This window comes from Tasmannia lanceolata, unplaced genomic scaffold (genome assembly GCF_043159265.1).
Source record: "Tasmannia lanceolata isolate RefF3 unplaced genomic scaffold, GAP_Taslan_0.1 ptg000019l, whole genome shotgun sequence".
Classification (NCBI taxonomy): Eukaryota; Viridiplantae; Streptophyta; class Magnoliopsida; order Canellales; family Winteraceae; genus Tasmannia; species Tasmannia lanceolata.
Genome location: NW_027518696.1, coordinates 16,230,656 through 16,302,744, shown reverse-complemented (window position 1 = coordinate 16,302,744; position 72,089 = coordinate 16,230,656). Strand labels below are relative to the sequence as shown.

The 72,089-nt window shown below is 40.2% G+C and overlaps 2 protein-coding genes and 1 non-coding gene across 4 annotated transcripts in view; all 3 read left to right on the top strand.

The window, feature by feature from the left end:
• The first annotated feature begins 22,718 nt into the window (after positions 1 to 22,718).
• On the top strand, positions 22,719 to 53,832 carry LOC143852996 (elongation factor 1-beta 1-like). 2 transcript variants are annotated; one of them, XM_077362689.1, is made up of 6 exons: positions 22,719 to 22,878; positions 24,754 to 24,870; positions 32,707 to 32,797; positions 52,146 to 52,251; positions 52,617 to 52,730; positions 53,626 to 53,832. In XM_077362689.1, exons 1-6 carry the CDS (start codon positions 22,793 to 22,795, stop codon positions 53,787 to 53,789), a joined length of 678 nt encoding a protein of 225 aa, XP_077218804.1. In that variant the 5' UTR covers positions 22,719 to 22,792; the 3' UTR covers positions 53,790 to 53,832. The 2 variants fall into 2 exon arrangements, with proteins under 2 accessions (XP_077218804.1, XP_077218803.1); XM_077362688.1 differs by lacking the exons at positions 52,146 to 52,251; positions 52,617 to 52,730; positions 53,626 to 53,832 and adding an exon at positions 34,845 to 35,204 and having other exon boundaries at positions 22,721 to 22,878; positions 32,707 to 32,788.
• On the top strand, positions 28,884 to 28,963 carry LOC143853565 (small nucleolar RNA Z221/R21b). The gene has a single exon (XR_013237182.1). It is a non-coding gene; the product is annotated as a small nucleolar RNA Z221/R21b (small nucleolar RNA).
• Positions 53,833 to 67,785: 13,953 nt separating the features above from the next.
• GTB1 (global transcription factor group B1) overlaps positions 67,786 to 72,089 on the top strand; it is a 13,158-nt gene continuing 8,854 nt past the window's right edge. Inside the window, exons 1-12 of the mRNA XM_077363136.1 lie at positions 67,786 to 67,924; positions 68,576 to 68,618; positions 68,707 to 68,784; positions 69,610 to 69,739; positions 69,821 to 69,908; positions 70,017 to 70,173; positions 70,265 to 70,400; positions 70,536 to 70,803; positions 70,939 to 71,175; positions 71,269 to 71,397; positions 71,529 to 71,915; positions 71,991 to 72,089. The exon at positions 71,991 to 72,089 is cut by the window's right edge and continues 12 nt beyond it. Of these exons, the coding sequence (XP_077219251.1) occupies positions 68,585 to 68,618; positions 68,707 to 68,784; positions 69,610 to 69,739; positions 69,821 to 69,908; positions 70,017 to 70,173; positions 70,265 to 70,400; positions 70,536 to 70,803; positions 70,939 to 71,175; positions 71,269 to 71,397; positions 71,529 to 71,915; positions 71,991 to 72,089 (1,743 nt within the window). The 5' untranslated portion in view covers positions 67,786 to 67,924; positions 68,576 to 68,584. The remainder of the gene's footprint in view (positions 67,925 to 68,575; positions 68,619 to 68,706; positions 68,785 to 69,609; positions 69,740 to 69,820; positions 69,909 to 70,016; positions 70,174 to 70,264; positions 70,401 to 70,535; positions 70,804 to 70,938; positions 71,176 to 71,268; positions 71,398 to 71,528; positions 71,916 to 71,990) is intronic.

Here is a 72,089-nt window from a genome sequence, read left to right as displayed (position 1 = left end):
TCCTTTATGGATGGTTTCTCAGGGTATAACCAGATCAAAATGGCGCCCGAAGACATGATGAAGACAGCATTTCTTACTCAGTGGGGGACATATTGCTATAGAGTGATGCCATTTGGTCTCAAGAATGCTGGTGCCACCTATCAGAGGGCTGCGACTACTCTTCTTCATGACATGATTCATAAGGAGGTCGAGGTCTATGTAGATGACATGATTGTCAAAGGCAAGACTCGGTCAGAGCATACAATAGCTTTGAGAAAGTTCTTTGAACGAATCCGAAAGTTTCAACTTCGCTTGAACCCAAATAAATGTGTATTTGGGGTCACATCAGGGAAATTGCTTGGATTCATGGTCAGTGAGAGATGAATCGAAGTGGATCCTTAGAAGATCAAGGCTATCCAAGAAATGCAGCCACCAAAGACGGAAAAGCAGATTCGTGGATTCCTTGGCAAGGTACAATACTTGAGAAGATTCATATCTCATTTAACTATGACGTGTGAACCCATCTTCAAGTTGTTGAAAAAGAATTCCTCCAAGAGATGGAATGAAGATTGTCAGGAAGCATTTGAAAAGGTCAAGCAGTGCTTGTCCTTGCCTCCTGTCCTGTCCCCAGTCATTCCTGGTCAACCATTATTGATGTATTTGTCCATCACGGATACAGCAATGGGTTGTATGCTTGTTCAGCAGGAGGCAGGGTCTAAGAAAGAAAAACCCATCTACTACATTAGCAAGAAAATGCTAGAGTATGAAATCAAATACACTGTCTTGGAAAAGACATGTTTAGCATTGGTTTGGGCAACTCAAAGGCTTAGACATTATCTTCTGTCGAACAAGATATATTTGCTCTCACGGATCGATCCGTTGAAGTATTTGTTCGAAAAACCCGCTCTTACGGGAAGAACAGCAAGATGGTTGCTATTGCTGTCTGAGTTTGACATCACTTATGTCACTCAGAAATCAATTAAGGGACGGGTCATCGCTGAGCAGTTGGTTGATGCTCCTGTTGAGGAGAATGCTTTTCTGAAGGCTGATTTTCCTGATGAAGAGATCATGGACATTGAAGAAAGAGACTCCGAGTCCTAAGTGGCTTATGTACTTTGATGGAGCTGTCAATAATCATGGTCAAGGAATAGGGGCAGTTTTGGTATCTCCAAAGAAGGAGTACATCCCGATATCCATCAAGTTGCAATTCGAATGCACCAATAATATGGCAGAATATGAAGCATGCATCGCAGGACTTGAGGCAGCTTTGGCTTTGCGAATTCAAGACATCGATGTGTTCGGAGATTCAATCCTGATCATTTGTCAAATAAATGGGATTGGAAAACCAAAGAGGCAAGGTGTAGACACCCTCATTTTGCTACACTTTAACCAACAATAACCTAATATATTGATCCGTGGAATTTCATTGGTAAAATATGCATCCTCAAATTTTCTGAAAACCAAAATAATAAAGAGATGTACCTGGTGAGATGATTAGATCCGAAAAATTGAAAAAATACCCTGATTGGTGAATTTAGTGTGTTAAATCCATTTGAGAGTCCCTCTATCATGAATTTATATGTTTTAGGTCATTAAGATCTCGATCTGACTTTACAGATCATCAATCGGGACAAAATAAGCTAGGGTCACTTCACAGCCCGGGCCCTGATTCCATTCCGAGACCCGATTTCCGTAAATCTTCAGATCGAGGGCAGACCTTGACCTGGGTATATTTCTTTACCAAGGATTTGTGATCATTTAATCAAAATAATATCAATCAAGGTTAATCTCAAATCCGGATTAAACATTGGGTTACTTAACTAAGCAAAAAACTAGTGAAAAGTCACGGATCAAGGCGGGTTAAGCGAGATCCGTCGAAATCATCCCATTAAATCATTGATAACAGAACTTGTTTATGTCTCAATCATTGTCAATATCATGGTTTAATAGTTTTAACCGTTGGCCCAAAGTTGATCGAATCAGTTGTTTCTTCGGACCACCGATTTGCTCGATCTTTGGAAAAACAATCTACCGACGGAGATCGGAGGCTCGCATTGGTCGAAAATTCTGAAAATAGTATTTCTACGGCAATATTGGGCTCAAATGAAAGAGGAAAAATCAACGATTCCAACGGCGAAAGAATTATTGAAATCGGACTTCAAAATCTCCTAAAAACCGCATTTTTCGATTTTCACATTCAAAATATTTGGAAAATCTTTGACAAAGATTCTAGGAGATTTGGTGGCATCATCTCATCCATTCTTTTGATCCCCTAAGGATTGCAATTGATCTCAACCACCCAATCTTATTCCATATCTTTGCAAAGATTTCAGGATATTTGGAGACCCGATCTCGCCCGTTCTTTCGATCACATGGAGATTGCAGTTAATCTAAGCCACCCAAGTTGTTGCCATTCTCAACAAAGGCAACCAAATTGGACATTTCCCTTGTCTTGAAATTTGCTTACAAATCCACAAAGATTCCAAGGACAAGTGGCATCATCCTGGACCTTGATTTGTTCCTAAATCTTTAGTGTTTGATCCTGGCCACATAAATACTTGCCATTTTGAACAAAGCCATGGCTTAAATGGAAGATGCCAAAGAAGAGGGAGGATATTCTAGAAAAATTTGATCTTGGCCATTCTTTCCCCTTCCTTTTTCCATCACTCAATCTCCACCCTACACCTCTAGGCCCTAAAGATGGCAACCTGGCTCATCCCTCCCCTATAAATACCCCTCCATTGCTCCATCCCAAGACACAACTGAAGAACCCCTCTCTTAGAAAATTCGTCACTCTCCCTCATCTCTTCAAGGGTTCGGCCCTCTTTGCCGGATCGGTTGATTTTATACGTTGGGTGATAGATATATATCAAAAGCGGTCATTATCAAGCAAGGAATCATCTTCAAGGAATTAACATCAAAGAAAAACACAAAGTGGGTCTTCAAAGAGGTAGGCATTTATTTAAATTCTATGTAGGGTCTGTTTTCATGCATATCTTTTATTTTAAAAGAAAAACCATGTTAGGAAGCATCTAGGATTAATCTTTAATCATATTCTTTTTGATGGTAGACTTTGAAGTTATGCATGTTTCCCTCTTCTCTTAACCCACCTTCTCTTCATTTTTATTTTTCCCTAAGGGTCAACATCTATTCCCTCTCAATCCTAGCCCCAACAGCTTACCCAACCCAACAGACCCCATGCTTAGCCAACTAAACCCAACTCAACCCGACTCCAACCCGGACCTACACCGAAAGCCGCACCCCAAACCCAAGTTGCACGCCCAACCCCGCATCCTAAGCCCGCACCCTAAACCCGCACTCCTATGCCACATCCCTAAGCCGTACAAAACCCATGCCCAAACAGCAGCCCACTCCATGCCCAAACAGCAGCCCACTCCATGCCCAATTAGCATCAACCTCACACCCAAATGCTGCCCCCTCAACCATCAACCCAATCCCATTCGGATATCCCATCACATGAGCATCAGCCCTTGTATGAAATATCCATCCCTAACCTAAATATTATTTGACCGAACCCTTTCCTATAGCTTTTGGCCAAACACCACAGCAAGCCATGTCCCCATACCCAAACAGCATGCTCCCTTCCATGTATCCCATCATAATGATGACATCCCATCCAAACCACATACCCCTGGTAGTATGCCCCATACCCCATTATATACATGCCAATTCCCATAATTTCATTCCCATCGGACCCTTGTGCCTCACCCCACAGCCCACGACTATATCATGCCCATGCTCCCATGGCATGCCCCAACAGCCCATGCTCCCCTGACATATATCCAACAGCCTCATGCAATACCCTCTATCCAGATAACATTCTACTATATCCCATCTAACCCAATCCCAAACCAAAGCCAACCTAACCCAAGTTGAGGTTTAACCCAACCCAACCCAGCCATACGCCCAATCCAACCCAACCTCACTTGAGTCGTACCCCAAACCCAACCCAGTCACATGCCTAAACTAACCCATTCCAAGCCCACGGCCCACCTAATCCATAATTCCTGACCCACGCCCAACCTAACCCAAATAAATCCAACACCGGTTCAGCCCCAACTCGGACCCACAACCCTACCCCAACCCGGTTCAGCCCCGAATCGGTTCAACCCAATCCAACCAACTCAATCCAATCAAATCAACCGCCCAACCCTTACCCCTACCTATACCCTCACACCTACAGCCCTCGCACCCTCTCCCCACTCACACAAACAGTGCCCTACCCCTCCCTCATCGCCCAACAGCCCCATTCCCAAGCACGACTTGGGTTCACCCCTAACCAATCCAACCCGAACCGTACCGCCCGAACCCCAACCTAGATCAGCCCGGTCCATCCCAACTCAACCCGACCCTAACTCGTGACCTTAACCCATACAGTTCATTCAACCCAAACCGGATTCCACCCCAACCGTTCCAACCTGGATCTAACCCAAACCCAATCCGACTCATTCTGGTTCAGCCCAAACCCAATCCGACTCAACCAGGATCGAACCCAACCCAAACGGATCAGCCTTTACCTGGTTCAACCCCGTCCCAACCCGGTTCAGCCCCAACCCAACCCGGTTCACCCTGTCCCAACCCGGTTCAGCCCCGTCCCAACCTGGTTCAGCCCCAACCCAACTTGGTTCAACCTGTCCCGACCCGGTTCAACCCCGTCCCAACCCAATTCAGCCCCAAGCCAACCCAGTTCAGCCCTGTCCCAACCCGATTCACGCTGTCCCAACCCGATTCAACCTCGTCCCAACCCGGTTCAGCCCCAACCCAACCCGGTTCAACCTGTCCCAACCCGGTTCAACCCCAACCCAACCCGGTTCAAACTGTCCCAACCCGGTTTAGCCCCGTCCCAACCCGGTCCAGCCCCAACCCAACCCGGTTCACCTTGTCCCAACCCGGTTCCTCCCTGTCCCAACCCAGTTCAGCCCCGACCCAACCCGGTTCATCCTATCCCAACCCGTTGCAACCCATTCCAACCAGACTTGACTCAACCTACCCGGTCCAACATGGACCCAACATGAGTCCGGACCAAACTGGATTCAACCCGAGTCACCCCGAGTCAGCCCAAGCCAACCCGAACCTAGAGTGACCCCACCTGAGTCATGCATTTATACCCAACCCAAGTTACACCCTCTTGTTCCGAACAGAATCTCACCCCTAGACCGAACCGAATTGCTTTACCCAATCCTTAACCAAGTGACGCTCCCTTCAAGTTACACCTCACCACAGCCCAAACCCCATTCACTTGGCCGAATTTTCTAAGCTCATCCGTCGAACCCTCAAATCTAATTCCTCGAATATAGGAGACTCCTTGTCCAATTCTTTGGAGCCCAATTCCAAGTTCCAATCCCAAATCTAAGGTTCTAAGCCAAAGTTCCAGTTCAAGTACCGATCCCAACTCCCAATTCCATCTTCAAGATCCAACCCCCTTCCAATGGAACTACGTGTGGCTTGATCCCCATCACGGGGTACGTAGGCAACTTGGCGCTCCCAAGTTCAGTCGCACCTTTCTCCATCCTTCTCGTTCCCCTACACCCTTCTTCATCCCTTCCATTCCCCTATTCACCCTTTCCTTTTCCTTAAACCATTTTTGCATGTTAGATGTTTTCTTTTACTTAGTTGCATGTTTAGATCTCTTTAATTGTTCTTATCGTAAGCTTAGAATCACATGCTAGTTGTTTTGCTTTTTAGTATGCTAGTTGCTTTCTTTGCATGATTAGTTGTGTTTGTTAAATTTGGAACTCAAAAGAATTCAAAAATCTTAAAGAATCTAAGAACTCATAATCATCTAAGATGAAAAATTCCAATCTCCAAAACATAAAGTTCTAAGCTCTAAACTTAGAGATCACACTCTAGGTTTTCAAAATAGAATTCTTAGAATCCAAAGTTCACAAATATACTAAAAATGTAACTTAGGTCCATTGCATTAAATCTAGGTTCATATAGCATAGGTCACTCCACCTCAAATCAATCAATCTAATTCAACTCAAACCGAATCTCAGTAATCTCATGAAATGTCAAAAACACTCACATAGGCACATAGGCATGTAGTTGCATGTAGGATGCACTCCTGGCCCGCATGAGTCTAAACTGTGAACGGCTAAAAAAATTAGAATGCATCTAGGTTAATAAAGTTCACATTCACCCCCTTTGTTAAACTTAAATAATTAAAGCTTTCAAAAGTTAGGCAAGGTCGGTGCTGTACACTTCGTGCGGTACACCTTCCGACTTCGTAACCAGGTAACTTACCTAGAACTCAAAGCGTAGACCAAATTAACAGAGTTAATCATGGGTCCTAGATCCCTAATCTAGGTGGCGACTCTGGTCAGTTGCTTCTTTCGTGAAGTTAGGATTTTTATCCTAAATTTCTGGAAAAAGCAATCATATTCAAATCCAATGGACAAAGGCGCTATCATCGTCACAAAATCACGCACCCTCGTGGGACCACCCCCCTCGGGACGGGATCCACACAAGGTTTATCTCATATCACACTTATCTCGTATCTCTGGTCGGGAAATTTAGGAATGTCACCTTTACTCATTTGTCAAGGACAAGAAATCACTTCGCTGATGCTCTGGCTATTCTAGCTTCAATGTTGGACATTTCTGCAACAATGGAGGTTCAACCTTTAGCTGTGAGGTTGCAATGGGCTCCAGCTCATGTGAATGCGATAGAAATATCGGCAAGATGTCCGGACGGAAAGCCGTGGTATACGGATATTCAAAATTTAACAGAAGGTCGCTGCCAAAACTTCAAAACCTTTTCAAAAAGATCTTCCCTTAGAGTTAGGAGTCTGTCCTAGATATTTAGGGTGTTTTAGAGTTAGGAGTCTGTCCTGATTTGTTGATATGGTGTGTCCTGTCGTGTGAGTGTCCCTAGAGTTAGGAGGCCTCAAGTTGATCGGTTAGACACTTAGTCCGACCGATGGCTAGACTAGGAAGCATATAGTCAGCCCATGGTTTTCTTTAGGTTGCACAGCCTAGATACACGTAGGATGTAGGGCCCACCTGCATTAGCTTAAGGCTAATCAACCTGCATTAGTTAGTGCATATAGAGTCCTAAAAATTACAATTCATCTGAACTTAAGCAATCGTACAAAAAAGCTTTAAAAATCAGTCGAGTCTAGTGGATCGAGTCTAGGATAACAGTTCTAGATGGTTAGGCATCGTAGTTTAGAATAGGGCATCGAACTACGTTGACTCCGATTCTTCCTGAGGCTGGGATACGTAGAGCAGCTGGGATGGACGGCCATCTTGGTCCGAGTCAGGTCGCATTAGAGTTATGACTCATTTTGTCCAGTCAGGTATAAAATTGATTTGTGTTGTATGTTTTTGCTGTGTTTTCTTACTTTCATGTACAGATCCTATACATTTAGCTGTAACATACATGTGTTTGGACACCAGAACTTAGACACCCATTAGGCATGTCACTTATAACCTAGTTTTTCTTAGGCGACACTTCTTTCATTTCTCTTATGTGTGCTTATTATTCATCTCCGAGATATGCATGATTAGATAGACGTCTTCGTGGAGATATTCGTTCCCATTTCATATGACTTTCGCCCAAAACTCTTCAAAATTATTAAATAAATGGCATAAGAGACCAGGTGTTTGCACTTGGGCGGATGAGGTGCTCTTTAGACCTTCCGAATTCGTAACCAGGCATGAACCTTCTTTTATATCTCTGGTTATCCGTTGCAACAGAGCATAGTATGGGATCCTTGGCCCACTTCCTTGGATGGCGACTCTTCTTTGTTTAAGGTACGCCTCGAATCTGGGCTAGTCCCCGAATCGAGAGGTATCTCACCTTTTATATCGCCACTCATGCTGTGAGAGGCACATTCTTTCGAGAGTTCCTTGGTAGAGCTCTCCATTCACGTGGATGATCCAGAGACTGACTCGCGTGGGGGCACGTCCCTCACCGCATCTCTCTCGGATCGGGGGTCCACAAGGCCGAACTGACGGCTTGGCCGCACTGCTTTTCCATGCCAGGCTAACGGCTTGGCCGCACTGCTTTCCCAGGCCAGACTGACGGCTTGGCCGCACTGCTTTTCCATGCCAGACTGACGGCTTGGCCGCACTGCTTTCCCAGGCCAGGCTGACGGCTTGGCCGCACTGCTTTCCCAGGCCGGATTGACGGCTTGGCCGAACTGCTTTTCCAGGCCGGACTGACGACTTGGCCGCACTGCTTTTCCAGGCCAAACTGACGGCTTGGCCGGACTGGATATGATGCATCTCGCTACACGACAAAAATCAGTCCGGCCCAAGTAGGACTGGATATGACGCGTCTCGCTACACGACAAAAATCAGTCCGGCCCAAGCCGGACTGGATATAACACGTCTGGCTAAACGACAAAAAATCAGTCCGGACTGGTAATTTTCGGACTGCTCCAAATTCCGGACTGCTCCAAATTCCGGACTGCTCCAAACTCCGGACTGACAAACTCCGGACTAGTAATTTCCGGACTGCTCCAAATTCCTGACTGGTAATTTTCGGACTGCTCCAAATTCCGGACTGCTCCAAACTCCGGACTGACAAACTCCGGACTGGTAATTTCCGGACTGCTCCAAATTCCGGACTGGTAATTTTCGGACTGCTCCAAATTTCGGACTGGTAATTTCCGGACTGCTCCAAACTCCGGACTGACAAACTCCGGACTCGTAATTTCCGAACTGCTCCAAATTCCGGACTGGTAATTTTCGGACTGCTCCAAATTCCGGACTGCTCCAAACTCCGGACTGACAAACTCCGGACTGGTAATTTCCGGACTGCTCCAAATTCCGGACTGATTCTCAAGCCGGACTGACAAATTTCGGACTGATTCTCAAGCCGGACTGACAAATTCCGGACTGATTCTCAAGCCGGACTGACAAATTTCCGGACTGATTCCCAGGTCGGACTAACAAATTTCCGGACTGATTCACAGGCCGGACTGATTCCCAGGCCGGACAGACTCCCACCGATCAGAGATATAACTCACCGCACTTCCCCAAGCCATCATAATGACTTGGAGAACTGGGGGGCAACTGATGGGGTATAAAAATAGCAGCCTATTAGCTGTCGACACGTGGCCCAAGGATTGCCCACCGCAGACCCCGCGTCAGCTGGGGTAGTTTGGTAATTACAGCAGAGTAGGTGAGCTCGAATCTATCGCTGGCCGACACCTGTCCTGGAGTAATAACTCCTCAACTACCCCTGTTTTCCCTCTATAAAAGGGCTTCCAAAGCTCATAAACAGGGTAATAACTTCTTACCCACCACTCTAAAAACTAGCTCTGCACTCCTGCTCATACTGACTTGAGTGTCGAATGGCCTGTCCGGAGTAACACTCCGGGTTGGTTTTCTGACCTCGTTTGCTCTTTACGCAGGGCTCAGCTACTCAGCTCCCTCACCTCGGTCTCTCGGGTCCTCCAGCTCGGCTCTTACGTCACTGTCATATCTGTTACCGATTTTAGGCCTAACAGGTCGGGTTTAAGAATCTCGGGTATTTTATATATATATATATAAAACTAACCCTACCCCCACCCGAGATAGTATGTCGAGTATGATGGGGTTTTGGAAAGCCCATCTGAGATGCAACTACAGTTTTCGTGCCTTTCACATACGGTGATGAAATAATGAAATAAAAGAGATGGATGTGGGTGTTTATTTAACCAAAAAAGAACTGTTGTGTTTTAGCCACAAAGATCTTAAAGATTGGGATGTGTTTCATTGGTTTAATATGGGGGGGGGGGGTTGTAATTGAATCTATCAAATCCATGGTGCTCCATTTCTAACTAAAATGCTTTACCACTATTACCATGATTCAATGCACTATAAACTCTCTATTCTTCCGAAACTAAAACCACAATTACAAATTTCAAGCGAGTGGGAGTGCAGGAAGAATAAAAAAAGAGATTAAAGAGAATTATTATCCATAATTATGATCTGTGATGGTAGACACTTGGCACACCAATATAACACAAGCTAAATTAAAGAGAACAATGGTCAAGCGATCTGTACTTATGGTGCAAGCATCAAGAATATTGAAAAACTCGACCCGACCCAACCCGAGTTAGCTTCTCGGGTAGGGTAGGGTTCTAGAAAACCCAATCCGCCCAACCCAAGTTCCAACCCTACTAGTAACGCCCTATATACAACAACCCACGCCACAATTAGCCAATTCGTCAATCTTCATATTTGATTTCGCATATAGAATCCCAAATGTCTTCGTCAGTTTCAAGAAGCATGTATCAAAGTTGTCAATATATCGTCTTCTCTTTTCGACAAGTTTGCTTAAAACCTTTTGATCCAATAGGTATATCTGATATATTGTTATCATCTAGTCCACCATCTTAACATTCTCGTGACTATTATTTTCATCTCCATTGTCCATGCCCTCCACCATATCTTTCAGTGCCTGAGATCCCTCATCGTTAGCCGTATCATTTTTTTGTTAAAAAACATGAGCAAGTTCTTCAGAGTGAGTGAACGAATTATTTCGTATTCCCCTTGCATCTAGATGACTATGAAATTTCATAAAAAAAAGTAGCTAGACATACTTGATCAAATAATTTATCAATCAGCATAAATAAATAAATTTGTAATTATCTTCAATCAATCGTTTCGCATACCAACATTGTCACTCACCTACACTTCTAGTTATCATTCCATCCAAACCCACTAATCTTAAGCATATAACTTATAGCATTATAATGTTCCTTCGATGTCTTCATTGTGACTTAATGTGTGGATTTGCCTTCAAATTACACCTTAGAAAACCAGTTTCCACTATCTTCTCTACGAGAGACGTGAACCAACGTAATATCCTGGTTGACATGCCACACACCTATTTTTTCATCGTCCTCTTGATTTTTTGAATGACTGACTTTAAATTTCTAAATAGAAAAGGTTCCTCCAAGCACTTTATCAATCAAACATGCAAATGCAGACGAACAAAAATATTTAATAAACGATGGATAAACAATAGTAACATTCAAATATACAACTAGAAAAACAGAATAATAGTATGTGGGATACTAATGATACCAAAATTCGTACCTTGGCGTCGGGTGAGCATTTTTTACTAGTCCGGCTTGTTTGGGCAGGTAGAGCTCCAATTTGTGTCGTTCTATGTGCGCAGAGAACGTTAGAAAGGCCCTGGAGTGTGAACTCCAGGGCACCCTCCAATGCTCAAGTCAGAAATCGGTATCACATATATCTAAGCAAGACTAATTCACTGAGAGAAGCATGCTTATGGGGGGGAAGAAGGTTGTGTACCTTTGAGCAAGGGAGTGCCTTTTATAGACTTAAAGTCCATACACCATAGTTTGGTGTGATGGCGATGTGTCGCGGCCTCACTAGTGGAAGGGTAATGATGGTGTTATACCGTATAACGCTGTCCATGAAAGGATATGATTGGTTCTCATGGAGGTGATGCACGCTTCCCAACACCGCACATGTGAGAGGAAGGCTCCTCTCCTTTTATGACGGCGCGTGCTAGGGAGGTAGCGAATAGAACCACGAAGTACGGTTTGGTGTGCCTTTGCCAAGTGTCATCATCTAAAGGGGGTGTTGATTTTACCCCCAACATATTGCCCCCCCCACTTCCTTTAGTCGTTTTCTAGTCGAGGAAGTAGTTTCTAAAGCTAAACTCCGCTTCGGCTCGCTTAATAGCTAAACCCGGATTAATTCGATGTCTAACCGGCATCAGTGACCTTCTATCAATTGGGTTCCTTTGAGATAATCAGAGAAACATTGAAGATACACACAATTTCAAGAAAATTCATGCACTAAATAAAACAAAAACAAGAACAAAATAGAGCGAACAAAAATAAACCTCTTACTTGATGGAATTTGACCTCGTATAGCCCTTCCGAGGGCGATGTGGGGTGCCCTGTGCAAGGAAGCCCTAAGGGAAGAAGTCTGGTTCCTTTGCTGGACAACACAGTCTTGGCATTGGCGAGCTTCGTCTTTTGGCGATTTCAACCTTGGAGCTTCCATGGAGATCTTCAGGAGATAGGAAGAGTTTCGTGATGCCTGACCTTGGTAGGTCGGATCCGAACTTCTGTGGAGATTTTTTGGAGATAGGAAGAGCTTTGTGATCTTGGACCTTCGAAGGTTGGATCCGAGCCTTGCCCTTTGGCACTTGAACCTTGGAGCTTCCTTGGAGATTTTCTGCAGATAGAAAGAGCTTCGCGATCTTGGATCTTTGAAGGTTGGATCTGAGCTTCAACCTTTCACGATCTTGGACCTTTTAAGTTCAGAACAACTCTCTATCGTATTCCGAGCACAAGGATGCTTCATATTGAAAAATTATTCTTGATCAGCCGGCAGAGCTCCATCTCTACATAAGTTGAGGTGACGTCGTTGCCCTCGGTAAGGAGCGGTAAAACCTTGACCATTTGTATACGAAGCGTCGGCAAGACAGTAATAACCTAAATAATTAAATTAATAAACTTATCATAAAAATATGGATATAGACATTAATGAGATGAATTATAGAGTTAGAAAGTAGTTTATCACGTGTGATTTTGAGGCATTTCTTCTGTTCACAGCATCTCGAGAACTCGAGAATCGATAACCAACTCCTACCAACCTGGCAACACATTAATAAATTGCAAATATTGGGAACAAACTCCCAACACACTAGTGACAATTCCATTCGCTCCGGTTCGGGTCCTAGACTTATCGATCTCCGACACAATTAGTTCAATATAAGTTTGATCTAATGCATCTAGAGAATTCTACAATGATTTAAATTGTAAGCTCAATAATTATTAGTTGTTGTGACAATTTATTAACAATTAGAACACTTTATTTTATACCTTTTACCATCTTCACATCTCGTCCATTGAATGCTCGGTGAAATGCTTAGGACATTCTAGCAGGTGATCGTGCAATCTTATGACTGCGTTCAAGACCGCCTTGAAGTGCCCACTAAATGTCTGATGAGGATTGAAAGTCCAATAAGGGACATATTTGCCCAATAGGACTTTTAGTGATTTTATTCCCATCTTATTTAGTTTTATAAATTTTTTTCATGTTATTTTATTTCCATGTTATTTCAACTGCCTCTGTATAAGGCATTCTGCGGATGAGTTGTTGCACGTGAGAGCAACCACACAGGCTCACTTTTTCAGCAGATTTTGTCTACATTCATGAGGTGGCTGCCCTCACATGCAACAACTCATCCGCGAAATGCCTTATGCGATGGACGCTATGTGTTTGTGTGTAAAGGGCCTCAAGTAATAGATAGTTAAGCTTTTAGAACAAGATTGATTGAAATTTTCTCCCCTCAAATTTCTTTCTACATTATTCCTTCTTCTTCCCGTCCTTCCCTTTTCCCCTCTTATTCCTCTGTTATTCTTTTTCTATTCGTCTCATTCCCTTTTTGTCTTCTTTTTTTTGTCTTTCTCCTCTTTTCTCTGTTCATGGCATGCACCATTGTCTCCTTGAACCGTATAAATTGAAATTTTACAACTTGATTATTCTCATGACGAGTGAGAATATGCAAAACCATCACAACTTTTTCTTCTATAGTGATGTCTCTCGTGACTGTTAAATGGGTGGACAGAATAAAAGCATGTTCGGCAAGGCTTCATTCATCATTAAGGGATGGGACCATTCGCTGAACCTGAGATTCCAGCCGTGAACAACCTTCGATGATGGCGACGATGAATCTTGCCAAGGGGTGGGAGCCGCTGGATGATGTGTGATTTGGGATTTCAGAGGGTTTGAGGAGGGGATGGAGAGGTGGAAAGGGTGATGGGGAGCGTGCTAGTTCCAAACAAAAATGATGACTGATGAAGAATGAATAAAAAAAGAAACAAAAAGTTCTATAACCCGGAAACAAGAATTATTCCGTCTCGGAAGAGAAAATAATAGGCCTAGCAAGGTGATATTCCTCATATTTTTGCGTAAGTCTGAGAATTCTATAATCCACATTAAAGTTGTTAACCAAACATTGTATTTCTCATCTTTTAAGGACGCGTTTGGCTACCATGTTTTTTTTTTTCATGATAAACTAATGTCTCGAAGTGGTGAGAGAGGGTAAGGCGGGTGAAGTGGAAACAGAAATCAAGAAACTAGTGTCTCCAAGTGGTAAGATGTGGCCAAAACAAAAAACTCTTCTCGAAATAGGACCAACTTTCATGTCTCACTGTCTTCTCAGTAGTGTCCTCTCAAAACTCTGTCCTCCTCCCACTCATCCTACCCCTCTCACACCACTTGGAGATACTAATTTATCGTGAAAAATATCTATTTCTGCCGGACATAGCCTAATGGCATGTTTGGTTGCAAAAAGAGTGGAAGCTGGCTGGGCTCTTGCTGGAATATGAAATGCCGGAAGATGTTTGGTTGCCAAATTTGAGGTCAAATTCCATTTGACCACAAGGCATCAAGGGGACATCATTATTACACATTTTCCTAGGTGGCGCTGATGTGGCGGGAGTTGTCCCCTCTACTAAAATTCCAATTGCAAACCTCATTTTTGGAGTTTTTTTGTGAGAAAAAGAGTGGAATTTGTTTCTCTTATATAATCATTGCCTTTTCCCTTTATCTTTCTCTCTTATCTTTCTCTCTCCTCCACCACTCATTTTGATAATGACACCCCAAATATTTCCACACCTCTTCTAGCAACCAAACACCTTACAATTTTTTCCTTTTGACTACCACTCTTCTCCCCAAGACAAGCGTATACAACTTCCATGCTTGTCACATCCCCCCTTTGACTACTTCCACTAAAATCCTAGAAACCAAACAAGGCCCAAGGGCACGTCTGGCTACCATTATCTTTCTGCCATGATAAACTAGTGAGAGAGGGGTTGGGCGGGTGAAGTGGTTATTAATCAGGAAACAAAATACAGGAAACTAGCATCTCCAAGTGGTAGAAGTGACTAAATTAGAAAACAGTCGATCTCATTTTGAGTGGAGTTTTGTGTTTCCTAATTTATTGCCGATGCTTTTCATCATCAGAGATACTAGTTCCCCGTTCCCTGTTTCTTGATTTTTAGGAACTACACCCTCATCTCCACCCGGAGACACCGATTTATCATGAGAAAAACATTTATGGCAGCCAAACGTGCCCTAAGAAGAAAAGTTTTTTCCAAGAAAAGAAAACACCTAAGCTAAAATATGTTTTGTTATTAAATTTTGGGAGTTGATACACTCACACAATCTTTTTTTATAATGGGACGAACTCACTTTGTTTTATAGGTCTTAACCACCTGCCAAAGGCCATTTAATTTCTTCTAAGAGCTCTTTGCAGCTAGGGGTGTCCATTCGGTTTTAACCGAACCGAATAGACCGAACCGAAATAACCGACCCTAATTCGGTCAGTTAAAAATGGGAACCGAAACCGAAACTGAATTTGCTTCCAACCGAAATAACCGAAACCGAATAAATATTTCGGTTTTTCCGGTTAGTTCGGTAAAAACCGAAAAGTGAAGTTTATGACTTTGTCATAAAGGTATCAGGCATTCAGGCTATCAGCACTGCTGTATTTTTTATAATGGCACTCCTCACTTGAGTCACTGTGGACCCCGATCCCGAGGATGAGTGGCGAGAGACACGAGATCCCCACGCCAATCCTCTAAGATCTCCACAATGTGAAGGAGAGCTCTACCAAGGAACTCTCGAAATGGTGCCACTCACAGCATGGGTGGCGATATAAATGAGATACCTCTCGATTCAAGGACTAGCCTGGAACCAAGATATACCTATAACAAAGAAGAGTCGCCATCCAAGGAAGTAGACCCTGGATCCCATAAAATACTCTGTTGCAACGGATAACCAGAGATACAAAAGTCCGTGCCTGATGACGAATGGGGAAGGTGTTAAGCGCCCCCAATTCGCCCAAGTGCAAGCACCTGGTCTCTTATGCCATTTTTAATTAATTTTGAAGAGTTTTGGGCTAAAATCATGTGAAATGGGAACGAGTATCCCCGAGAGAATGTCTATCTAAGCATGCATGACCCGGGGATGGGCGAAAGAAAATAAACATCCAAATCCTAACTCACCGCATCTAATCCTAACCCATCACATCTAGGAAAGCAAGAACTTCCGCATGCACAGCTACAGCTAAGCAAGTAAAAGCAGATATGATAAGTAGAAAAGCACTAAATATCTACAGGTAAGCATATGATCATGATAAGTAAGAAAATAAATGTCACAGCTGAGCATGTAAATAAGCATGTGAAACTAAACACACAAGGAATAAGCAAGCTGAAAGTAAACACACAAAGAACCAAAGACAAACACACGATAAGCTAAAAGATGCGAGGAAAGAAAGGAATCAGAAAATAGACGGTATGCGCAAACCCAAAATGCCAGGGAAAAGAAAATGTGACATACGATAGACTCAGGGAGCGATTCTAAAGGAATCGAGCTCGGTGATCCTGATCCGCTAAAGATCGGACAAGTCTCGCGATCGTCATAGCCTATCGTTGGGCTCAGCGAGGACAATCCCTTTAAAGGGGCCACGCTACGTCGTCGCCCATCCCAAAACCCAATAAAACGTCGGAAAACCGATAAAACCGGCAAACCACGATCAAAATCGGAAATGAAATGAAAAGAAGGCTCCGAGTGACCTGGCAATCACCATCCTTGCCCATTTTGGTTTTTGTATTTTTGGAAAAAGCTTGAAAGATACTTTTAGATGCAGAAATAATTTTTTTGAAGGATTTAAATGATTTTATTGAAAAGTTTGACTGAACTTGGGATGAAGATCCCAAGCTGCCTACGTACCATGTAGAAAGGGATCAAGCCAACATAGTTCGACACAGCTTTTCGAAAAAACGCTTTTGAGTGCTTTTTGATATTTTTTAGATTTTTTGTTATTTGATTTTTATGTATTTTTATCCCTTTTGATTGAAAGGGGGTTTTGGCTCAAGAGGTTGCCGTCCGTCATCGCCTAAACCTGACCAATGTTCCCGAAATCGATGGGGATCCCGAAATGCAAAGAGAATCCCAAGGAACGTTAATGCTACAGTTCTCCCAAAACTGCCCCAACTCAACCTGTCTTTTATCACAACAGTTGTGTATAACCAATACCATCTAAGAGGAATGGGGATTAGGCAAACTGAGTTAATGCAATTCACAGAACATGGTTAACATCTTAGGCTAACATAAACTATATGACTGCATGGCATCCACAAATAATAAAACAGGAGGAAGGGAATCACCTTGGTTATTGACAGATATTGACGGAGTTTTTTATTCGAGGTAAATTCCCGCGGCCAATGAATTGTAGCCAAAGAAAATGGCGCTGCTGGTCGGAAATTGCCGGATTCCGTGGAGTTGCCGGAAATGATTTGCCGAAGATGTAATATCTCACGCTAAGGCTTGGGTTGCGAATAATTGGAATTGGGCTTAAGAGGGTTTAAAATGGTTCAGATATGTTCCCATGGGTAAAAAAAACGTGGGTTTGAGATCTTGGGGAGAAGAGCTGAGAAATGGGGTGGCTACCGGTGGAGAGGTGGTGGCTGGTGTAACGCCCCGGATTTTTTTTGGAAATACCAACTCGGTGCGTAGAAGAATATTACATCATCTTTCTCAAAAACTTTCATTATTCCCAAGATCTCAAATACAACAACTACGTTTAGAGGGTTTACAGAAATTAGGTATAACTTATTACATCTTAATTCAAGACATAGTTGATACATATTTAAAACATATTTGTCCTTTAGAACAGTTCTGGATTCAACTCTAGCATTCCTCATCTTTCATCTATACTTCACCTGGGGGTTGGAACAATAAAACAAGGAAAAAAAAAGGGGTGAGCTCAAATAGCCCAGTAGGGTATAAACAACAAGTGATGTAGAATTGTCAAGCTCATAAGAACATGATATTTTGCAGATAGGACATCTCACATTATAAACATGGAAAGAAAGAATAAACACAACATACTTTCCAAACGTATAGAGAAAACTTACAGAACTTGATATCAAGAATTATATATAGAATTATATATATAGACTTCATTAAGCATAGATGCTTTCATTCATAGCCATATCTCAGCCCATTCATAGCCATGCCTCGGCTCATAATCCTCTAGATTTACACTCTCTAGAGTCGTCTTTACCCACGTGCACATGGAGGACTATAACGCATCCACCCGTCATCATATCATAACTCAGTCCATATTCAGAATTAGGGTATCACAAGATAAACTCTAAACATAAACATATCTCACGGAAACAAGTTTCGATGATACAAAATAGAATTATAGCTTTATCAGTAAAATCATTTATCTGAAATGAATGAGGTCTGAAAGAAAGGATCCCCCTTGGATTCTCATCAGTTGTGGATCTTAGAAGGATAGCAAAAGAGAATCAATGGAAGAAAACCCTTACATATAGCAAAAGAGAATCAATGGAAGAAAACCCTTACATATAGTTTTCCGGTCACAGGTTTGTTTGAGCTTACACCTTGGAGTGGATAACCTGTAAATATATTCTAATTTAATCAAATTCATGTTTTAAGGCAGTGTCCTTTCTGTCCAGGTAATGTCCATCTATGCCCAAAATAATGTTCCCTGTGTTCAGTGTTCTTTCTATTAAATTTTTTTAGATCATGGGGTCCAGCATGCACTATTCATATGGACCCCACATGTTACTATTCATGTGGACCCCACAGGTTACTATGCTCAGCAGTTCACCATTCTTTGATTTAGTTTAGTTCTTGGCTACTATTTTCAGCAGTTCGCCTTTCTTTGATTAAAGTTTACTTTACGGTTACTATGCTAGCATTTCACCGTTCAAATAAGATGGGCTACTATGCTCAGCAGTTCGCCTTTCTTTGATTAAAGTTTACTTTACGGTTACTATGCTAGCATTTCACCATTCAAATAAGATGATAAAACTTGCATAATCTATAGTGAGTTATCGCCTCTTATGCATGCTTTATCCTAATATTTACATAGGTGGTAGAACCAACCATATTACCCATAATAAATACTTTAACTATCTATATGAAAGACTTACCTTGGTAGTGATGAAGTGGATTTCCTTTTCCTTCTCCTCTCTCTCTTTTTCCCTCTCTCTCTTTTTCCCTCTCTCTCTTACTCTTTCTTCTCTCTCGTTCTCTTTTCTCTCTCTCTCTCTTTTTTTCTTCTTCTTCTCTTCCTCTATTTATAGGTATTTTTTCAACTACAGTCTTAAATTCACAACTACTCTCTTAAATGCTTTTACAAAAATTTAGGAATAGTAAAGGTATAAATAAATGAATAGTAAAGGCTGCTTGAATAGTAACAGGATGATTAATATTATTTAATTATTATTTTCGTCGGTGAAGCGCAACTACTCATTAATGATAGTGGTTGTGGAGTGACCCGCTTAACCAATGAGTTAATGAAAGTGGTTGCGGTGTGTCCTTCTAGTAGTGGTTCCCACTAGTGATGGGTCCCGCTGGCGTTGGGTCCCACTATTTGTGGGTCCTGCTTGTTGTGGGTCCCACTGGTGGTAGGACCCGCTTGTGTGAGGCCCGCTGATGTGGGACCCACTGTTGGTGGGACCCGCTTGTGAATAGTACTCGGTGGGTCCTACTGTGAATAGTAATTTTGAATAGTTTATCTCAATAATGAACTTGCATAGTATTTCTGCATAGTAATCTTACGTAGTATTTCTGCATAGTAATCTTGCATAGTGACTATTGTGAATAGTAATTATGAATAGTGACTATTGGTAATTTTTAATATGTGTAACTATCTACTCATTTTTAGTTGACATCTGGGGCGGTGGTTTAGTGGTAGGAAGCCGTTCAATCCTCGCTCAGCGTTGGGTTAGAATCGCGTACGCCCCATTATGCTAGATGTCCTCATGCCCGATTAACTCGAGGAAAAATGAGTAATGGCCGATGATTACCCACCTATGAGGCCATTTTTATTTATTTGTATATATATATATATATATATATATATATTTTTACCGGTTATTACAGCTAGAGATTGGGAAGCTAGGCATGGGTGTCTAAGTGGGTATAGAGGTAGGGGTAGGGTCAGATTTTGGGTTAAAATAGTGGTGTGGATGAGATGGGTTTTTGAAATGAAGGGAGAAGTGGTTGTAAAGGGAAGAAAACCCAAGTGGGTTTAATGGGTAAAAGAAAATGGTGGTGGGGGGAGTGGCCGGAGCAAACGGTCAGCAGGAACGAGGTTGGGGAAAACGACCCCAAACCTCCCTCTCTCTCTCTCTCTATTGCTCTGTGTTTTTTTTTTCTTTTTTTTAAATGGAGGAGAAGAAGTTGGAGGTGAGGTGGAGGGGATGGCGGCTTGGAAGAGGGTTTTCGAAGTGGGTATGGGGTGGAGATGAGTTTCGATTTTGGAGATGGTGGTTGGAGAAGATGAGGGTGAAAGAGGATTTTCGAAGTGGGTTTGGGGTGGAGATGGGTTTCAGTTTTGGGGGTTGAGGAAGGTGAAGGTGGAGGAGGGTTTTGTGAAGGGTGGTGGTGGTGGTGATTCGGTGGAGGTGGGTTTCGGTTTTGGGGGTTGAGAAAGGTGAAGATGAGGAGGGTTTTGTGAAGGGTGGTGGTGGTGGTGGTTTGGTGGAGGTGGGTTTCGGTTTTGGAGGTTGAGAAAGGTGAAGATGAGGAGGGTTTTGTGAAGGGTGGTGGTGGTGGTGGTTCAGTGGAGGTGGGTTTCGGTTTTGGAGGTTGAGGAAATGGGTTTAGGTTTTGGGGGTTGAGAAAGGTGAAGATGAGGAGGGTTTTGTGAAGGGTGGTGGTGGTGGTGGTTCGGTGGAGGTCGAGGTGGAGGATGGTGGAGGGGCGAGGTCGGAGCTCCGGTGAAGATGAGGGTGGCGATGATCGAATCGGCGACTCCCTCCCTCTGCTACTCTTTTTTTTTTCAAGAAAAACCCCTCCTCCTCCTCTGTCCACGATAGATTTTTTTTATTTTATAGCTAGGGTTAAAACCCTCCTCCTAATCTCAGCCATCCATTCTCCTTTCGATCCTATGGCCTATGTCCATTGCTCGTCCAATTCTTCTAAAATTTGTAGGGACGTTCTCGAAGAGGTTAACCATCCTGGGAAAATTTGTATCAATTAGTGAACACTGTGGGTCAATAAAATTTTGGGGTTTCTTCGCATTCAAGGCTCGGTTCTTCAAAAATTTCTGGACTCAGCTTTTGGGAATTTATTCGATTTCGAAAATTGGGTCAGGTCAAAATGGGGTGTCTACAGTCACTTCCTCAGTTTATTAAAAAGTACCGTACGACCCATACCATAGGATGATCCAAGCCGTCCATTAGATGGGCCACAGCCTAAATAGGTTGTGCCCCAAGAATTATTTCCATAGGTTGATCCTAACCCTCTGATCTATAGAGGGTAGGATCAACCCTCTACATTTAGATCAGAGGATTAGGATTAACCTATGGAATTGGAGTCCTACCGGGAGCCGGAGAAGAGGAGGAGGAGGAGATCCCACCAGAGAAGAGGAGGTGGAGCCATGGAGGAGATGCCACCGGAGAAGGAAGAGGAGGAGATCCCACTGCCCGCCGGAGAAGGAGGAGTCATCGGAAGGAACTCAAAAGCATTGTTTGGGCAAAAATAAAAGTGGAAAACCTCAAAACTCTAGAAAGCAAATGCCCAAATAAAACTAGAAAATCTGAAAAGGGGGTGTTTTGAGTCTTTTGACTGTTTGTTTATCAAAATTACTAGAAAACCCCTTTAAGTCTTTTAAGTTTCCACCCTTAATACTTTGTCTTTTCCTGGGAATGATGTTTCCCTCCCCTTTCATATGAACTTGAAAATTTGAAATTGACAACCCATGGTTTTAATGAAAACCAGCCGTGGTTTTGCTCAAAAGTAGTTACTTGGTTTTAATGAAAACCAGCCCATGGTTTTAAGGAAACCATGTGGTTTTAGTCAAAAGTAGTCAAAAGCTGTTGAAAGGCAATGATGAGTGATACATTTTTTAATTCACTAAAAAAAATGATCATAGGAAGGGAACAGATGGGGACAAGTAAAATAGCATATGGCAATCCTCCCCATTCGGTTTTTCGGTTCTAACCGAATTATCTAACCGAATTATTTTAATAAAACCGACACCGAAACCGAAAACCGAAATTTATTAGTAATAGAAATCGAAACCGAACCGAATTACCATTTACCCGAACCGAAATAACCGACTGAATTCGGTTCGGTCGGTTATTTCGGTTATAACCGTATAGTGAACAACCCTATTTGCAGCTGGTTAAAATACGTAAAACAAGCCAAGTTCGTCCCAAATATCAAATCACAGTCGTGTGGAAAAGAAAAGAACATTTCAAGACTTCTCTATATATAAAGAGGAAAGTGTCTCTAGTGTCTCCCCTAGATAAGCTTATCTACTCCTCCCTTTAAAAAAACACAGTGGGCCCACGCTGTTTGGATGATCCAAAGCATTCATTTGATAGGTCCTAACATAGATAGGGTGTGCCCAAAAAATCTGCACCAAAGGGTCATCCTAGAACTTCATTTTGTTGGGCACACCGTGTCCAAAATGGACGCATATAAACGTATATGTGTCCATTCTGGGTACCACAAGGCACCACAAAACGAAGTTCTAGGATGACCCTTTGGTGCTGATTTTTTGGGCACACCCTATCTATGCTGATTTTTTGGGCACACCCTATCTATGTTAGGACCTATCAAATGAATGCTTTGGATCATCCAAACAGCGTGGGGCCACTGTGTTTTTTTAAAGGGAGGAGTAGATAAGCTTATCTAGGGGAGAGACTAGAGACACTTTCCTCATATATATAAATCATCTTCACTCTCAATAGTTCCTCTTTCCAGTGGTCTAGGGTTCTAGGGCTTCCACCTTTCCCTCTCCCAATCTCCTAACAATGGCGATTTCCTTCTCTGATCTCCATGCAGGAACCGGAATCAAATCCCTCAATGAATACCTTGAAGGAAAAACCTATGTCTCGGGGTAATTTCTACAATGCTCTCACTCTCTACTTTGACAGGTTAAAAGGTTTGTTTTCTTTTATTTTTCACATGAATTTCGGTTTACTGAGCTAAATATGGTGTTTTTTTTGTTTGTTTTTTTAAGATTCAATTTTATACTGATTTTATGTACTTTGTTGTTATTGTGGCTACTAGTAGAATTTTTGGTTGGTTTGAATAAATCTTAGATCTGCTATTCTCATTTGGCAAATCTCTATTTTTTTGCCTATGAATTTTGGTTTACTGAGCTAAGTATCTGTTCAAGTTCTCTTAAAGATTCAATTTTATACTGATTTTGTATTAGGGCCCGTTTGGATACCCCTTGGATTTGGATTTGGATTTGGATTTGGAGGTGAATTTGGATTTTTAAATCCAAATTCGGCGTTCGGCAAGCCTTTATAACATCTGGATTTGGATTTGAGTGAAATCCATAAGATTTACAAATTCCTCATGTTAGTGTAATTTTTTAGATTTATAAATCCTTTCCGCGAGAGGTTATTTATAAATCTAAATCTGACCCGTAGGGGTTAAAATGACCAATATATACCAAAGAATTGTTAAATGACTAAAGTACCCGCATGACATTAAAAAATATCAAAATACGTCGTATTAGGTAAAATGACTAGAAAACCCTAGGTCAGGCAAAATGACTGAAGTACCCCTATACCAGGTAAAAATGAAAATATATCCCCGAGTCGTGCAAAATGACTAAAATACCCTTATGACATAAAAATGATCAAAATAACCTCATATAGGGTAAAATGACTAGAATACCCCAAGATTATGGAAATTACCAAAATACCCCTATATCAAGTAAAAATGACCCATGGCTCATGAAAAATGACTAAAATAACTAAAAATACCCCCATGAGATAAAAATGATAAAAATATACCATATTAGGTAAAATGACTAGAATAACCCCGGGTCATGCAAAATGACCGGAATACACCTATACAGGTGAAAATGACCAAATATCCTGAGTCATGGAAAATGACTAAAACACCCTTATGACATAAAAAATGATCAAAACAGCCCCATATAGGGTAAAATGACTAGAATACCCCTAGATCATGGAAAATGGCTGAAATGGCCCTATATCAAGTATTTTAGGGCCTTAAGGTTTTGTTAGATTTCAAATTCAAATCCAAAGAGTATCCAAAAAAATAAAAAAATAAATTTAGATTTGAAATCCAAATCTATACGTGGTCATCCAAACGGCATTATTTATAAATTTGTGAATTTTAAAATTCTAGATTTAGAATCCATGGATTTTGGAAATCCAAATTCACCTCCAAATCAAAATCCAAGGGGTATCCAAACGAGCCCTTACTGTTTTGTTAATTTGGCTAGTAGTAGGATATTTTGTTGGTTTGAATAACTCACTAGATCTACTATTTTCATTCGGCAGATCTCTATTTTTCATAGGCCCTGTTCGTTTCAGATTGTGACAACCGATGGTGAGGGCCCCAATCGATTATTGGCCCAAAATTTAAAAGGTCCCGTTCGTTTAAGATTATGACAGTTGACTGTGAGTCCAAAACCAATTATTGGACTCAAAATTAAGTCTACTAATTGATTTTAGACTCATAATCGGTTGTCATAATCTTAAACGAACAGGGCATTAAGATTATAACAACCGATTTTGAGTCCAAAACCAATTATAGGACTCAAAATATTGTTTAATTCTTCAATAATTGGGTTTGGACTTACAATCACTTGTCATAATCTTAAACAAACAAGGCCTTATTCTTTTTTTTTACATTGAATTTTGTAATTGATATGGTGTCTGTTAAGTTAAGAATCACGTTGTTCTTCATCTGAGGACTTTCTTATATCTGTTATTGAATGGATGTTCAGAGATGAAATCACTAGAGATGATATCAAGGTTTTTGCGGCTGTTTTACGGAAGCCGGGTGGTGAGTTTCCGAATGCATGTAGTTGGTATGAAAGCGTTTCTTCACAGCTTGCTGCCAGGTTTGCGAGTTTGCTTATATTTCCCTCTATTATTGTCATGCAACCAGTTATTTTAGCAATTATGCATTGCTTGGAATTTCATTATTTGCATTTCAGTAAATTAGATTTTGATTCGCATTTTAGTAATTAATTGATTGCTTTTATAATTTTGTTGATTGTCACTGCAAGGACTGGCTTGTCATGATTTTGCGTTTCTTGTTTGCTGCTTCTATGCGTTCTTTTTTTATATTCTAATTTCCTTTTTATCACTTAGATGCCATATGACCTCTCGTGATTTTGACTTTGTTTCTTTTTAATGAAGTATGTGATCTCATCTCTTTATTTAACTTTTGCTTGGGCAATTGGAATTGTATTTGTTGATTGATGCTTATTGTAAAAGTTGGTTATATTTGTTGGCTGTTTTAACCAATAGAAAAGTGTAGCTTATCTCTCTCCCTCTCTCTTTATGATTGATGCTTTTCCTTTTATAATATCCATTTGTTATCCCTATTACAATTTTCTGTAACTTGATTTTTTTCACTCCCAATAACTGGTGTTGAGGTTTTAAACTCAGTGTTTTTTTTAGGGAAATGATATTTACGCCCCTTTTATCACCAGGGACACCCATTTGCCAGTGTACTTTGCAATCAAAGCCTCTCGATTTTTCTGACATAAAGTACATGAGCCCCCTTTTTGCCATTGATACACTGACGCTGGGTGTCCCTGGTGATGAAAAGGGGCGTAAATATCACTTCCCTTTTTTTTTATGGCAAACAGATAATACTAATAAAAAAGAGGGGGCCCGAGATGGACCACACCCAAAGGTACATGGAACAAGGACAAGAAAACAAAAAGAAAGAATAAAATGCAATATCACGGAGGGAGATAATCAAACCACTCCATCTCTGACCGCTCAACCCCAACCCTAGCCAGAGCATCCGCCTCCCCATTAGCAGATCGCCGCACATGATTAAGAACAAAAGATGAACCTGAAAATAGATCATCCATTTCATCAAACAAATGTGAAAATCTCCATGGGGGTGGCGTCTTACCCTTCAACCACTTAATCACGTCGAGTGAATCACCCTCCACAATAATACTATCCAACATTTCTCTGTTTAACCTCATCATACCAAAATAGACGGCCTTTACTTCGGCCTCCGAAGCATCACTTATCCCAATAGGGCCGGAATAAGCCCATTCGACAGCGCCACTATCATTCCGACATAAGCCGCCAACCCCGTCCTGTCCCGGATTGCCAAAACTTGACTCATCAAAGTTTAATTTAAGCATTCCAAAAGGTGGAGCCTCCCATCTATGATCAATCTGACGTCTCATCTCCCTACTAAAGCAAACTTCTCTCCAACCCTCCCATAGATCAAAGGCTTTAAACTCAATGTTACTTCCGATGACCCCTTTAATCAAGCATCTTCAAAACATAACAAAAGCAAGATGTGGAAAGGTAAAAGAAAAGTGAACCACCAATGATGTGAGAATAGAACCAGATAGACGTGTGGACAGACGTGGGGACAACTATGGAGGCCTAAACCTCATTAAAACATTGACCACTGACTGCCCTTCTCCATTTGGAAATGATGATTAAGGTTGCCAATTGACTGTGTTAGCTCCTTGGGCTGTCAAACAAGGCACCTGGAGGGTTGGGAATTGGCTGTGCTAGCTTGTTGAGCTCTTAAATAACGCTCACCTGAAGAGTTGGGCTTGGGTTGTAATGCCTTGTAGGCCAGGCTGGTCGCCAAGTTTCAGGCTTGCCATATGAACTCGTTGGACCTTGGCCTTACTCTTTATGTTTTGTTTGCTTGCTCAAAGGTAGCTGGGAGATTAGGAGAAGAAGAAGTCAAAGGGAAGTAGACAAGCATGGAAGATGGGAATAGCGGACTGAAGACCCACAGTTTTGGAATGACACCCTTCTCATTTGTCTTTTGTTGGGGACTTTCTCTCATAAAAGACAAACAAGGGGTGTGTTGAAGCAAACAGGGATTTGTCATTTTCTAAGGGTATTTATGTAATTGATATCTTGTTTACCTTTTAAGCAAGAATTCATATCCATTAGATCAAAGATAACATTTGTAGGGTGTGGATTAAGGGAAAGTTTCTTGGGTTTCTAGATATTTTTCACTGGGAGGAAAATATCTTGGAATATGTTTAGGATATTCTTAGTAACCCTAGCCTTAGATCCAGAAGATGAGATGGGTGGTCTTGATAAAAGGGAAGGAAGAAAATATCTTAAAGCATATTCCTAATTTCCTATAATATGCTAAGTTGGTTAGAGGGGGATCTAATCCTAACCATTAACAAAAGAAAAATTGAATGGCTTGGATCTAAGCCTAGATGGAAGATATTTCCATTCCTTCTGGGGCATTCCAAGGAATCTCAATCAAAGGAGGCTAGATTGATGGCTAGGATCTAAAGCACATGCTAGATGTTTTTTTGGACTTTTCCATAAAAAAGAAGAAAGGAATGGCTAAGATCTAATAGAAGAGAGAGAGGTAGTTGGTGAAGAAAAATCAAACGAATAAAAGGACAAAGGGTCTCTCGGCTATGGGGGATTTTTCTTGGGATTTTTCTTGCAAAAAAAAAAAAAAAACAGAGCATAGGGAAGGGGGAAATAGCAGAGAGAGGGAGAGAGAGAGAGAGAGAGAGATATCGGTTGAGAGGGAGAAGCTCTGGCCATTGCTTCTGATCCCATCGGCCACAACTTTCCTTGTGTCGGCCACTATGGCCACCGAACTCCATCTCTGACCATCCCGTTACCGGGGTGTCATTACCAAATTGGAAATTTGGATTTATATTTTAAAAATCATTAAAAGGCTTTGGAAAACACTTTTTGGAGAATTCTTACCCCCTGAAACATGTGTTTATTTTTCTCTTGAAATTGAAACGGAAATTCCCTAGAAAAATGCAAACAAAACCTGGAATTCAGTGATTCGGATGAAAGGGGTTGAAACGAAAATTCCCTAGAAAAATGCAAACAAAACCTGGAATTCAGTGATTCGGATGAAACAGGTGCCAATATCAAAACACGGTGTATTTTTTATTTTTTCTCTTTCTGGAAAAATGAAGGAGAAGATTGGGAATTTCAAATCTAGGGTGTAAATAGGAGTTCAGGGATCATCAGGGTTGTAAAATTTTTCAAAAAGCTTCGCAGGAGGGGATTTTTCCAATTGAAATGGTTCTTCTTGCACCCGGTAGATGTAGGAGTGTCATCACCAAAATAGAGGGTGGAAGAGAGAGAAAGAGAGAGAAAGAGAATAAGATAAGAATTTTCTCCTCTTCTTCCACCCAAATTCCACCAAAATGATGAAAGATGGGGAGAAGATTAGAGGAGGGAACATTGCCGCCACTTAGGTACCGCATATGAAAAAAAGGCAATTATGATGTCTGAAAGATTTTTGAGTCAAAGGGAGGTTCAACACAAAATGGCAACCAAACATGCGCTGGGCAGATTAGTGGAAGATCATTGGCGTTTCAAAAGTCGATGATCTCCTTGCTTTGAGCAACCAAACAGGGCATTAGGCTTAATGATCGCTTGGATTTATGTTAAGCGGATGGGTATAAGCACCACCCATTGACAATTTTGAAAAGGTGATTAGGTGCAGAAGCCTTTCTCCAAATAGAAATTGGGATCAAAGTTTGGTTCTCTGCAGTAGTCAAAACCCTCCTGTGCTTTTATTGGCTACCGTTTATTCTGGGTTTATACTTGGGAGTTGGGTCTATTAAAAGACTAGAATTATCTGTCTTTTTATATTTATTTGCCGTATTTTGGTGAATTTCATAAGTTCCCTTTATTTACTGCTCTTAATGCTATTTCTTTTTGTATTTGTTTATTTCATGATTCTGGTCAAATGGGAAGTTTTTAGTGCTGATAAATGACATACCATCTATTTAAGCGACTAGAATTATCTGTCTATTTCTATTTATTTGTCTTATTTTGGAGAATTTCATAAGTTCCCTTTATTTACTGCTCTTAATGCTATTTCTTTTTTTTATTTGTTTATTTCATGATTCTGGTCAAATGGCTGTGATGATGATAGATGTCATGCACCACTCTGAAGTTTTTAGTGCTGATAAATGACATACCCATCTATCTGAGCCTTATCCTCTTTATCTGGAAAGTAATTTATTTTGGTTTATGTGTTTCAGTTTTTTATGTAAAAATTGTTATCAGAGGTTAATGAATGATGTTTTCTATAATCTTTTGATATTTCGTTGGAGGTTTTTTTGTGCAAAATGGAAACTAACATGAGACTTTAATGGTTGATATTTTCTAAAATCTATTTGATTTGCTTCTATTTTTTTAAATCTTCTATTTAGAAATTAAGAAATTAATGGGCAGTGTTTTCTATTTTTTTTCCTCAGGTTAGGGTGAAGGTTACCCATCTAGGGTATTTTCTTCCCTTAGTAAAATTATGATCTGCTGTATGTTCTCTGTGTTTTTACAGTAGGTTTTAGGGCTGGGTCTTGTATCTTTCTTAGATTTGTTTAGGGTGTTTTAGGGAACTTTTAGGATTTTGATTCATCTTTTGAGATCAGTTATTTTTTAATTTTAGGAATTGTTGTTTGTTTTAGTTTTTTTTCTCTCACTAGGGTGAGAGTTTGGGTTGGTGGGCTTCTACCTTTTTGAGAAGCTGACAGCATTCTGTGATGTTTTGTATTGAAGGTTGGGTTTTTGTGTTAGGATTTGATAGTTTTTCTCTAGATCCATGACTATTTTTTTTCTCTTTATTCTTTTGCAATTATTTGTTGGAACTGAAATGGAGACTTAAAAGGCCAGATGATGTGGCCTTGTGAAGTTCAGCTATGATGCAGACTGTAATGCGCTATGCTGTGGGGATAAATTTGGTCTATTATGGTTCTTGTATCTTCATTTCAATTTATCTGCTTCTTTGAGAGTTGTATTATGTATAGATTTTACACAAAAAATTGATGTGTGAACATCTCTGCCATCCAATCGGTGGATGTGCCAACTGATCTCGACCATCCTATCAATGGTCTCTCTCGAAGCGCTAAACCTCCATAATTGCCTCTGTTCCATCGACCCTCATACCAATCGTCCTTTTCTTGTTAAAAGGGTTCATGCACAGGGATCTATTGAATGTGCTCTAATTATGGCTAGCACATTTTATAAACCAACTATAGATAATAGATTGAGTGAGGATCATCAAATTGTCCTTTCATGTTTAGAAAGAACAGTGGAAAAACACGATGCATTTTTTATGGAATCCTGATTAAGGCGGCTCTGCTTGAGATGGTGACTAATTATGCAAAGGGAGAACTGCATATTGATTTTGGCTTTAGTTTTGTAGTTCAAACAATAATTTAATCTCTTATCCTTTACTTGTCCTGGGAAACATAGTTAGGAAACTTGTGTTCACACTTCACATCACCAGCATATCACTAGGAATTCAGAAAATATATTGCGAGCCATTGTATTATTGGGCCATTTGATCCTCTTTTATCCTTTACTTGTCTAGGGAAAGATAGTTAGGAAACTTGTGTTCACATCACCAGCATATCACTAGGAATTCAGAAAGTATATTGCAAGCCATTGTATTATTGGGACATTTAATCCTCTTTTATCCTTTACTTGTCCAGGGAAACATAGTTAGGAAACTTGTGTTCACATCACCAGCATATCACCAGGAATTCAGAAAGTATACTGCAAGCCATTGTAATATTGGGGCATTTAATCCTCCGTTACTTTTTAGAATTATGAAGGTTGAATCAATTTTAGCTCAGGAAAAACATGTTAGATTGCCACCCTGTTCTATTGATTTTCTTACTAATTCCATTTTTGATGTGGACATATTTATTCCTTTTTTATTTTTCTATAGTTCTACGCTTATATGCTTGTTATCTATGGAGCCTTTAAGCACCACCATTATTCTGGATTCTCGTTGGTTTCCCCTTTTCCTCAAACCCCTATAAAAAGATTTGAATCGATGAGGCCTAACCACAAGGTCTGCACCTAGTTACCTTTTCCTTCTGTCATTCCCCTCCGTCATGACTACATTGGGATTTAAAAATCTCCTAGCTGAACAGGGCCATTAGGTATTAGGTAGTTATGTTTCCAAAATTTCATGTCGTACTTTTGATGCTTCATCTTTGCCCATTGGTTAAAAATCAGCACGACGGTGTTTATTTTATCTGTTTTCTTGAAGTACTCAAGATCACAAACCATACTTTCAAGAACCTTGTTATTTAGGCCCTCTAGCCCATTTGGAGAGTTGGGCCGATCCCTTTGGAGCATGTCACCCTATGCTATAATATGGCATATTTGCTAGAGAGAAACAGAAGAATCTTTGAAGACAAAGAAAAAAGCATCGCTAGGGTCATCTCAGAGATTAAGATCGATCTTATAGCTTGGGCAAAATCAATTAACTTGTTGACATATTACTCGGGGGGCATATATTTTGAGAAACTGGCAAGCAATGATCTGGGATAAAAAGAGTCAAACCTGCCCTTTACCTTCTTGGAAGCCGCCCTCTTGTGGTTGGCTTAAACTCAATTTTGATGGAAATGCAAAAGGCAAGCCGGTCCAGCAGGAATAGGAGGGCGCATCCATGAAGCAAGGGGCAATATCATTTTCTCATACTCCGACCCAATTGGGATATGCGAATCAAATGAGGTGGAAGCAAGAGCTTTATTGCATGGTCTCAAGTCGTATGTCACCTAGCATTTTGGTCCCTTATTAGTAGAGGGAGATTCGTTCAAAGTCATCTCTTGGGCGAGAGGAGATGCCCCGGGCCGTGGAAACTCTCTAGTGTCATCTTAGAAATTCGGGACTGTTGTAAGATAACAAGTTCAAATTTTTCGCTCATTTATAGGTCCGCCAACGAAAAAGCCGACGAGCTCGTCAGCTGTGTTGTGCAACGGTTTGGTAGAGGGAGTTTCAATTGTACCTCATGCCAGTTAGGATTTTACATTGAGGGGCTACTGTAAAGATCCTATATATGTACCTTCTCTAAGGATGGGGGGCACCTTGTCCCCTCTATTTGCCTGTACGCATTTTTTTACATTAATAAAGTCATCTTTATCAAATAAATAAATAAATAAATTAAGATGGTAAAATCAAATACATCTTTTGTTTCCTTCTGGTAACTCTTGATGACATTTCTAAAATCAGAGTGAAAATTTCTTACAATGCTCTTGTAAAATTGAAGAATTCATTGATGGTGTGCGGAGCAATTAGCGCATCACCATGATCAGTTACTATGGAAACACAATACGGCATCAGGGCACTTTAACATGCCATTAAGGCATTGCCAGCTTTTACTTCTTCACTTTGCTTGGAGATTTAACTTGATAGAGTTTTTATTGGTAAACTATACTCACAAATCTGGAGGCCAGTGTTCTTTCACGAAGTGAAGTGCAATTATTTGTCATGATCCCAGTGGCAGGGCCTCTTGAAGACTTGAACTGTTGAAGAGTTTCTAAATATCATTTTTACCCTCTGTCCATGTTTTTTTTAGATGAAATGTAATATCGTATTTCTTCTCCTTTCTAGTTGCACATAATTCTTTCTTTTTTTTAAATAACCTGTCAGCCAGGCCACCTAGAAATGCATAAAAATTTCTTTAAATGTGACTATTCTTTTTTCTTATTGACTTGCTCGGTGTCTGCTGGTATTCACCATCTGCTTCGTATCTCTGTTAGTAATTGCCTCTCATTGCACCTATATACAATACTACCCTTGGCATTGCCCGTATTCCTAAGTGCATTTTATTTCATGCTTCGTTCTCTTAAATTTCCTCTCTGTGAATATAGGTTCATAGTTCTTTCTAGTGATGCTTCTTTTCCATCTTTTCAAGTTCCGAGTCCCTTATATTATTTTTTCAGGTTCCCTGGTGAAGCTGTTGGCGTGATAATTGCTGGCCAAGCTGCTCCCCCTGCATCTGCCCCAGCTGAGGAAGCTACAAAGGTCTGCACAGTTCTTTTTAATTCTTTTTGATGATTGTTACATAGCTTACATGGGCATCACAGTAAGGGCTTATCTACTGAAGTATTTGTTTAAGATGAAGGCACAATTTGTGATTTCCTGTGTGGGCCTCTTTAATTTTGAAATTTCCCCATATATATATATATATGAGAAAACGGTTTCTACACACAAGTGTAGATAAGTTATCTACACACCATCTTAAAATACAGTGGAGGGCATATTGTTTGGGTGATCCAAACCATTCATTTGATTGGCCCTCACATAGATAGGGTGTCCACAAAAAATCAGCTCCATAGGATCATCTCAACCCTACGATTTGTGGAGGAAATGGACGTGTATAAACCTTCACAAATCTGTCCATTTTTTGCCTCCACGGTTCGGAGGGTTAGGATGATCCTATGGAGCTGATTTTTTGTGGACACCCTATCTATGTGAGGGCCAATCAAATGAATGCTTTGGATCACCCAAACAATGCGGATCACCCAAACAATGTGGGCCTCCACTGTACTTTCCTCATATATATATATATATATATATATATATATATATATATATATATATGAGGGAACATTTCCTACACACTTGTGTAGGTAAGTTACCTACGCACTACCTTAAAATACAGTGGGGCCCACATTGTTTGGGTGATCCAAACAATTCATTTGAATGGTCCTCACATAGATAGGGTGTCCACAAAAAATCAGATCCATAGGATCATCCCAACCCTACGATTTGTGGAGGTAAAATGGACGTGTATAAACTTTCATAAATTAGTCCATTTTTTGCCTCCATAGTTTGAATGGTTAGGATGATCCTATGGATCTGATTTTTTGTGGACACCCTATCTAAGTGAGGATCATTCAAATGAATGGTTTGGATCACCCAAACAATGTGGGCCCCCACTGTATTTTAAGCTAGTGTGTAGGTAACTTACCTACACAAGTGTGTAGGAAATGTTCTCTCTCTCTCTCTCTCTCTCTATATATATATATATATATATATATATATATATATATATGAGAAAACGGTTCCTACACATATGTGTAGATAAGTTATCTACACACTAGCTTAAAATACAGTGGGGGCCACATTATTTGGGTGATCCAAACCATTCATTTTTAAGGCCCTCACATAGATAGGGTGTCCACAAAAAATCAGATCCATAGGATCGTCCTAACCATTCGAACTGTGGAGGCAAAAAATGGACTAATTTGTGAAGGTTTAAAGACATCCATTTTACCTCCACAAATCGTAGGGTTGGGATGATCCTATGGATCTGATTTTTTGTAGACAGCCTATCTATGTGAGGGCCTTTAAAATGGATGGCTTGGATCACCCAAACAATGTGGGCCCCCACTGTATTTAAAGCTAGTGTGTAGAGAACTCTCTACACATATGTGTAGGAACCGTTCTCTCTCTCTCTCTCTCTCCTAGGGAAAAGTGAGTGTATTCGGTCGAGTAGATAAGCTTATCTACTCGGTCGGCTAAAAACAGTGGGGGCCAACATTTTTTGGGTGATCCAAACCATTCATTTGAAAGGTCATTACCTAGATAGGGTGTCCACAAAAAATCAGCCCCATAGGATCATCCTAACCCATCCAACAGTGTAGGGAAAAATGGGCAGAGTTGTGGACAAGCTGTGTGTGTCCATTTTTCCCCATTTTTCCCTCCACATTTGGATGGGTTAGGATGTGTGTCTGTCCATTTTCACCCATTTCCCCCTCCACATTTGGATGGGTTAGGATGATCCTATGGATCTGATTTTTTGTGGACACACTGTGTAGGTAAGGGCCTTTCAAATGAATGGTTTGGATCACCCAAACAATGTGGGCCCCCACTGTTTTTAGTTTGACCAAGTAGATAAGCTTATCTACTCGACCGACTACGGTCACTTTTCCGATATATATATATATATATATATATATATATATATATATATATATATATATATATATATATATATATATATAGTAAAAATTCAATACGTGTGATTTTATTTCTTGACCAAATGTCAAATTCTTAAAGCTCATACAACACACAGGAACTTGGCATCAAGAAGTGTGAGTATTTCCGTTGGTGTCAAAATGATGTTGACGACAACGAATTTTGTTTGAGGAGGGACAACATGATTGCAAATCAACGTCTGCAAAGGTTGGAGAGCGAGGTTGCCGTATTGAAGGTGTTGGTGCAACAGGGACGTGAAGCCATTAAAGTGGTCGAGAATGAAGCTGAGTGGATTAAAGTTATGGGTGTTGTGGTTTTTTTCCTTATTTTTTTTATTTTTTATGAATGTAGCACTAAGTGACGTGGGAAGAATGAAAGAGTCTCAATCATATTGTAACAGACATCATCTCTTGTAATGCTTTGCTTGTATAGTTGTAAGCTTCATATGCTTTCGCCATGGTTGCACTTGTAAATGCTTTAACCACAATCCAATGCTTTGAGACCTCCAGCTTTGCCACTTTGTGAAGCTTTTTGCATATGTAAATCTACCTGGTCAGCGAGGAGAGTCACATTTGAACCACCTGCCAGTGCAACGATTCTGAATTTATCTGGGTTCTCAGCCATAATATCCTTGTTTGCGATACTAAGCTTGGAACCAACTCTGCCCTCTCTTTAGTATCACAAACAAGGACCCAAGCAGTTCTCACTTTAAATGATCATGAGTTGGACACACACCAAATGATACTCCCACCCCCTTGGCAATTTTCAGAAAAAAACAGACAGAAGAAAAGAGAGTGGAAATGTAGTCATTTAGGGATATGAGAAAAGGGGGTGGAAACGGTGGAAAAGGGAGCGGAAACATCATTTCCCATTAACTGTATAGTGATTAATGGCAAACCTTGTGACTATGCTATTCAAAGACCCCACCATATCCTCAGTACTAAGTCTCAAAAGTATAAAGCAACGGATGAGGGACTTGCGAGGATATCCAGTGTATGTAGATACTGAAAGATTTAGCTCCTAATTCTTCACCCTCATCTGTATTAAATTATTTTCGATAGCCAAATGGTCTTAAAAGAGTTAGCTCCTAATTCTTCTAATTTGCCTCACTAGAAATTGGTGATTATTTTATTGATCTCTGTAATAACTGCCTTGAGAGGGTTGATGGCCAATACCAAGAACATAGAAATGGAGAAAAGAACCAAATTCTCTTACGCATACTTGACAATAGTTTAGCCTTGCAACCATCAGTTTTTTCTAAATTTTGTTGATCAACTTGTCAAAGAAATCAATCCTCATTCTTCCTTCGAATATAGTAGCTCCCAAATGGGATATAGGACAAGTTTTGCATTCAAATACCACAGTGCTCTCAACTAATTGCTACCTAGTTTAATTGATTTTTCTGGAACAAATAAAGCAACTCTTTGTTTTGTTGATTCTCTGGCCCAAGGCATTCTCATCCCAGTTTCGAAATCTCATCATAACATCTAAGTGGATTTATGACCAATTGGTATAAATAATAGCATCATCAGTAAAAAGATTAGTGATAGGGATGGCCCCCTAGCAAGACAGTATGGTATGAAATTCCTTTGAATCACCCACAAAAAACACATGATTTCTATTCTTTACCTCAATCTGACTAAAACCAGGAACTTTAATCACCTTCCCTTCCTTCATCTTCTTCCTCACACGTGCAACATCATCCCATTTCCCACGTGTCGCATACACATTGGAGTGGACCCCGATCCGAGAGAGGCGGGGGACGAGCCCCCACGAAGACAGAAGTCTCCCTCTCTACGAATCATCCACGTGAATGGAGAGCTCTACCAAGGAACTCTCGTAAGAAGTGCCCCTCACAGCATGAGTGGCGATACAAAGGGAGATACCTCTCGATTCGGGGACTAGCCCGGATTCGAGGCGTATCTTAAACAAAGAAGAGTCGCCATCCAAAGAAGTGGGCCCTGGATCCCATACTATGCTCTGTTGCAACGGATAACCAGAGATATAAAAAGAAGGTTCGTGCCTGGTTACGAATTTGGAAGGTCCAAAGAGCACCTCATCTGCCCAAGTGCAAACACCTGGTCTCTTATGCCATTTACTTATTGATTTTGAAGAGTTTTGGGCGAAAGTCATATGAAATGGGAACGAATACCTCCAAGAAGACGTCTATCTAATCATGCACGTCTCGGAGATGAAAAGTAAGCACACATAAAAGAAATGAAATAAGTGTCACCTGAGAATAACTAGGTTATGAATGTCATACCTAATTGGTATCTAAGTTCTGGTGTCCAAACACATGCATGCTACAGCTAAAAGTATAGGATCTGTACATGAAAGTAAGAAAACATAGCAAAACACACAACACAAATCAATTCTATACATGACTGGACAAGACAAATCCTAAAACTCTAATGCATGACTTGACTCGGACCAGAATGGCCATCCACTCTGGCTGCACTACGTATCCCGGCCTCGGGAAGAATCGGAGTCAACGTAGTTCGATGACCTATTCTAAACTACGATGCCTAACCATCTAGAACCGCTATCCTAGACTCGATCCACTAGACTCGATTGATTTTTAAAGTTTTTTTGTACGATTGCTTAAATTCAAGTGAATTGTAAGTTTTATGACTCTCTATATGCCCTAACTAATGCAAGTTGATTAGCCTTAAGCTAATGCAGGTAGGCCCTACATCTTATGTGTAACTAGGCTGTGCAACCTAATAAAAATCATGGGCTGACTATATGCTTCATAGTCTAGCTATCGATTCTACTAAATGTCTAACCGATCAACTCGAGGCCTCCTAACTCTAGCGACACTCACACGACAGGACACACCATATCAATACAAATCAGGACAGTCTCCTAACTCTAAAACACCCAAAATATCTAGGACAGACTCCTAACTCTAGGGGAAGATATTTTTTGAAAAGGTTTTGAAGAATTTTTGTATTTTTGGAAGATTTGAAATGCTTATTTTGAAAGGTTTGGTTGGACCTGGGATGTGGATCCCAAGCTGCACTACGTACCCTATGGAAAGGGATCAAGCCAACGTAGTTCGGAATAGATTTTCCTAACTACTCTGAATGACTCAAGACTTTTGAAATTTTTAGATTTTTAGATGTTTTTGAAGTGTTTTTGATACAAGAGAACAGAATCCTATCATCATAAGGGTAGGACAGACTCCTGATATCCCGCAAAGGTTGGACAGCATCCTATGCTTTGCGGGGGAAAAAGACAGAATCACGACTCTTCAAGGGTTGGACAGCATCATATACCTTGCAAGAGTGGATAAAAACACATGATATGATTAGAGGTTGGAAAGAATCCTAACCCCTATGATGATAGGACAGACTCCTGAAAGATTGACTCTCTAACTAAAGACAGACTCTCTATCTAAAAACTGACTCATATACGAAAGGACTGACTCCTAGTGCACAACCCTAAGAGGGGAGTTGTAATGAGACTAGGTTAGTCTCCTAAAAGAAATGGAGATAAAGAAGGGTGCTAGTGAGACTGGAAAAGTCTCCTAGAAGAGAGAACACTATGACCAAAGAGACAAAGCCTGTCTCCAGAAGATTTGACCTCTCTGCTGAGACATAGCTTGTCTCCCTAAAGATGTGACTTTCTATGAGACAAAGCATGTCTCTCTAAAGGGTGTGATATTTTTACACAAGACATAGCTTGTCTCCTAAAAAGGTTTGATTTTCTGTTGAGACATAGCTTGTCTCCCTAAAAGGTGGGCTCTAGATGACTCTTTCATTGCCCTTGCAATGAATGGGCTTCTAATATTCAAGGTTCTTGTCTAAAAGACTAGGTTAGTCTTATAACAAAAGAGGGGAGAGTTATTTGGATTGAGCAAGTACCATAAGGATGGGCTTGGGCTAGCGCCTTCATCGCCCTTTCACAATGAGAAAGGGACAATGACTCAATTATATCTAAAAAAAACTAAGAAAAGCCTATATACAAAGAGAGAGAAGGGAGAGCTATAAGGACTAAGCAAGCCCCCTAAAAGATGGGCTTTTACAATCTAAGGTATTTGAAAGAAGAAAATATCTCTACCTAAAGAAGAGAAAAGGAGAGGGAAGAGATCAGAGAATGGGCTTGGGCTAACGCCTTCATCGCCTTAACTATCTTACCTTAGGAAATTATAAACAATTGCGTAAGAATTTCAACTGCAATGGGACATACAAGCTAATCTGATACGATCATTATTAACACACATCCATGAGTTTATAGACTAATTCCATTTGTCTTTAATTAAGGCAATCTCAAATTTTCATCCAATTTTTATGAAAACAGTTCATGCGCTGAGCAAAGTATGATTCACAACTAGAGAGAGTACAACCTATAAGAGCAGCAATTTCATAGTGATGGACATCAAATATGTGCTCTTTCACCCAACCAAGATCGCAACTATAAAGCATAGAAACTATAGTATAGAAGTTATGCAGTGATGGACAACAGATATGACAAAACAACCAGTTGCATCATTTCTTTGTAAAACTTGGACATGCAATTATCAGAACATAGTGGGACCAAATAGAAAATGATATCTGCACAACCATGTTTTGATATCTCATTCCTAGAATATAAAGGGCTGCTATTATTGAAATGCCATGAGGATTGCCAATACTAAAATAAATGAATTCCTTCCATTACAAAGTTTACCATTTCCTTGAAGTTCAAATACTAGAATGAGGGCTGACCAATATCACAGCAACATTGACAACCCATTCTATCATAGCTGAGGCAATAAGTGTTAAAAATCATGAATTGTACAATGCTAAAACAAGTGCCCAGTTCATGAACTGAAATAATGCAAACCAGCTAAACTACGAATGGATGAACTGATCTTATGGCGCACAGAACATGGACTGAATTGTACAAAATTGGGGCTGGATTGTACAAAAACTGGGGTTGAAACTGGGCTGAATTGGGCAAAATAGGTGCTAAATCATAGGCTAGATTTATGCCAAAACATGAGGTGATTCATTCAAGCAAGGATCAAGACAATGAAGTCCATACATCCGTGGGACAGAAACTATGCAGTGATGAGCATCAATCATATGCACTTTAAGTCATCTAAAATCACAACTCCAAAGCATACAAGCTGTAGAACAGCAACTATACTGTGCTAGGAAACAACATATACTTCTATCCCATCCCAGAACACTTAACCTGTTAGGATAGCACTTAAACAATGTTAAACAACCATTATGCTTCTATCCAGGTCCAAAGTCTTAACAATTAAGTGCATAGGCTAGTGAAGCAGCAGCCATGTGCTTGAATCAATCTAAAAGTCTCAAAATGTGAAATGCATAAGCACAAAGAGCAGCTATGGTCATTACCCTGTCCAAAGAACAGTATAGGGGTTGCTATCAATACCAAAAGTGAAATCCAAGCAATAATGTAGCTGGGACCCAATTACTATTTCAATAAGTAAGGGGAAATGAACTTCAAACTTCACAAGGCAACACATTTTTTTTACAACATCTAAAATCCAGTAATAGGGACCGAAAGCAAGAAACATATTACATAAATAAACAGCAACTCTAATCATTAAAGGCATAACAACCTGATAGATTTAATCATGTTCATTATGAGTTAGTTGTGCTATCTTGATCAGAAGAATATGATATCTGCACATCATCAATTAGATAAATTAAGAAACATCAAATAGACTATGCATTCCAAGAATCAATAGTTTTAAATGTAAGGTTGAATCTTTGATGAGATCGAAACTCAAAATCATTCACACTTGAGAGCTAAAATCTCAGCTATTTTGCTATGCAAATATCTAAACAACCAAAACTTGCATATACCATAAAATCATCAGACTACATACCTAGGAAAACTTACCAAGAGTTAACATAGAAACTACTGTAAATCACAATCGTATACTATCAACCAGATCTCAATCGATGAAACTTTGTAAAAACGCATCTACAACCTCACCATAAGCATATCATAAGATAGAAACTTCTAAAAAACAAAACGTGTAAAATTACCTCAGCAAATGAATAAACGTTCAAATTCAAATCAAGATCTAGCGGAGATGATTAGATGGAGGAGAGACTAAGATTAGGAAATCAAGATTTATAGGGGCAGATTTATAGAAAAATGATGAATCTCGGAGAAAATGAAAGGTTAGCCGGAGTAGATGAGCGGATTCCTGCAAAACCGTCGGAATCAATGTAGATTTGAGATGGATCTAAGGAGAAAGGAGTAGATCTAGGGTTTAAAAAAATGAAATGGATCAACAGTTAGGGTTTGGATGAAGAAAAGGGGTTTAAAGAAGAGAAAAATGATCAAGATTGACAAGGTGAGGGTTTGCAAAGGTAGTAGAAATGAAGGAGGGTTGGTCGGAACTTAAGCTCATCGGAGATTCGCCGGAGAAGATCACTGGCCAAAGAGGAAATCGGTGAAAAAGAATTTAGGGGTTTGAACATTGAGAGAAGAATAAAAAGAAGAGAACTAAATAGAGCTTGAACTTGCCGGAGATGATTAGCCGGCCAAACATTAGCCGGAGAGACGATCGGAGAAGATGATCGAAGCAAAATGGGGTTCTCTCTCTCTCGCTCTCTGCTTCTCTCTTCTCTGTTACGAAAGATCAGATTCCCTTTTAAATTTTTTATTTTATTTTATAGGTAATATGGGGTGCTGATATTGGCACTCCAAAAAATGATGGGCGCGTGGTTGCGCGAATTTTGATGGGCGCACCTTTGGATCGTGTCCAATTCGGCCAATGCACGCACCGTTCCAGGATAAATCACCCCCTTTTCTGGTTTACACTACAGTTCCCACTCGGCTCGTTCGCTAGGTAAACGCGCTCGGATTTCGACAAAATTTTGTAGGGACCTAGCTGGGACCCTAACCTAGCCTAGTAAGAAAATTGGGGTCCTATCTCATTCATTTGATGGGGTTTTGCTCAAACTTGGAGGGTTTAGGGCACGGTCAAAATGGGGTGTCTACAATTGGCCAAAAATGTTTACATTGAAAATCCCAAAAATTGGGTACAATTGCATACATAATTTTAAAAAAAACAACCACTGTAGTTGAACAGTTGTATGGATTAACTTCCCAATTGTAGGTTCCAAACACCATTTGAACCGTTGTAGGTTCCAAATAGCAGGTGAACAAAAAAATATCTGCACCAAAGCTTCAGTGACCAATTTCCGACCTCTTCTACTGACCTGCATCAAATGCATGATTAAAATTCATCAGTGGTACAAAAAAATCTATTAAAAGTGAAACAAGAATAGCACACAGATAAAAAAAGGATGGCCAATCATTTTGCACGAGTTTTAATTAAAAAGAATAGAGGCATTATGATTGTTTTAATAAATCTATTAGAAGTAGATTTGATTGTAAACACTTACTTAGTGCACTCCAACGGTGGTCCTCCTCCTCGCCAACTCTAACCTCTTCCTACACAACCTTCGTTGTAGTCATCTATATGAGAAACATATTATAAACCTTCCAATTTGGAAAAAATTATTACAAACACATTGAGATTTAAAAACATACCTCTTCCTCGGGTATGTTTTTGCACGTGGTCGCATAATGGCCTTTTTCTCCACATTTTTTACACGTCCTTTGCTGCTTGGGTTGAGATTGAGAGGCCTCTAATGGAGATTTAAACCTTGTAGCATTTTTTGGCCGACCCTTGGTTCTCACAACTTGAGGGTCGTGAATATGTATCTCGAGAAGATAGTTGGATTGTACTTGACTGCCACTGCTTTCCAAGACACTCTCCTTGTCTTTCTTTGCTTCTTCGCATTCCGCCACCCACACATTCAAGTCTTCTTTCATCTTCTTCAAAATACTCTTCTTTATCGGGTGTTCATCTAGTACTTTATGAACCCTTGATGTAATGCACCATCTCTCAAATGAAGTTACTTCGTCACTATCTCCTATGCTTGTAGATGCGAAACTATTCACTTGATATCTCGCCCCAATAGTCCACCTATTTAAGAGATATCGCTCTGGAATAGAACCTAAACGCCTCATATCCATTATGTGAAGTATGTGTCTACATAGAATCCCTGCGGTCTCAAACATCGTACACTCACATGTAGCATTAACACCTTCCGATACATCATATATAACCTTGTAACTCTTCCATTTCTCCTCATTACGCATTCTTACCTTGTATTCAGTGACGTTCCCATTCTCACTCTCCTTGTCCTCCCAACAATCAATACTCGCTAGAAATTGAAGTTGGAACAAGTCAAGAATTTTCCTAGTATAACACTTTGCAGCATCTGCTTCCAATGTGCTCTTTGTCTTCAATACTGCATGTGATGATTTAGTCCTCCAATCCTCTTCAGCTTCTTTTTTTCGCCGATTCACAAGTGCCTTTTCATATTGTACCACAAATTCTTCTAAAGTGGTACTTTGCTTAACAAATCCATCGAAGAAAGCATTAATGCTTTCACTTTGTGAACTTGAAGTCATTCCAGCTGTGAATGTAAGCAGGAACCCAGTGCATTCGTAAATCCCACATCTTACATAACCAATGTCTTTCATCTAAATTATATTTCTCCACCAACGCTCCCCATTCCTTCTCACTGTCGGCTTTGTGTTTCCTATAAAACCAATGGTTGTATTCCTTATAAAACTGACTAGTTGCATCTCGCATGCCTGGAACATGCTCAACTAGATGCCTACTAATGTGCCAAGAGCAAAAGCGATGGCGTGTATTTGTAAAAACATGCATAATCGCATTTCTCATCGCCCCATCCATATCAGTTATTATACACCCTGGAGCTTTGTCAAACATGCATTTTAACCACTATCGAAACAACCAAGTGAATGTCTCATCCGTCTCATCTGCTAGGAGGACACAACCAAAAAGTATAGACTGTTTGTGGTGGTTTACGCCGGTAAATGGTGCAAACGGCATCCTATACATGTTCGTCTTATAAGTGACGTCAAAAACAATTACGTCGCTAAAGGTTAGGTATGCCTCTCTGGCCCTCGAATCCGCCCAAAACATCGATCTCAGGTTTCCATCAACATCTATCTCCATGGCAAACTCAAAATTCGGATCTTCCGCTCGTTTCTGTTGGAACTGATTAGCTACTGTGGCAGCTTCTCGTCCCATGTTGTTAGCCCTATGTGCTCTCAAATGAGACGACACTTGATCTGGTGTGAGAGCACTAGATGAACCATCATTTGAAGCGTTAATTGCCCTTGCAATGCCAGAAGGACCAAACCCATCACTGTGCATTTTATCCATCAAGGTTTTACATGAGGCTTTCTTATGTAATGTATTATGTGAATGATGCAATCGTGTCTTCAATGGAGATGTAAGATCATGGCAATGTTCTTCCACATAAATTCTAACTTCCCATTTATTCTCTTTTGTCAAATTGATCTCCATCTTTGCCTCGCAACCCTCTCTTGTTTCACGACGCCGCTTCACATCCATCCCAATCTGTCTCTTATCATTAGGATTTCTCAATCCCTCTTTATCACATACATAACTCTTCCTTATAGGTTCACCTGTTTTGATCGACCTATTGGTCCTGCCTTTTCGAATTCCAAAACCTGTAGTCAACGCATATGAGTTATAGAATGCATAGGCATCTTCACAATGATCAAAAAGCTGGCCTTCAAAAGGTTTGCTAGCTAAAACACTCGCCGCATCATCCTTATTAGGCTTTTCTGAGGTACCAGTACCGCTCTCGTCATTATCAACCCAACCCAGCGGTTCCTCTTCATCACCCATTTCTAATCTATTTCCCTCATCAACACATAACCTATCTGCTTGCGACAATGTATCATCAGCCATAATTAATCTATTTTCATCAACCTCCACAATAGACAGCCCCAACGGATCCATATACTATAAAGGAGGATAAAAAAACCTGAAGATGCAAGTGATCGACCATACAAACCCAAAAAACATCAGATCGAGATAAACATGTAACTTCAAAATTTAGAAAATTGCAAATTAATGAGATAAGTAAGTAAATAGAAACCGTAAAGATGAATCTCACACCAAAAACCACCATCATAAGAAACCAAAAACCAAGAAGTTTATATAGTAGCTACTTATAGAAAGCATTAGTTCATCTACAACTCCTATTACCACAGAGTATCTTAGATTGGGTTAAAAGTTTTAGACAGAGATATAGGGTCCATAATACACCTCAAAATAAACCAATCATCAGTATAATACAGTTGTGAAACCCTAACCAAATCCCCCTAAAATAGAGAAAAACACATTAAAAAACCAACATCACAACCAAAAAATCATTTATAAACAATATCAGTGGAGAACAATATTGATTGAAAAAAATCAGTTGAGAACAATATCAGTTGATGACAATATCAATATCAGTTTAGAACAAAATCCATAAACTCATATTGTTCTCAACTGAAAATAAAATCCATCAACTCATATCATTTGTGAACAATACCGGTTCAGACAAAGTAAAGTGATTCTTCGCTTAAAAAACCCCATAGACCCACAACTCCAAACAGTAGATGGAAAAATCTTTGCTGGTTTCATTGCGTGTAAGGAAGTAATTTACTTTGCTTAAAACCCCATACCCCTATAACAGAGCTTCTATTATGTCTATTCGACATAGATTTTTTGTCAGGCATTTTTACAAGTAGATGAAGCTGACATTTTTACAAGTAGTACATGTGACGCATGTAGATAATCTTGACCATTCATATGAGCAACATAATGTGTGGGCCATACACGGGACACCACACAACTTAAAGAATCCTAACTATATAAATAGAGTATTTCTAATTAATTCCATCTTGAAAAACCAATACATCATCAATAGCCCATAAAAAAATTCCATAGACAACTAACAAAAACATATTTCAAATTAAACAACAATAGAAGTAAGAAACTCAACACATTCAGATGACATAATTTATCTCATCTCCTTTCAAATTTCAGAATAGTAGTTCAAAAGGGTTTAGATTAGGTGTCTGTTTGGTTTGGTTGATTGGGAAAGCAATGCCCCATGCTTTTCTTGTGACATGTAAGAAGACTGAAATGCCAAAGACAGTGAAAGGCACTCTCATTTTACAAAATCCCAAAAATAGTTTCTTGTAAAATAAGCAAAATATTTATAATGCAATGAAATGATGTCCGGGCAGTTTGAGTAGTTTTAAAATCTTTCATCAGCTGCTTTCAGAAACCTACTAAACAAAAGCATGAAATCTGTCTCCTCTGCTGTGTTATATACAGATACATGCACAAATATTCACAGAAAGGGAAGAGAAGTTGACCAAAATAAAAGCATGAAATCTGTTGCTAAAAAGATTGATGACTATTGAGAGAGATATATACAAATAAAAAAAGCAATAGAGAGAGAGAGAGACGGTTTCAGAGAGGAGACGAAGAGAACGAAGGAGATCATCATTCCTGTTCTTCTCTCTGATTCGTTCTAAGAGAAGAAACCCTAGTTATTTTTTGGGTTTCACCCTTAACTGGGGAAGGAGGTGGAAACCCGAGAATCTAAGGCGAGGAAACGAGGGCGAGGAGACGAGATTTTCCGTAAAAATCCAAAAGCAGTGAAGAGTTGAGGCTAGGGTTTCAGAGAAAGAGAGGAGGGGACGAAATTTTTGGGTTTTTCTCTTTCGTTTTGGGCTTTGCTCGATGCCCTCATGTTTTCTACATATGTATGGCTGAGATGAGTTTAATCTAAGGGTTGCTGTTAAAAGGCGCCACAGGGGTTACTAATGTGCAGAGAACTCTCTACACACATGTGTAGAAACCGTTTTCACACACACACACACACACACACATACACACACATATATATATATAGAGGAAAATGATTGTGAGCTTGAAGTTCATATAGCTTATATGAGCTTGAGGGCCCAAACACATGGGTCCCACATTTTTTGTGGTGATCCAAACCATTCATTTGCAAGGCCCCATCATAAATAGGGTGTGTACCAAAAATCAACTCCATTGGATCATCCTAACCCCTCCAAAAGCGGAGGGCAAAAATGGGCAGATTTATGGCAACGGAGTCTGTCTATTTTGCCATCTACTTTTGGATGGGTTAGGATGATCCTATGGAGCTGATTTTTTGTACACATCCTATCTATGTGAGGGCCTTTCAAATGAATGATTTGGATCATCCTAACAATGTGGGCCCACATGTGTTTGGACCCTCAAGCTCATATAAGCTATATGAGCTTCAAGCTCACGATCATTTTCCTCGTACATACATATATATGTGTATATATATATATATATGTATATATATATATATATATATATATATATATATATATATATGTATGAGAAAACGGTTCCTACACATATGTGTAGAGAGTTCTCTACACACTAGCTTAAAATACAGTGGGGGCCCACATTGTTTGGGTGATCCAAGCCATCCATTTTAAAGGCCCTCACATAGATAGGGTGTCTACAAAAAATCAGATCCATAGGATCATCCCAACCCTACGATGTGTGGAGGTAAAATGGACGTCTTTAAACCTTCACAAATTAGTCCATTTTTTGCCTCCACAGTTCGAATGGTTAAGATGATCCTATGGATCTGATTTTTTGTGGACACCCTATCTATGTGAGGGCCTTAAAAATGAATGGTTTGGATCACCCAAATAATGTGGCCCCCCCACTGTATTTTAAGCTAGTGTGTAGATAACTTATCTACATGTGTAGATAACTTATCTACACATGTGTGTAGGAACCGTTCTCTCATATATATATATATATATATATATATATATATATATATATATATATAGAGGAAAGTGAAGCTACACCGCCGGTGTAGCTAACTTAGCTACACCGCCGGCTTAAAATACAATGGGCCCACATTGTTTTGGTGATCCAAAGAATTCATTTGATTGGCCCTCACATAGATAGGGTGTCCACCAAAAATCAGCTCCATAGGATCATCCCAACCCTACGATTTGTGGAGGCAAAAATGAACGTGTAAAAACCTTCACAAATTTGTCCATTTTTGCCTCCACAGTTTGAAGGGTTGGGATGATCCTATGGAGCTGATTTTTGGTGGACACCCTATCTATGTGAGGGCCAATCAAATGAATGGTTTGGATCACCAAAACAATGTGTGCCCATTGTATTTTAAGCCGGCGGTGTAGCTAAGTTAGCTACACCGGCGGTGTAGCTTCACTTTCCTCATATATATATATGAGGAAAGTGAAGCTACACACTTAGCTACACCGCCGGCTTAAAATACAATGGGCCCACATTGTTTTGGTGATCCAAACCATTCATTTGATTGGCCCTCACATAGATAGTGTGTCCACCAAAAATCAACTCCATAGGATCATCCCAACCCTTCAAACTGTGGAGGCAAAAATGGACAAATTTGTGAAGGTTTTTACACGTTCATTTTTGCCTCCACAAATCGTAGGGTTGGGATGATCCTATGGAGCGGATTACAGTGTCATCTTCTTCGAGGGGAGAAGAGATCGTTCGTGGGAAAGACATGACTAATAGGGTTGAAGAGAGGACTTGACTAATAGGGTTGAAGAAGACAACATGACTAATATGATTTTATTTTCCAATATTTCTTGATTTTTATGGATGTTGTAGAAGAGGACTTGGCGGAAAGGCGAGGTTACGATCATCTTGGTGTATGAAATTAGGTTTAGGCAGTGTTCTTCTGTAAATAGATTGGAAATTTTTAGGAAGAATCAAATCATGGGGGGCATCTGTTGCAAGCCATCTTTTATAGAAGATAGTCAGGAGAGTCCGAGAGAGAGGGCATCGAACAAATTGCCGTCGAATGAGCGGATTACAATGTCATCTTCTTCGAGGAGAGAAGAGATCGTTCGTGGGAAATACATGACTGATAGGGTTGGGGTGCTTGAGAAACAAGGGAATGGTTATGCTCATGTGGACCGCACATTTCGAGAGGAAAAGGGAAAAGCAAGGATATATTCATCACACCACTCCCTTAACCCAACGGCCCCAATCTCCCATTACTGATACGATCCATCACACCACTCCCTTAACCCAACAGCACAGCCACAATGGAATAACTCCTAAATCGTAGATGATGGGTTCGAAAAGTAACCTAGGGTTTGCCTTTTATTTTAGTTGGATTAGGGTTTGCCCCCAAATCGCAGATGAAGGCAATTCTCATATTTTTCTCCCGCAATTCCCATATACTCTTTTGCTGATTATGTTCTTTTGTTCTGGTTGTTTATTTTTTGTGCTCAAAATGGTAGGTTTGATTTTTTTTTTCCTTGAATTTGGTTTGGGTTTAGTTTCATGTGGTTTGGATTTTTTTGTTCTTGAATTCGTTTTTGCAAAGGGAGTTTGGGTATCAATTCCCAAAAGAAATATATCGAAAGGGCATCTAAAAAAACACCAGGGTTGATCCAAACCCTAGTGTTCTTCTTCTGAATTAGGAGGGCATCTAAAAAAACCCCATGTGTTCTTCCTTCGATTTCTTTCCCCATTTTTTAGACGCCCTCCAAATTCAGGAGAACCCTAGGTTTTTTTTCTTTTGACGTCCTCATCAATATGTGTGTGGTTTATAATTATGGTGTACTTTAAACTTTCAAAAAAAAAAAACTATGGTTTACTTTAGAATCACCATGAAATGTGTCATTTGTATAAGTTTGGAAAGCTTAATTAATGGCTTCGTCAAGTAATAGTAATGCGTTATTGATTTCTGGCTTGACGCAAAGTAAAGCAGAGGGGCTCGCAACTTTATTAGCTAGAACTACAACCTTTTTAACTTCTATTTGCTCGGTAGAATTACCATTATCTAGTCACGAAACAGGAACCGTATCTCTTGTCGGTTCTCATCGCCTTACAGGGCACAATTTTTTAGGCAGAGATGTGGGGGTGGGGGGGAGCCAACCAATATGAAGAGGTAAGGGGAAAAGGGCTCGAAGAAATTGCCGCATGAGGAACTGTCTAGATAGAATTCCGGCTCCCGCGTGGTGAAGAGGGTAACCAAAGTCACGATCAGAATAACTGGTAGTTCACTGGGTCTATCTTTTGCCCAGAGGCGACTCCAGAACCCATTTTGCTTATTCAAATTCTAATTTACCTTTGGATACAAATCATGAGTGTGTATAAGCCCTTCTCCATCCCGGGAAAAGCAGCGAACTCTATAAGCTAGGGCTTTGTTCACCTTTGAACACGAACACCCAGTTGCTTCCACTTTTGGATCTACTCTTTCAGATCCTGAGTGCCTATAAAACTCAGTCCTTTCCTCTCCTTCGCTACAGTTTGCCAATGAAATGGGTTCAACGTCCAATTATTCAAACAAGAAGAGGATGAATCGAAAACATAGTCTCGGTTCCTAAGAAAGACGGGTGCGTCAGAATGCGTGTTGACTTTAGGGACCTGAACAAAGCCTGCCCCAAGGACAGCTTCCCTCTCCCAGCAGTAGCTGACCAAGAGTCAGCGAAAGCAGCTATTGATCGACGGACCGAGAACAGGACAAAACTTTGCACCCACACGAAAGGTGTAACGATCTGGGCACTGTCCCTTTCTATTCCTCTATCTCCCGGATCCGAGAAGGTCCGTGATTAGACAGGTCTTTATTGTGGCTATAGGTGGCTTGCTTGTAGTCTCCCTCATCCCGATCCAGTCGACTCTTGTCTCATATTGAATATTTGACGATATATTTTGTATCTTGCTAAAAAACCGAAGGGTGGGTGGGTGGGTGGGGTGGGGGGTGGGGGGTCAACCTCTAGGTTACTATAGCTCATGGCATGTCTTTGTCTTTGCTCTGACGCATTATATGATTGTCTTAATACATGTGGGTTAAGAGTACCCTCCAAGTACTGTCAATGTGGAAACAGAGTAGCTCTCAAGATTACCCAGACTGATAAGAATAATAAAAAAGACCCCGTCTTTTACACTTGTGCTGGATACACTGTGAGTAAACATTCAATTAGTGTAATTTTGTTTGTTGCTAAAATTTCAAAATTCTATCGTTTATACAACACGCAGGAAGGCAACATGAAGAAGTGTAATTTTTTTGGCGGCTGTGACTATGATTTAGACGGCACCGAATTTGGTTCCAATAGGGACTCCAAGATTGATAATTACTCATCTGCAACATTTGGAGGATGAGATAGACACATTGAAATTGCTCTTGCAACATGGACGCAAAGACTGCTTCAAAAGAGTCGAGAATGAAATTAGGATGATTAAAGTAGTAGGAATTGTGGGGTTTTTGTTCTTGTTTTTTTGGTATCTATTTTGCATTGAGTTAGAACTTGAAAGAATTTTGGATGAATGCGTAATATACTGGCTGAAATTTTATGATTGAGAATGGGTCAATTTCTACTCTTGAAACTTGTATGAAGAAACTCTTGTTAATTGTTTTCTCTTGTTAATTTTGGGTGAATGCTACTAAATCTGTGCCTGAGATGAGCCTAAGGGGCTAACGACTGGAGTGAATTCGTAACAAGGTAGCCGTACTGGAATGACATTTCTCAACTAAGAGAATTAACAGGTTTTTTTTTTGAACGGCAAAATAATTAGCAAGAAACTCTTCCTAGCATGTGCTTGCTGCATGCTTGGTTGTCCCATCAATGGCTGGCCAGCAAATGCAAGGTTAAAAAACAAAAATTTAATCCAAACAATTACCATTAGAAGTCCACTGAGTCGATGGCTGATCATCTGATAAGTGATAATTAAATAATCTATGAATTTGGATCATAAAAAAGAAAAAAAGAATACCTGTGAGTAATCTTTCTTGCTTTCCTTGCTCTTGGGATCTTCGGCCAAGGGAGAGAGGTGAGACTTCTTCTCTTTTAACCCAATCAATCTCCCCTTCTCGTTTTTTCTTCTCCAAAAACCCTAGCGAGAGATCTCTCTTTCCTCCCTTTCCTATTTCTCCAAATCCGAGAGAGAGAGAGAGAGAGAGTCTCTTTATTTTACGTTCTTTTTGCCTGTTACAATTATCAAACAGCTATCAATAGCCAATCAGAAAAGTTTAAAATGGAGATATGTCATTTTCAAAACAAGGGAGTAATGACATCATCTCCCACATCCAGTGTTTGTGGCACTTAGGTTTTATGATGTTGCAGATGACCGTTTTCAACCCTGTAACCTTTTTTTCAACCCTGTAACTTTATTTTTAGCACAACCCACCTGTTAAAACATTCTTTTTAAAAGTGTAAGCTTGATTTTGCTTGGTCAAAGCTTTTATTCCTTCATCATTCAACTTGGTTGCATGGCTTACATAATATTATTTAGGACTGGGTTGGTACTGTCTGGATTACTTTGTCTTTGTTTTTCTTCTCGGCAAGTCTCTCTCTCTCTACTTGGAAAGGCTGCCAATGTGAGGCTATAAATCTTATTTGGATAGGCTGCCTACTTGAAGCTATAACATTTTTCTTCTTCTTTCCACTGAGAGTCTTTCTTCATTTTTCAGGATGCCCAGAGGGAGATGATGATGATTTGGATCTCTTTGGTGATGAGACGGAGGAGGAAAAGAAGGTGGTAGAGGAGCGCGAGGCAGCTGTTAAAGCGTCTTCCAAGAAGAAAGAGAGTGAGTTTTTTAAATCATAAGTTGCTGGATTTAATCATCAATTATCTGGCATATGCTTTTTTTTTGTCATTTGTATGACGTGCTGTTAGAATGCGAGAATTTTATTCCAGGTCTTGCATATGTGTACGCTTGTCTGAACAGGATTGATATAGAATGACGTTAACTGTAGGAAGGAAAAAAATAATAATCTAAGAGTTGATATGATGTAAGCTTGTAGCTTATATACCCTTTCGTTTTTCACTTCCACCCTGCCTGTTCTTCACCAAACAAGGCCCTCCTGAAGCTATGAACTGGCTACGACAGAGAATTTGTTGTTTTCTATTTTGTGTGAAGTTAATAACATCATTCCTGCTTTTGAAATGCAGGTGGGAAATCTTCTGTTCTTTTGGATGTGAAACCTTGGGATGATGAGACTGACATGAAGAAGCTTGAAGAGACTGTCCGCAGTATTCAAATGCCTGGCCTCTTATGGGGAGCATGTATGATTCATTTCCTCCCCATTTAATCACATTTACCTTTTTAACTTGGGGTGCAACTTTGGTCAGGTCGGCTTGAGCTTTTGCTAAAAGATGAATTGGAATCGACCCAAACCCAATCCGAGTTTATGGTAAAAGCTCAACCCGAATTCCCCAATTTTATTTTATTTTTTGAAAATTGACTTTCTTTATTCCAAAAAGTTCCAAATAAGGGACAAGTTGTCCCCTAACAGGCTACAACAATACCGCTCTCACATGCAGTAGGATTAGCTTACATGTCCGTTATATGCTACCCATCCCCATTCCCCATTACATTACCCAATAGCCTAACTTGTATTGGATCGAACAAAAGTGCCATATTTGTTGGCCCCACCCAGTCATAATATGTGTCTGCTATGGCGCACAAACTTCTCCACCTCATCCCAGCTGGCGATTTTGATTTTTAAAAATCCCGCTCGAAGACCTAGAGCTATGTGCGCCCCTAGCCGTGTACGGTAGCCATTTCTTCTAACGTACGTTACGCTATCTTCTTCGGCTTCATTTTCAGAGAGAGAGAGAGAGAGAGAGAGAGAGAGAGAGAGAGACGGTTAGTCTTCTCCGGCAACTATCCCCGCCGGCCACCACCTCCTCCAAAAATCTACCCGAGCTGCACCACTCCTAGCCGTGTACGGTAGCCATTTCTTCTAACATACGCTACACTATCTTCTTCGGCTTCATTTTTAGAGAGAGGAGAGAGAGAGAGAGAGAGAGAGAGAGAGAGAGAGAGAGAGAGTCTTCTCCGGCAACTATCCCCGCCGGCCACCACCTCCTCCAAAAATCTACCCGAGTTGCACCCCTATTTTTTAACAAAATCAGCTGACTGAAAGAGATAAACATTGACCATTGTTTTGGTGTGCAGCGAAACTTGTGGCTGTGGGTTACGGCATAAAGAAACTGCAGATCATGATGACCATCGTAGATGACCTTGTTTCCGTGGACACCCTCATCGAGAAGCAGCTCACGGTTGAGCCTGCTAATGAATACATACAGAGTTGTGACATAGTTGCCTTCAACAAGATCTAAACTGATGCCTTGGTAGTAATCTCTTTAACATTCCTCCACTGTTTACTAGCCATTTTTGTAGGGCAATTTAGTTTTGACGTTGTAGTCTCTATTCCAAGTTATCTTGTTATCCCATAATATTTATATCCCATAAAAGCCTTTGATGGAATATCAGGTTGAAGGAAATTTGATGGTCCAAGTTATAATCCAAGTCTTGTGGGCATGATCAATGTTCCAAAATGGGTTCCCTTTTTGCTGGCAGTTCTTTGCATGGAAAATACTTACAGAACGGGGCTCCATTGTTAAAATAAAAAACTACTGTGGTAAATGACCAAAATACCATTATTTAAGTGTTAAAATCTCAATTAAAATACCATCTCCACTAAAGATTTCTCTGCATGCGTTACTGCAATTGGAGTTTCTGCTTGGCATTTTAATCCAAAATTGATCTGTTAAATAAGGGCAGTTTGATAATTTTATCCCTAGTTTTTTCCCAGAATGGAGCCCCATTTTGAAAGTATTTTTTCAATGGTCTACTCTCTGAACTGGACAGCTGAATCAGTTGTTGGAAGATTAAACCCTGTTTGTTGATGGTGAAGGGCCCAGCCAATAATCGGTTGGGGCGTTCACCATCGGTTGTCACAATCTGAAACGAAAAGGGCCCTAGATTTTGAGAACCGATTGATTGCAAAACTGATTATTCGACTCAAATTTATGTTTATTTTTTAGTCCAATAATCAGTTGGACTTAGAATCGGTTCTCAAAATCCAAAACAGACATGGCCTTAGGTAGAACCGAAAGCACGGCTTGTTCCAGCCAAATGTGCCGGTTTTTATCTGAGACTTGGATCAAACGTGGGTTAGTTGTGCTGGTTTTGTCATTGAATATGAACTGTTCCCATAGTTGCAAAACTTTATTTAAAAACTTGTTTTGATGGCCTGCTCTTTTAAACTTTACCCCCACTACATTTTGTAAATGGCAAAATTTTAAACGTACTAAACCCCTTTTTTTGTTATTTGACTGTTTTTGCTACATGTGTTTTTAATCCACAACCATATCAAACCCGAAATTTTCCTGTCCCATTTTTCTGTCCTTGTTAGATGTTAAAATTGCATGATTGGTGTGATTTTTGGGCTTTAAGTAGACTGACTCAGTTCAGATCAATCAAAGCTGGTATCCAATGTGCCCCTCATTGTAGAACAATGTGGTGCCCTACTAATGCATTCCTTTGTAGATTCCCTGCTCTGTTCTGTTTAATGACTTATTTCTTTGCTTTCATGTAGTTTCTCCTTTCATTGACTGAATTCAGTTCCTACTGTGTATTTAGCTTAGCTTGCCAACCTATAACCATTTCAGCAGCTTGAAGAAACTGACAATTTATCTGCTTGGGGGTTCCAACAACGCCATGTTTGGATTGCAAGATTTTTCTGGAAAAGATTGGAAAGGAAAAATATGTCTAATTTTTCCTAGTTTTTTTACACAAGTAATGATAACATGAACCATCCCTATTCAATTTTTATTTAGAGGGGCCTAGATATACAAAAAATTTCCAGTGAAAATTCCCATCAGGAATGATTTTCTTGCAATCCAAACAGGGAAAGAGGGGTTTTTGTATGTCATTGCTTGTGAATTTTCAGGAGTGTGGATTGTGGGCACATATGCTACTGAAGTACTCACTCACAAGTCACATAAGTCACGATGTAGCAAAATGTTGCTCAGCAAAGAGCATGCTATTAGAAATTTATAAAAGGAATCTGTAGCGTGTTATCCATGCTACACATAGGGGGAAGCCCTCTTGCTTTTTAGGGGGGCAATTGAGAAACCCAAACTTTTGGTTTGGTTGAGTTTTTACATGATGTTGATGTGTGTTAAATGATGTTGGTGTGGTATTTTTCAAAAAAATGTAGCGGGGCCCACTTCATAGGATGATCCAAAACCATTCATTTGTTGGGCCACAACGTAAATAGGCTATACCCCGAAGATCATCTCCATAGGGTGTTCCTAAGCCTCCAATCTATGTGCAGTCCCTCTACGCAATAGTAGGTTAGGATCATCTATGGAAATGATCTAACCCGTATAGCTAAATTATGCTGTGGCCCAACCCGGGAACCCATATTTCCAACCCAACCCAACCCAAATTCCAACTTGGCGGGGTTCAACCCGAGGAACAATTTCCTCAACCTGACCCAACCCAAACTGACCCGATTTCCATATTGAATCGGATTTAGACCATCTAAATATGTTGGCCCCACTTGTACTTCTGCTGCCAGTACTTTTCCTCAGAAAATATGCACGGATGTCATATAATTCATCTAATTAAGACAATAATGGATTCAATATAGAAAGTTAGAAATGAAAGGTAAATGATATAGTGATGCACTAGTTTCTAGTCAAGGCACTAATGGATCTAATATAGAAAATCATAAATTAGGTGCATAAATGTAGATTGAACACTAAAATTTGTGGCTTTCCCCAAAAAAGTCTTAACTATTAAAAGTCTAAAAGCAAAAGACTAAAAGTCTAAAACCATAAACATAACTAAAATTTGAAAAGAATAAAAAAAACTTAGCAGAAAATGGTCGGGTTACATTTTGGGCCGGGTTGCCCGATACCCCAAGCTGAACCAACCTGATTTTCCCAACACGCAACCAAACGGAACTAGGAAAAAATTCAACCCAACCAGCCCAAAAATCGGGTTGAACCCGACCCGAGTTGCACTCCTAAGAAATTTGGTTTGAATATGTTTGTGGATAATGCATTGGTGGGCATGTATGCTAAATGTGGGCATTTGCAGACTGTGCTAGAATTTTTTGATAATAAGATAGAGCGAGATGTTCTGTCCAGATTTTAGGTTCAAAACTCTTAGGCAAGGTTTTAAATTTCGGTTTCGGGGGTAATTTTAGCCGAAATCCCGAAATTTCGGTAGACGCGGTTGAAATGTCGTTTTCTTGGGCCAAAATTTTGATAATTTTGGCTGAAATTTTGTAAAGGAATAAAAAAATTAATATTTTTTCAAAAATTTCGACCCAAATTTAGTAAATTTCGGCAATTTCGGTTTTGGAACGTTTCGGTCCTCACCGAAATCCAAAATTTTTCGGATTTCGTCCAAAATTTAAAATCTTGCTCTTAGGCAATTTATGGATTGATGTGTCTCAAAATCTCCTACATTGGTTGATCCATCTAAGTTTAGGTAACTTTCTTGTTAAATGTGGAATTTCTCAGATTGAGGAGGATCCAAACTATAGAATGTAAAATTACATAAAATTATTAGATGTGAACCAAACTATAAAAAATGAAAATCCATATGACAATAATTTTCTTTCCTTAGATCCAAACATGGCCTACGTGCGCATAGATTTTGAAGAGTCCCTTCAAAAGTTCAAGAGTTGGAAAATCTCTCATGTACCAAGGGAAGCAAATTCTGCAGCAGATTTTCTTTCTAAGTTTTAATGCCCATGTAAAGGAGCTAATTCTTATTTTCCTTTTTCCTCCTACTTTACTAAATATTGTACATCATGGCAGTTAATGGAGGGATTATGTATAGGAGTGGCAAAATTGGCTGAACCGAACCGGAACTGAGCTGAAACGGAACCGAAAATTCGGTTTCGGTTTGGTTAAACCAAACCGATTCAAATTTCGGTTTGGTTCGGTTTGGGGATCAAACCGAACCGAAACCGAATATTTCCAATGATTATGAGTAAGGGGTGGCAAAATTGGCGGAACCAAACCAAAACCGAACCGAAAATTAGGTTTCGATTCGGTTTCGGTTTGGTAAAACCAAACCAAATCAAATTTCTATTCGGTTCAGTTTGGGGGTCAAACCGAACTGAAACCGAACCATTGCTACCCCTAATTATGTAAGACTGTAGCCTTTATTTTTATTTTTTTTAATACATCTGGCAGGAGTTCGACAAACACCATATTACCTATAAAAAAAGGGTCTCATGTGTTAAACTTAGTGGCTCGAGAGTAAGAGGAGGTAAGGCTTCAGTCTCACAATAAAATCCAATGGTTCCCAAAGAGGCTCCTAAATGAGATACCCTTTAATAGAACCTGCTATGTTTGAGTCCTAAGACAAAATACCCAACACCAACCAAAGTAATGATTTTTCAAAGACAACCTTCATTTGATAGAAAAAGTTTACCTAGGGTTCCAAAAGCGGCCCCAAGTGAGATATCCTTCAATCGAACCTACTGCGTTTGAGTCCTAAAACAAAATACCCAAGACCAACCAAAGCAATGATTTTTCTTAAACAATCTTAATTTGATAGAAAAAGTTGTTTTCTGCACTGATCAGAATATTCAATCTCTTCATGAAAGAGAATTTCAGAACTCCTTTAAATCCCAACTTGGCATCATACTCTAAAGCTCATCTAACCATGTGTATTTGGCATATTTTCTACTCTCAACAACCTCCCTTATAAAACCAAAATTTCCAAAAGAGTGATCCATAGTTTCTACTTCTACTTCTTTCCGTTACACAAAGGCCAAGCATTTTCCATGATGAATTAATTTCTCAAGTGGTGAGAGAGGCGTAGGGGGCGGGTGGGAGAAGGAAAGACTTGAAAGTGGATGGATGTGCACAGGGTGAGAAGTGGCTAAAAAACAAGGAATCGTTCCTCTCCTACCCTCCCTCACCAGTGAATAAGTTAATATTCTAGGGGGGGGGGATTTCATGATAGCTATACATGCTCTAAACTTCTACAAAATCTAGAAGAAACCCTCACTTAGATTCGTAGTATAATTTAAGGGGCACAATCTATTTATGTTATGGCCCAACAAGTGAATCGTTTGGATCATCATATGAAGTGGGCCGTACAATACTTTTTCTAAAATACTGGACTATGCGGCCATGTAGCATATAAAATCTCTAAAATTGCCTACACATGTAACATTTGAACCCAAATTCTTTCTGTCCTAGAACATGTCTTTATGGTGAGTATACATTATATGGTGCCCGAGCCTGTAGTCCAGTGCAGGGGTAAGACAGAAGTACCCCTTTGATATTAGACCCAACAACAGCCTCTTAAAACACATTGAATGCGGTTTCATGACTTTCAACTAATTGGGACGCCCTTTCATCTTTTTTATGCAAGGACGCCCTTGAGTTTAGCATTCCTCAATAAATAAATAAATGTACAATGAAGCCCACATCATAGGATGATCCAAGCCATTCATTGGTTGGGCCATAACGTAGATAGGTTTTTCTCCTTAAAAATCATCTTTATAGGATGATCCTAACCATCTGATCTATAAAGATTTATAGATCGTGCAGTCCCTCTATAGATTGGAGGGTTAAGATGATCTTATGGAAATAATTTTCGGGGTACAACCTATTTACTTTGTGGAGCAATAAATGAATGGCTTGGATCATTCCATTAAGTGCTTCAGAATGTACTTTTTGAAAAGAGAATTAATCTGGGGCATGCATGCACGAGCAAGCCCAAAATACAGTGGGGCCCACATTGTTTGTGTAGGGATTTATCCGGGTAGAACTCACCCCTAAAAGCTAGCTGTTAGAGGGAGGGTGCCCATTCCCATATAACCCCAACAATCTCCCCCTCTTCCACCGAAGTGGGACTATTCACTTTACCGATGTGGTACTATTGTTGGAAAGTTGGCTTGGGTGGGAAGGCAATAAAGGCAAAAATAGAAATTGCCTTTTGTGTATTTTTGGAAAACCCTAGTATAGAGAGAAGAGTTTTTTCTCTCTAAGGATGTGGCAAGAGAGTTGTTGGGGTGTGTCGGCTGCCCCAAAGGGTAGAGAGAGAGAGAGAGAGAGAGAGAGAGAGAGTGGGAAAGGGTTTCTTCTTGGGTTCCTCTCAGGGTATCTTCTTGGGTTTTTTCTCTTGGGTTTTTTCTCGAGTTATCTCTTGTGTGCGATCTTGGGTTGAGAAGCAAGGAAATGGTCAGGGTATTGGGTTTTGGTTTAATCCATTGTAATCCTTGTATATTATTTTTCTCATAGTGGAAGATCATGTTTCTCGCCCGTGGAGTAGGCTTGGCCGAACCACGTAAAATCTTGGTGTTCATTGTTAAGACAATCCGCCGAGCATTCCAATCCGACTGTGCACAAATTTAATGAAAAAATAAAATAAACCAAACAAGCCACAGGATGAACACCGAGATTTTACATGGTTCGGCCGAGCCTACTCCACAGGTGAGAAACACGATCTTCCACTATGAGAAAAACAAATACAAGGACTACAATGGATTTAACCAAAAACCAAAAACCCGCAACCCTTTCCTTGCTTCCCAAACCAAGATCGTACAAGAGAAAACCCAAGAGAAAACCCCAAGAGAAAAACCCAAGAAGAAAACCCATGAGGAAAACCCAAGAAGAAAAACCCACTTTCTCGTCTTTTCCTCTCTCTCTTTCTATTTTTCTCTCTCCTCTCTTTTTCACTCTCTTTTCTCTAGCCACACAAGAGACACTCACGTCTTCACTTTTATACTTAGGTTTTCTAAGAAACCTAAAAGCAACACTTGCTATTTTGGCATATAGACCAAAAGGGAATAAAACAAGAGAAATACGATACTTACCCTTTTTGCCTTCTTACCTTCCCACCCAAGCAAATCACGTGGGTGGGAAATAAGGCAACTTTCCCAACATTCATGTTGTGGCTTGCTTGTTTATTTCACTTTTTCGTTTAATTTGTGCACGGTCGGATTGTTTTGCCCGGCGGATTTTCTCAACAAGTGGTATCAAAGCTGTGGTTAGAGCGATAGTCGAGGCCGGGTGGAGTGGTCTTGGGTGTTGTGGTTGGATCGCGGTTAGAGCAATCTTTGGGAGTAGAAAGATTGTCCAATAAAGACTCGTGTTCGAGGTGGAGCGCTACACCCTGAAGTGTGGAGTAGTTTGAGATGGCGGTAAAATCAAGTTCTAGTCAATTCCGCATCAACAGATTTGATGGAAAGGGCAGTTTCACCCTATGGCAGATGAGGGTGAAGGACATCCTAGTTCATCAGGGCTTGGCTAAAGTGTTGAAGGGAAAGGATGGGAAGTCGGAGAAGATGACGGGTGCCGAGTGGGAAGACATAGAGTCGAAGGCGGTCAGCACGATTCAACTGTGTCTGGCAGATAGCACTATGTTTAACGTTATGGAAAAGGAAGATGCGCCTAAATTATGGGAGAAGTTGGGAAAGCTTTACATGTCAAAAAGCTTGGCCAACCAGTTGAATCTGAAGCGGCAATTGTACGGGCAGAAGATGTAGGTCGTCAGGGATCTTCTGGAACACATTACAGTGTTCAACGGGCTTGTGGATCAGCTCCACAAGGTTGATGAAAAGTTGAAGGAAGAAGACAAGGCCTTTTGCTTCTTACTTCGCTTCCTGATTCGTATGACAACTTTATTGTATGGTAAGGATATGATATAGTTGGAGAAAGTCACGGCGTCACTTTTATCGAGTGAGATGCGAAAGAAACCTATTATTGGTGGAAGTGAAGAGCACGGTTTTGTTGTTCATGGTGGGAATAAAAAAGGAAGGTCATTTGACAACGGATCAGGAAAAGGCAGGTCATGATCCAGGGTCGGTGGAAAGGGCGTGCAATGTTACCGTTGCAAGGAATATGGTCATATCAAGCGGGATTGTCCAAAGTGAGCTGATTGGGTGGAAAATGGTGCTACAAATATTGTGGTGGCGGTAATGGATGAACAGAGCGAAAGTGGTTGGAGACGTTCTCACAGTCTCCTCAGGTAATCATACTTCTCATGATGAGTGGATTTTAGATTCAGGGTGCTCTATTCATGTATGCTGTAGGAGAGAATATTTTGATACATTCCAAGAGACAGGGACGGGTATAGTGTCCTTGGGTGACAGATCTAATTGTGATGTCACGAGAGTTGGAACGGTGAAGATCAAAATGTTTGATGGAGTATTTTGTACTTTGGGTGGTGTGGGGTATGTCCCAAAGCTACGGAAGAATCTAGTATCACTTGGCCGGTTGGACTCCAAGAGTTGCAGGTTTTCAGCTGCAGGTGGAGCCATGAAAATCACACACGGCTATATAGTTCTGATGAAAGGAGAGGAGTGTAGTGGATTATATCATCTGGTCGGGGAAACGGTGACTAGTGTTCCTAAGATCTTGATGGCTAGTTGGAAACAAAGCAATTGTGTGCGCACACATAGTGGTTCTTTCGTAGTTGGTGTAGAGACGGGTTTTCAGGTTGCAGACGATGGTGAGAAGGTAACAATCCTGCGTTGGGGAGGATGGATCGAGATCCCTCTCCAAGGTTGACTAGGTGAGTGAACGGGTTGGCAGCTACACATGTGCATTGGCCGTGTTGATCGAATCATGAGGAGTCAGAACCAAGGTGATTCGAGGGTGTGTAGCTGGTACTTAGGAAGGCTACTGGTGGCTTGCGGCAATAGCGGACCGGTAGCGACATCAACGAAAAATCTTCAGGTGGCTCGGAAATAAGCCAAGGTGGAGATTGTTGGAAAGTTGCCTTAGTTTTCATCCACCGTAGGTGGCTTGGGTGGGAAGGCAATAAAGGCAAAAATAGAAATTGCCTTTTGGGTATTTTTGGAAAACCTTAGTATAGAGAGAAGAGTTTTTTTCTCTCTAAGGCTGTGGCAAGAGAGTTGTTGGGGTGTGTTGGCTGCCCCAAAGGGTAGAGAAAAAGAGAGAGAAATAGAAGGGAAGAGAGAGAAGGAAAAAGAGGGAAAGGGTTTCTTCTCGGTTTCCTCTCGGGGTATCTTGGGTTTTTTCTCTTGGATTTTTCTCGAGTTATCTCTTGTGTGCGATCTTGGGTTGAGAAGCAAGGAAATGGTTCCGGGTCTTGGGTTTTGGTTTAATCCATTGTAATCCTTGTATATTATTTTTCTCATAGTGGAAGATCGTGTTTCTCACCTGTGGAGAGGCTTAGCCGGACCACGTAAAATCTTGGTGTTCATCTTGTGGCTTGCTTGTTTATTTTACTTTTCCGTTTAATTTGTGCACGGTTGGATTGTTTTGCCCGGTGGATTTTCTGAGTAGTTTGGGTGATCCAAGGCACACCCTTTCTACGCAAAGGCACATCAAATGAATTGTTTAGATCACCCAGAAAATGTGGGCCCCAATGTATTTTGGGGCTGCCCATGCATGCATGTCCACTGTTTTATTTCTCTTTTGAAAAATAATAGAATTCACGCTCGCACACCCTATAAAGTCTCAAACCGCATTGCTGAAATTCGGTTTTGTTTGGAACAATAAACCTCTCTTCTATTGCTCGAATTAGGGTTTTTTGTCGCTCGAAATAGCTCGAATCAGGGTTTTCGTTTGTAACATCTTCCTTATCCAACCTACAATTTCTTCCTCCAAGTATTCATGGATTCGATTTTTTACTTCTTGTTGTGATGAGTTAATGTTGGCTTCAATTTAGGGCTCCAAGTTCTTGGTTTTTAGTTTCATGGGTTCATTTTTTTTAATCCATCGAGATCTCTCTGTTTTAGTTCTTGTTTTATTTCCATCGAGTTTTTAAGTTCTTGTTTTGATGAGTTAATGTGGGTTTCGGTTTATGGCTTCGAGTTTGAATTTTTTAGGTCTTTCTTCCATCTCAAGCTCGATGAGTTAACGTTGAAGGTTTTATTTTGGGATTTTCATCCATCTCCAGTTGAATGTTTGATTTGGAGGTGATTTAGGGGATTTTATCATAGCAGATTTTGATGTTTTTTTTCATGCCAAGTTTTTGGTGTTTTTGTAGAGGGATTGTGTTTCTGCTCATAATTGGATATGTATTTCTACTAATTTCTCTCGATTCAGGTAGCTACGATGGGCGGAAGAGCAATTTTGTTGGATGAGGAAGGTAATGATGGAGTTCTTTTCAAATTCTTCTCTAAATCTCTATATTTCTCCTTTTTTTCTCTCTTTTTTTTGTTTTTCGTAGATGAGATTGACGAGGAAGAGAGATAGGTGCGAGATTCGGAGCCTGTCGATGAGAGGGATGAGGGGAGTGTAACACTTTTCAAAGGAAGGAATCGGTCCTTGGTTTCGATCCTTATCTTCGAGCCTCGATAGTCGGTTTGGTCTGTTTGTTTGCCTATTCTCCTCTTTGGGTATTTCGTGTGGCTTTTGATGAGCGACACCTCTGTCTAATTCCAACGATTCTTCAACGTCGACAAATCTATCTGCCCTTGTCATAAGGTCTTGGAGAGTGCGAGGGGGTTCAACATGGAGTGAGAGCTTCAAATCTCGATTATGGATTGCAGATTTCAAAGTCGCTATTGCGATATCAAGATCAAGATTAGTGATTTGTACTACCTGAGCATTAAATCGGGTCATAAAACTCCGAAGGGTCTCATCCTTTGCTTAGCTCAGCACAATCAAAGCATTGCCCGGTCTACGCCGGGTCGGTTATTTGCAAAATAAGAAGCAAATTGCTTACCTAGTTCTTGAAACGACCTGATGGAATTAGGTTTTAAGCTAGAGTGCCACGTACTGGCATTTCCATTTAACAGTGAGGAGAAAGCCTTGCACATGAATCCATCAGAAGTTCCTCGAAGATGCATTATCCTTTGGTAGGTTTTAAGGAACTCCAACGGATCATCAGTTCCATCATATGATGTGAAACGAGCTAGATCAAATGTTGGATCTACCGGAGCAGACATGACTTCTGGTGTAAACGACGAGATCGCTTCCTTCTCCCACTCATCAAGTATATCGATGTTGTAAGGAGCTTTCATTTCCTGTCGAACCTCCCGAAGCTTGTTTTTTAATCTGGCGATCCGATCATAGCTCAATTCCACTTCTGGAGCTATTGGATCCGCTGCGATTTGTTGATCCATGGCAGTAGGTGCATGATCTTAGAGTCTAGTAGGGAATTGATGTTGTCGCTGCATGTTTCAACTGCGCTCTGGCAGATCAGTAGTGTAGTTAGTTTGTACCGGACTGGTGATGGAGATGGAGGCTGCATGCTCTCGATGACGTCTCCTATGGGGATGGCGATCCTCTGGAGAGTCTTCACTGTCGTCTATATCTACTGATGATGGAGATCGAATAACCGGAGGTTCTGCTTCTTTTGGAAGATCCGGTAAAGGTGATAATTGGCGAAGGATTTCAGTGACTTGTCGGGAGAGATCGTTGTACACTATGGTTGGAAAATTGTTCTATCGATTGGATCCGGCCGGAGATTCCTCTGTTTGAGGATGATGCTTGTCCGGCTAAGGAGGTTGAACATTACTAGTGGAACCCTGATTAGCTTGGCTTCTTGTCATCAATTTATCACCTTGTTTAGAGGTCGAGTTTTTCATCATTGGTGAAATTTTTCCAGAGAATGAAGGGTCCCACGGTTCGTGCCAAAATGTTAATGCTGATTTTCAGTTCTAGGATTGAACGGTTTTCTAGGATCGAACGGTTGGTAGAGATTTACCGTACAAATCCTGCACACTTATATGAGGAGATGAAGGATCTTGGAGATCAAACTCTAAATTTTTTGTATTATTAAAACCAAAAATTGATGTTTGCATTCAACAATTAAGATAAGAAAAGATAACAAGAAGTAAACTAACTAGAAAATGTAACTTTCACCGATCGGAAATTGGCCGAAGAAAATGGAGATGGGGATCATGCACCGGAGAGAATTCTTACGTGTGTTTACTTTTTCTTCCCCTCAAATGAGTGGGAGAGTCCTCTTTTAAAAGGGGATCATATCATACTTATTACATTAGTGTAAGGGTTATGTGTCGCTTCCCAGCTGGGCTAGAAGTTAACAGAACCATATTCGGAGTATGTACTAGTCGAAGCTTAATGTCTTTATCATGTGATTTTGAGATCCGATCTCTAACGACTTCGTCTGATGTGGCCAAAGGAGTCATGAGATTTGTTACCGAAGGAGAGGGAAATGTGATCTATTACTGATCGTCGGATCATCTCTTGACACATGTTCGGATCGTGAGGGACAAGACCGATTTTACCCCTAACAGAACCTAGAAACCCGTAAACTGCAACCATTTCCTTCCCCTCTCAACCAAGATCGTACAGAGTAACCCGAGAAGAAACCCAAGAGAAAAACCTCGAGAGAAACTCTCTCTCTCTCTCTCTCTCTCCACCATACTCTTTGGTTATGTAGTTTAAATATCTAGGTTTTCTAAAAAACCTAAAAGCAATACCTTTCTCGATTTGCCTTCCCATCACCAGTAGAAAACCTATTTATTTTAGGTTACTAGTGGTGATGGGAAACAAGACAACTTTCCCAACATACTCTATATACTAAGGTTCAAAAGTTTATTTGGAACTAATCAAGATATGCACTCTTTTTTCTTGTTCTAAAAGCTAATGGTGCAAAAATAATCGTTCATGAAGCTATTCAAAACGTCAAAACTAACAGGTTACTACATCATGCCAGAATTGATTCGAACCCTTCAACTCTTTATAAATAAGAGGTGTTTTAGCATGCAAGGAACCGTAGCGGTTTCCAAACCTTATGGGGTATACCGGCTCCCTCTTTATTTTGAATTAAAATTGTAAATTTCCACTGCTATATGATTTCTGTTACACTAAGGCCAAGCATGACAACCATGATTTTTTTTTGCATGATAAATTAGTTTCTCAAGTGGTGAGAGAGGGTTAGGGGACGGGTGGGAGAAGGAAAGACTTGAAAGGGGATGAATCCAGGAAAAAAATAATTCATGATAGCTATACATGCTCTATAACGTCTACAAAATCTAGAAGATACCCTCACTTATTTTCGTAGTATAATTTAAGGGGCACAACCTATTTATGTTATGGCCCAACAAGTGAATCATTTGGATCATCATATGAAGTGGGCTGTACAATACTTCTTCTAAAATACTAGACTATCCGACCATATAGCATATAAAATCTCTAAAATTGCCTGCACATATATAACTAGGGGTGGACATGGTGGTTCGGTTTTGGGCTAAACCCAGAACCGAACCATATATAATTAGTTCCCTAAAATTGGACCTAGAACCAAACCATATATGTGTGGAACTGACCGAACCGAACCAGAACTATATATAATCGGTTCGGTTCTCGGTTTACCCAACCTTCACCAATGACCCTGTTTATATATGAATCACAAGCACTAATAGTAACAGTAACATGCACAAATTTGGGCAATGCAAAACTTATATGAAGTATGAAGAAGTACAAACAGGTGTTATGCACAAATTTTGGCAATGCATGAAACCATGAACTACAAAATTGGGAAATAATCAGGCCCTAATATCCAAAGCAAAAATCACATTAAACCAATTCGGTTCTCGGTTCGGTTTTCGGTTCCAAGATCCCAAACCCAGAACCGAACCGAATTTGCACCGGTTCTCGGATTTCTGAACCGGAACCGAACCATATAGAAATGGAACCGAACCGAACCAAATGGTTTGAACCGGAACCATGTCCACCCCTATATATAACATTTGAACCCAAATAAATAATAGGAACGCTATACTAAGGTGTGCCCTTGCCTAATTAAGATGAAAGAACACCCTAATTGGTCTAAAGTCATGAGAGTACTTTTATAATGGCCCCAAAAACCGTAAAATTCAAACAAATTGAATGCACTTTTGTGACTTTGAACCAATGGGGGCGCCCTTTAGTTAGGCATTCCTAAATGTACCATAAAACCCACTTCATAGGATGATCCAAGCCTTTGGGCCATGACATGAATAGGTTTTCCCCCTTAAATCATCTCTATAGGATGATCTTAACCATCTGATCTATAGATATTTATAGATCATCTTGTGGAAATAATTTTCGGGGTGAACCTATTTTACGTTGTGGACCAACAAATGAACGGCTTGGATCATCAAATGAAGTGCTCTCCAATGTACATTTTGAAAAGAGAATTTATATGGGGCCGTGCATGCACGTACGGCCCAAAATACAGTGGGCCCACACCCTATCGATGTAAAGGCCCAACAAATGAATGGTTTAGATCATCCATAAAATGTGGGCTCTACTGTATTTTGGGGCTGCCAGTGCATGAGCGTCCACCATACTATTTCTCTTTTGAAAATACTAGACTTCACGCTCGCTCCCCTTATAAAATTCTCAAACCTCATTTCTGAAATTCGGTTGTATTGGGAGCGATAAGCCTCTATTCTATCGCTCGAAATAACTCGAATTAGGGTTTTCTCTTGCTCGAAATATCTCCGAATTAGGGTTTTCGTCTGTAACATCTTCCATCTACAACCTACGATTTCTTCCTCCAGGTATTCATGGATTCGATTTTTTTACTTCTTGTTGTGATTGAGTTAATGTTTGCTGCAATTTAGGGCTCCAAGTTCTTGGTTTTTAGTTTCATGGGTTCGTTTATTTTTTCGAGATCTCTCTCTGTTTTAGTTCCTGTTTTATTTCCATCGAGTTTTTTAAGTTTTTGTTTAATGAGTTAATGTTGGCTTCGATTTATGGGTTCGAGTTCGTATTTTTTAGTTTCATGGCTTTATTTTTATTTCTTACCATTTCTTCTTGGTTTCGATTTTTCTCTCTCTTTTGGGGGTTTTCATTCATGTCCAGATGAATGTTTGATTTGGGGGTGATTTAGGGTTTTTTTATCATAACAGATTTTGATGTTATCTTTTCATGCCAAGTTTTTGGTATTTTTGTAGAGGGATTTTGTCTCTCTTGGGTTTTGTGTTTCTGCTCAAAATTGGATATGTATTTCCACCATGGTTTAAAATTTCGGTTTCGGTACCGGTTTCGGACCCCTGGAATTTCGAAATTTCGGCCGAAATCCGGTACCACAAAGAAAAGGGTATTTTATTTAAATTTCGGGCAAAATGGTCGAAATTCCGAAATTTTGGCCCAAATAAATGACCGTTTCGGGGACAGGCCATGATTTCCACTAATTTCTCTTGATTCAGGTAGCTACAATGGGCGGAAGAGCTATTGTGTCAGATGACGAAGGTAATGATAGAGTTCCTTTCAAATTCTTCTCTAGATTTCTAGATTTATCTTTTTTTTCTTCTTCTCATTTTTGTTTTGTTTTTGGCAGATGAGATTGATGAGGAAGAGAGACAGGTGCGAGTGCCCGTCGATGAGAGGGATGAGGATGAGGATGATGAAGAAGAAGGTCTGTTTTTTTGGATTTTTTTTTTGTCATTCTGTGGGTTTTTAGGGTTTGGGTACATCTCATGTTTGAGAAAATCCTCTCCCTTTTTCTTCTGGTTCTAGGGTTTCAAATGGCTTCTGTTTCTGTTGGATGTTAGGGTTTCAGGTTATCATGTGCAGTTTGTCTTCTCATTTTCTGATTTCTGATTTGCTGCTTTGTTTCTTCTCATTTTCTGTTTTCTATGAGCATACTATCAAGTTTTATTCCAAGTTTTTTTTAATACTTCTACTGCTTTTATTTTATCAGTTTCTCCTCTACTATTTTGGTTTTTGTGTGAATGCAATTATGTTTCTCTAGGAAATATTTCTTTTGAGAATTTCTGTGTTGTATTGAATTTGGTTTTGGAGGTTGTTTGGCTTACTCTTTTATTGATTGATTGCTGTGATGTAATGAAGATGGAGATTTTGATGATATTATCTTATTATTTTGTTTTTAAATGATATCTTCTTTGGTGAGTGCCACTATTTTTTTTTTTGGTTCTTTGTTCTTTTCTCTTAAATGTAGCCATTGTGCTTTAAGCACTTCTGCTTGCTTTTGATTTCCGGAATTTGCTCTTGATATTCATCTTTATGAAGAATCCTGTTGTTCCGATTTCCAGTCTATAGGTGTTGTGAGATGGTCTTGATAGTATTATTATGTCTGTTTTTTTCTCTTCTGAATTCTGTTAGTCTTCTTATTTTGACAAGGGAATCTTGTTATCTCTTTGTTTGCTTTGCATTATCTTCGCCTAGGTCTAGATGATCAGTTTTTGTTATGCTGTTTTATTGGGTTTCTGTTGGTAAGCAGAAGAGGGGCAGGATGAGTATGAGAAGGATGGGTTTATAGTAGATGACGTAGAGGAAGAAGAACAAGATGAGGAAGAGGAAAAGGACAGTGAGGAGGAGGAGAAACAAAAGAAGAAAAAGAGGCGGAAAAGGTAATATGTGATTTTTATCTTCTTTTTGTTTACGTATATCGGTTTTTCTTGTTAGTAATCATTTGTTTTTGCACACTTCAGAGAATCTGAGAAGAATTATGTTCTCGATGAAGATGACTACGAGTTGCTTCAGGACAATAACATTACTGGCTTCCGTCGGCCCAAACTTGTTAGTTTTTAGGCTCTTTCATTTCATCTTCTTGTTTGTTATTTTAACCTAGCGTTGGAAATTGGTGGGTTAATCTCATATATCGACTTCTTACTTGAAAATGAGCAGGGGGCTAACAAATTCAAACGTTTGAAAAAAGCTGGGAGGGACACTGAGCAGGAAGAGCGATCTGGGTTCTCTGATGAAGAGGAAGTTGACAAAAGCAGTCGGAGTGGCCGTACTGCAGAGGAAAAACTTAAGCGCAGTTTATTTGGTGATGACGAAGGTTGTTACCTCGGCTATCGTTTTCTTGACTGTGGTTATTATTAGTTTTTTCATTTCTTATTGGATGGTTGAATTCATTATAATGTTCCTAGGGCCACCTCTCGAGGATATCGCCGAAGAGGAAGAACAGCCAGAGGAGGAGGAAGATGTGGATATCGGCGAAGAGGATGAAATGGCAGACTTTATTGTGGATGAGGAGGAAGTTGACGAGAATGGCGCTCCTGTGAGGTATACTTTTCTATGCGGAATATGCAGTTGTTACTCATTTCTGCTTACCGTTGTGTTTCTTGAATGATCTTTCTCATTATTACTCTCTTCTCTTTCATTTCGGGTATGACACTGGTAAATTCTTTGCTTCTCTAGGAGGAGGAAACCGAGTAAAAAGAAGTCTAGGCCAGCATTTGGAGTTTCGTCGTCTGCATTGCAGGAGGCTCACGACATATTCGGTGATGTTGATGAACTCCTGATGCTTCGCAAGCAAGGCTTTGCAAAGGGTGGTAATTATGATGATTCTGGTGAGTGGAGAGAAAAACGGCTCGAAGATGAATTTGAACCTTTTATTCTTACGGAGAAGTATATGACTGAAAAGGATGACCGGATACGTGAGATTGATGTTCCAGAAAGGATCCAGGTCATATATATTTTATACCCTTATCATTTTGTCTTTTCTCCTGAAATATTATTAACAAATTCCACTGTTCAGGTGTAATTTATCTATGTTTTTAGCCCTGAACACTACATCAAACTAAATTTTTTTTCTCTGCAGTTATATGAAGAAATTACTGGCCCTGTTCCAACAGACGAGACGAGCATACAAGATGCGAGTACCTGGATTTTTAGCCAGCTCAAAGCGTCTGATAAGGAAGATAAGGATGACACTGGCAATGACCATCATAGTGAGAAAATGAGCAAGGAAGAAACTGAAAAAAAGGATCTTGGGGAGAAAATTTACAAGGAAGAAATTGGAAGAGTATTGGTGATGCTGCATCGCCAAAAGCTTGACGTAAGGATTTTTGTTTTACATTATTGAAGTATGTTGACGTCATACATGTATTCTCGTGACAGTCTGATACTGCTATTGTTCTCAACTGTGTAGATTCCTTTTATTGCCACATATCGCAAGGAAGATTGCCTTAACCTTTTGAAAGACGAAGACCCGGAGGAACATGTGGTACTGGAGAGTGAGGATGGAGCTGAGAAAACACATAAACTGAAATGGCATAAGGTAATTCTGTTTCTCATGGGATTAACCAATTCAGAACAAGATCTTGCATAGAATGTTTTGTGTAGAGTGTATTTATTGGTTTTCTAGCTAGTAAAATGCAGTGCTGAAGTGCCAGAAGTATTGTTCTGCAGAAACTGTGGGCCATCCAGAACCTGCACAGAAAATGGCTGCTTCTTCAGAAGCAGAAGAAGGCTCTTCAGCTGTACTACAATAAGCGCTCTCAAGAAGAAGCTCAACGGCTGGATCATGAAACAAGGCTTAAACTGAATCAACAGCTTTTTGAATCTATTACTAAGTTCCTTAAGGATGCTGAATCAGAGAGAGAGGTTTCTGATGTTGACTCAAAGTTTAATCTGCATTTCCCTCCAGGTGAAGTGGGTGTAGAAGAGGGACAATTTAAGAGGCCAAAGAGGAAGTCATTTTATAGTATTTGTAGTAAGGCTGGTCTGTGGGAAGTTTCCAGCAAGTTTGGATTTAGCTCGGAACAATTTGGGATGCTCCTAAGCCTAGAAAATATGGTATGAATAGTTTATCTTTACATTTTACTCTCTTTTTAAATAATATTTAACAAATGTAGCATCACTTTATTCCAGCGTTTGGAAGAATTGGAGGATGCCAAGGAAACTCCTGAAGAAGTAGCTGCGAATTTTACATGTGCAATGTTTGAGACTCCACAAGATGTGCTGAGAGGT

What these genes read in the sequence shown, in the direction of transcription:
- LOC143852996 (XM_077362689.1), top strand. Translation starts at nt 22,793, where the DNA reads ATGGCGATTTCCTTCTCTGATCTCCATGCAGGAACCGGAATCAAATCC. An exon ending in TCTTCACAGCTTGCTGCCAG is followed by an intron (nt 24,871 to 32,706) that starts GTTTGCGAGTTT and finishes TTATTTTTTCAG; the next exon opens with GTTCCCTGGTGAAGCTGTTG. An exon ending in AAGCTACAAAGGTCTGCACA is followed by an intron (nt 32,798 to 52,145) that starts GTTCTTTTTAAT and finishes GGATGCCCAGAG; the next exon opens with GGAGATGATGATGATTTGGA.